Raw genomic sequence first — 72,089 nt, forward strand, 5'->3', positions numbered from 1 at the left:
CACCGTTGTGTGGATTTGAACCTCTACCTTCTGATCGGCAAGTCCAAGAGGCTCAGTGGTTTAGACCACAGAATGGTTGGATTTTAGGGCATTCCCACCACATGTGGAGGTATGTGCCTGTGGAGGTGCAGCCTCTCAAACATCTTGGTGAGGTTCCTGGGTGTATCAGCGCCAGTTTCCATGGTGTTAAGTACCACCTGTAGGTGAGTTTCAGAGTGAGTTCCCTTCTTTTGGCTGATATGGACTTGAAGGGAGGTTTAGACCACATTCTGGTCCATTGGGCGAGGTTAATTTCATAGCCTATGTCCAGCTCCCCTTGTTATTTGATTTTGTCAATGGGGTTTGTGGGATTTTGGAACAGTATTTTGTATATTGTGGATTAAGCAGGCACCAGAAAGAATACAGCAGATATGCCTGCCTGATGTCAATAATCAGCGAGTTCCGAAGTGTAGATGCTGCCACACTAAAAGATGGGTTTCTTACAAATGTGAGATGAGAATTATGTGGCACCCGGTACTGGAGATCAAAGCAATTGAGTGGGTTTACATAGGGTATGGTGATCATCAGATATATGTTCTCGTTCTTGTCCTCAGAAGATGAACAGAGAAAGCTACTTAGGGAGGAGGTGGTGTTGCGGGCTTCCCGCCCCCAACTCTCGCATGGAGGCTGGCTCCCAGCCCCATGTGAACAGGGGAATCCTCTGCCGCGTCATCCCTTGGCCAGCCAATTGGCTGGCTCAGGGAGTGTGGCTTGCCGAACTTAAGGCAAGCACAGCAGAGGAGCTCCCTCTCTTGCCACCGATCAGCTGGGGAATTTCCCACCCACCCTCCCTTTAAGGTTCCTCCTTTGACCTTACTATGGACTTCGGTTGGTCGCCATTAAGGGGCCAGGCAGGAATTTTTCCACCTGGCAAATTGGCACCGGCCATTTGGTTTTGTCGCCTACCTCATAGCAAATTGTCACAACTTCCATGGTTTGGCGGTTAGGCATTGGTCGGGGTATTGTTATGTAGATGAATGGCGGGGAGGAGAGCCATCACCTCCCCGGTTGCGAAGGGTAGTCCGGTAAAGGACTCCGGGGGGCGTGGCCCCATCCGAAGCCTATGGAGGCCAGGGCCCAAGGCACGCCCCCAAGCAGTGACCCTGGGGGAGTGTCTAGTTGATGTGCATCAGCAGGGCTCCCCCTGCTGGTGTTAACCCTTCCTGGCCTCTCAGGCAGACAGCCTGAAGCCGGATAGTTGATTAGGACCAATGCCTAAGCCAATACCGCTCATCACCTGTAACCAATAAAGTTGTGGCCAATTTTAGCCCGTTAACCTTAACTATGGTGTCTCGTGTCTTTATTTATACTGGTGGGAGGCAGGAACTCGCCACGCAACAGACTTGTCCACAGAATACAGATGTTGGCCAGCCCTGATTTACAATACCAGATTGTCTTCTTTTTACATTTTAGCAGATGAGAGCTGTTTTCTCACCAAATCACCTGCTACTTTACAGTGGTACATGGTTATTTTTGTAGTTTAAAACATCTTGTAATTGACAGCACCTGACTAAAGCTTATTTGTAGTCCCTGCGTCCTTTCTGGCCATAATTTCCTTTGGATAGTGATCAAAGCAAATGGGGTTTTTATATACTATTTTTGTATGTAGGACATCTTGCTTCTTGCTCCCATCACAAATATGGTTTCATTAAAGCTGCATTTACCATGAATTCTCCTTAATTGCCCATATCTTCTAATCACAACTGTTCTTGTTGCAGGGTGTTAGGATTTGTTGCTTTCTCCCTGTAGTCAAAAATGCTGGTATTATTCCATCTGTCTTCATTTCTGTCCTATAGCGTTTTGAAGCTTAGCTGAAATAAATCTACAAAAGGAGGGTTGTGGCTTTTGTTTTTCAAAGGCACTGTTACTTAGAAGGTTGATGTTCCTTTTTTCACAATATTCAAGGAGTGGATAATCATCATTGATTTTTTTTTTCCTGGCTGCATACTGGGGTGTTTTGGTATTAAATATGAAAGACTGCTGGCAAATAACAAGAAAGCAATCATGAACTGATAGCACTGGGAAAAGTCAGGAAGAGAGAGGCCAGCAGAATTTATAAGAACTGAATTTCAGTACTAGAGCATTGGGTCAGCATGACAGCTTTAATCCAAGTAAGAAGGACTAATGAGGTAGATATCTTGGGCAAGTTGATCCAGCACCTGAACTGGGCAAAACTGGCAATAGAGGCCTATCAGACGTCAGCCTTGCACAAATTCAAATGTGGAGGCCTCTTCAAAAGAGGAACAGGACCCTCCAGCCAATTTACACAGTGCCCATAATCCTAAGGAGTTATTGCTTTGGACCAGTGGCGTATCATAGGGAGGCCATGGGGTGGTTGCCCCGGGCACAACATTGTTAGGGGTGCAAAATCTCAACACCCGGTGCTGCCTCATGTGAACCAGGAAATGACCTCTCCAGACAATGGAACAACTCTTCTTATCTCTGTGGTTGCAATCTCCTGAGTGACACAGATGCCATTAGACAGCTGAATACATATGCATTCTCCATCCATTTCCTTCCATCTGCACAGCCCCGGGCACTAGCAACCCACACTATGCCACTGCTTTGAATGTTCCTGTTCCAGAGCTGGGCATCTCCACACTGAGTTCCTGCACAGCTCTCAGACTCACCCACTTCATCTCTCCCAGGACACAGGACAAGAGAGAGGATAGTGAGCCAGGTAGGATCTGCCCTCAAAGTACCCAGCTAGATGCCTGTGAGGCTATTCTGCTTGGATCAGAGCCTATCTAAAAGCCAGTGATGTCTGAACTGCTTCATTGCTTGAAGCAACTTCTCTCCTCCCTGGCCTGGGGAAATGGGCAAAGCCTGAGCAACAGCAGAAAGGATAGGAGACGAGGAGGACAGGATCAGTGTGGTAATATGGTAACCCCACTGAGTGGGGATTTTCTCTTTCCAGGATGATGACTGTGGCTTACAGAAGAAGGCAGCTATTGGGGCACAAGCTGGATAAGGACAGCAAATGAAGAGTTAAGGAAGAGATCCACAGTTGCCTCAGATCCTGTCTGTGGTTGGGCTGGAGCATGAAATAAAATACAAGGCAGGGGATTCCTTTGAAGGCATTGGTGAGAAACCATCCCAGATTCCTTCAGGTGAGGAATTATGAGTGGCTTAATTCCTGATATCACTGTAACAGGACTTCAACGTTGCATGTGACTTTTAAGTGTACAGATACCCCTTCCCACTTACTCAGTTTGTAGAGCTTTTCAGTCTTTACTGTTGCAGTATTGTTATTTAAAGAAAGCCAGACTGCACTGATCTTGCAAGCGACAGAAGAGTCCCTCCAATTTGTGAAACCAGGGAAAAGCCTAAAGTGTTGCAGCTGCTGTAACAATTTCACAAGAGCCCTTATTCATTGTCTGTGTTCTACACTCCATGTGCTTTTGTTACACTACCAATACTGGCATTATCATCATAATCATTATTCAGGTGTCCCTTAGCTTGCCCTTCTTTTGAAAACTCTCGTTTCCATATTTTCATATGACACAAATAGGTTCTCCTATATAATGACTTTGTGTATGGTTCACTTATAAACAATAACAGAAGGCTGCCTGAACCCAGAACTAGTTTTTAAATGGCCCATGGTTTTCATGAAGAAGTCAAATGTTGGGATTTTGTTCATTTCCCTGGGTATGATTCTCACCTCAAATCTGGGGGAAATCCTTTGTTGCTTAAAATGAATTACTTGTGTGATAAGTTTTCACAGCTCCCATATCTTTCTGCATGAACCTTCTCAGATCTCATTTTTAAGAAATTTCCCCTGACTCTCTAATATCAATTTAATACTATTACTCCTAGGTATCCCCTAAATTGTTGTTAGATTCCTTGCGGCTACAAAATCCACATCTTGTTTCAGCTTTTAAGGGGTTTCATATGTCATAGTGCAAAATGTGTTGTTGTTTTTTCTGTCTTGATGGACAAAGTTGGAAAGCAACAAAAAAGCAACCCATAGAATATTATTGACCTGACTTATTATTGTTTGTTTTTGTCCAAACTCATGATGAGAGCAGCCAAAATTAAGAAGCATGTTTATTTGTCTTATATGCAACATTTAAAACTGATACACATTTTCAAAGTTTTGTCATCTGAAATTGATACACATTTTCAGTTTTGTACTTTTATGAATGAAATCGTATGCAGAGACCCCACAAAAGAGATCACATGTACCAATTATTGATTCATTTTCATGCACAGTACATATTCATGAGCAGAGGAGCAACCAAGATTATAAATGGTCTGGAATCCAAGCCTTAGGAGGAACAGTTGAAGGAGCTGGGTATATTTAGCCTGGAAAAGAGGAAACGAAAGGAGATATGGTAACCATCTTCAGATCTCTTAAGGGCTGTCACATGGAACATGGAGAAAGCTTGATTTCTCCTGCCTTGGAGGGTAGGACTTGAACCAATGGCTTCAAGTTACAAGAAAGGAGATTCTGACTAAATACCGGGGGGGGGGGAAATATGTCAGTGAGAGTTGCTCAACAGTGGAAAAGTCTCCCTTGGAGGATTGTGGACTCTCCTTCCTTGGAGGTTTTTCAGCAGAAGTTGGATGGTCATCTGTCATGGATGCTTTAGCTGAGATTCCTGCATTACAGGGGGTTAGACTAGATGATCCTTGGGGTATCTTCCAACTCTACAATTCTATAATTCATAAAACCTTATAATTCTCACAATGAATCTAGCAGTAGAGCTGCATCAGATATTCCTCTCTTTTTGGACTAAATAATGGGAGTGAACATGTTACCTGTAAACTCTTTGATTATGAACATACACTTTTTTAAAAAATGGAGTCATATTTTCCCCCTATATGTTGCTGGTTTGGTGCTCTTTTTTCTCTCCTAGCTATTGATTTCTACTTCCTGGATTAGTCACTTAGATGGGTGGTCCTAGCCAATAAGAATCACATCGTGAATAGAATGGCATTGGCACATAGCCAGTCAGATTTGTCTACTATTTAATGATGTCACTGAAGTTAAATAGATAATTGCATCCAATTAGGAACCATGCTGTGCCTGGATAATATTACTGCAACACAAAGTCTACCCGATGATGTCATTGAGAGCAAATCTAGCATACGGTGAGGCTGAGCAAACAGGACAAGGTGAATGAACATGCGCATATTTTTGCAGGCAGTGACAAAAATATAATTGGAAGGAGGGCATTTTTGGCATTCCCAAGCAATGTTCCTGTTAACTAGAAAGTTCTTTTTGGATCAGTCCTACTTAGCACCTTCAGTTCCACATGCTTTTCTGTTTATTTCACACACAAAGAAATTGAATACTCACCTGCCAGTGGTTTCTTTTTGTTTTTAATAGAGCTATTGGTTTTTTTCCCTACAGGGTATTTTTTGTGGAACAAGAACTGTGATGAATCAATGTCTGCAAACGTGATTTTTCTGTATCAAGCTATGCACACAATATCAGCTGTTCCACACGCAAGTGACACTCTTGATATTTATCTATTAGAGTGTTGGACATTCGATCCATTTGTTCTCAAAAGACATCTCCATATCATAATGCCTGTGAACGGCAAGTGCTGCTTAATTTTATGATGAATAACTTTACTGTCATCTTGGCAGTCAAAAGAAGTCATATCTCCATATACATATTTGAAACTGCATATTGAAAGAGTGAAACCACTAAATTGAAGTGGAGGAACTGGATTTTTTTTTAAAAAAATGGGTTGAAATGAAATAGACTCCAGGCATATCATCCTGATTCAGCAATCCAGAAGAGCAAAATCTAATCATATTCTTGTTCCTTTTCCGGTGGGAGGAAAAGTAAAATGGGTTCTGAGCTGGAAGATGGAATCCGCCAAAGAGAAAAGCAAGCTTGCAACTCACTGAATGTACATAAGCTTTACTATCAGAGAGAGAAACCGCCCCACTTCTAGCTGATGGAGGAGCTGGAGCTAATTTAATATGTCTTTTAAAAAATCATTTTCAAGATGAATGGAATGCACTAGTGCTTTGCAAAAGCCTGCAAATGAGGCACAAACCAGAGGCTAACTGACCCACTTTGCCAGTATTCAGACAACTTCTGTATTCAAGTCACCAAGGCAAGTTAAGAAAATCCTTGCTCACCACAGCTCTGTGCCACGTTCTATGACTTCACATTGCCCAATAAAACTATTTGTGAGATCTTTGGGATGTATTGTGATTGCTTGGATATTGCTTGTTGCAGGTTTCTGCAACAGGCAGTGAGGATTTGTGAACGCTATACAACACAGAAAATGGTTAGTGGAGCTCTATATAAGCAGGCTGGCTGAACCCTTCAGTTCAGTTCTGTTCTGGCCTGTGAATAAACAAGAGCTGTTTGAAGAATCGCTGTGTCGTCTGATATGTTCACCCACAACTTAACAATGAGTTTATTCAATCATCACAGCGGGAGACAAAGGAATGCAGTCTGCCTCCCAATTAATGGTGTGGCTCCAACTGAGCTCCTCCCACCTCCCTTCCTAGCAACAGCACTTCCCCTTACGGTGGCCTCCAGGGGCCAATTGTCTCTGGGTCCTTTGCTCTTGCACCCTCAATGAATGCCGAGTTCTGGGAGAAGGAGTGAGGGTCAGAAATGCTCTCCAGTGATGGCATGTCAGCTGGCTGCTCTGTCTCTTCTCTCAGCTCATCCCAGCTCTTCCGTTCGCCTGTCTCTGAGCTGTGACTTTCCTCAACTCCCTGCTGTAATTCAATACTGCCTTCCTCTCCTCTGAAAGTGTCAAGAGAAGGGGGGTGACCTCCGCCATTCCTCCTCCTCCTCAATATCATTCCCTTCCACCCAGGCCCTGACAGTTTCTTTGTTTGTTTGGTCAATAGTTTGTTTTTTATTGAACCCTATTGGAATCTTATACATATGCCAATAAAGGGATGAGAATCTGAGAATGTGAGGCATTGTCTGAAACCCTGAGAGCCACAGCTAATCAGAGTAGACAAACTTGAGCTAAATGGACCAATAGTCTGACAAACCAGCTCTATACATGTCTAACCAGAAGTCAGTCCCACCAAGCTCAGTAGGGATTACTCCCAATTAAGTGCACATAGGTGAAAGTGTCTTAGGCTCCAATCCTCTCTCTTTTTGTCATGACGATCAGCTACACATTTCATACCTCCAAGGTAATTACATGCCAGAAATTATTCTGTTACAGGTTTGTCTGTTTGTTGGCAATTAAAAAGCTTGCATAGGAGAATGTCTATATGACTGAAAGCTCATTTGCATAAACACATTAGCTGTAGCTTGATTCTTGACACATTTACCGGGCAAAAATTCTCACTGAGTAGTAAAGAAACAAGTGCTCTCCTTCCCCTCCATCATACAGAGTATCTAATATGTATAAGCCCTAAGGAGAAAAAGCACTAGGGGACTATTTATTGGGCAGCCCTGAGGTTAACCCTCTGGGGTTTTCTATGAGAACCAGCAAACAACCACAAGAATGCTTCATCTCTAACTAGGTAATAAAGCCTGGTACCAACTGCCTAAATCCTATCTTTCCATGATAATACAATTTTGAGTATTCTTTTACAGTGGTACCTCAGGTTACAAACACCTCGGCTTACAATCACTTCGGGTTACAGACTCCGCTAACCCAGAAGTAGTACCTCAGGTTAAGAACTTTACCTCAGATTGAGAGCAGAAATTGTGCGGTGGCGGTGCAGTGACAGTGGGAGACCCCATTAGCTAAAGTGGTATTTCAGGTTAAGAATGGTTTCAGGTTAAGAACAAACCTCTGGAACGAATTAAGTTTGTAATCAGAGGTACCACTGTATGAGGGTTTGCAAATATTATGCCTCCACCTACTAATCTCTCATAAGCAAATTCAAAAGAAGGCATGTGAAATTATTAGTTCCCTTAAGTAGCGGGAAAACCAGAGCAAAAAGATGTAAAGGACTGAAAGAAGAAAGAAAACAGCAGTTTTGGAAAGTTTGGTCCATTGTTTAAATGCTGTTAGAGGATGTATGCCAAAACGTACAGTTAAGAAAAGCTCTTACGAAACAAAATCCAGTTGCTTTGATTTCCTTACAAGTTAATCAATAACCTGTTTAGGTTTTGTGCCCGCCTTATAATACGTGTCAAAATGGAATAATCTATTCTGCCGTCCTCAAATACTTTGGATATCTTTATAACAATGTTGAAGATGAGAAAGATATGTATTGCAAGAGAAGGTTGTGGCAAGACAAACTGGAATCAGGAGAGAATGGATCATCCCTGGGGAGCGGGTGAGAAGACAGACAGTGTGGTAAATACTTCGTGGCAAACTGACTCCAGATATTGGGACAAATTGCCTTGAAATATCTGTTGTCTTCCACTGTGGCAAATCTCAAATGGGAGAGATTATGGGAATTTAAAATGGAGACTACAGATACCCTGCTGTAAAAGTGCAAGCAATGCTTGGTTTATGGCAGATGATCATGGGATGAGCTGCCTCAGACTTGAACTGAAATGTACTCAGCTAAAGAGAGCTAAGATGGACTTGATATGGAACATTACTGCACCAGTTCATTTTGAAGCCATATTGTTCCAAACCAGGTGTGTTGCACTCTCAATGGTGTCCCTACCTCTAACTGCACACCCACTGGGGCTGCCCAATCCCCTTTCAAGCCCTCCCTGGTGCCTTTCCTCATAGCTTACCTGCAACAGCTGCAAGACAAATGACTGCGGTGGCTTTACTGCAACAACTACTTCCCCAGTGCCAAGCTACCCAGGGGGTTGAATCTCCCAGAACTTCTCTTGTGTGAATCCAGGAGTCCCGAAAAACAGCAGTTCCCAGAGATCCTGGGATACGAGGTGCAGCTGGCTGCTGAATACCAAGATTTCTGGGAAATGTAATATTTTAGTATTCCCGGGTCTTGGCGCAGAATCCAGAATCCCTGGGAAACCACATTTCCTAGAAGTCTTGCTACTCACAATATGACTCTGGTGTCTAATGAAAATTGTACTTTCAACCCTTTTCATTGTTTAGGTGTCCAGCCACCATGGTTGTCTCCACCATGAGTGATCACATCTATATAGATTTCTGCATCTGATCTCCAGGAAGGACTGGGAGATACCCCAGCTGAAACCTTAGAAAACCACTGCCACACATTGTGGCTTAAATGAGATAATGGACCAATAATCTGACTTGGAACATGACTTGGAACTTGCAAGTGCTGTTCCTCCAAAGGAACTCTTTCTTTTTTCCTTTCTCCTCCTGTGACAAGGCAGCATTTTAATGTTTTAATGTTGTATTTTAATCTTGTTTTTTAAGTTGTATTTCAATCAACTTGTTTTTATTATTGGTTGTTAGCCACCCTGAGCCCGGTCTTGGCTGGGGAAGGCGGGGTATAAATAAAAACTCTTCTTCCTCTTCCTCTTCCTCTTCTTATCATCATCATCATCACTGGCATAGCATGCTGAGCTCACCATCTGGGCAGACATTCTTACTCAGATCCAGCCACAACAGCAACTGGGCTGGTCAGAACGCGTGTACAAAGCAGTGGTGATAGGGGTTAGGTTTTCCCCACAAGGGTTCTGGACAAAACATGACATTTAACAAGCGTGTGGTTTCATAAACGGTATCGGTCAATTACAAACATGGGGTGCCTATCCAGACCTATAACTTCCGCTACCTGCTCTCACTCACTAAACCACCTCTCAGATTTTTACTTGTCTTCCTAGCCCCTACTATTCCTGACTCAGCTTATTTCGCTACACTAACTCAACCTACCCACAGACTCTATCCCAATTCACTCCCACTACAACCAACCACCCAACTTCTAATGAACTCCTCCCTTTGCCCCTCCCAGAGCTGGTTTTATAATCCCTCTGACTCCACCCCCTGGGTCCTGATTGGGTAACCTGTTTAACTATTTCACCTCCAGCACTCTCACATGTTAACATCTGTCCCCTGTAGCCACATTGCCAAGGTCACGCATGCATACAGATACACTCCCATGTAAACATTGAGCACAAGACATTTCGTATCAAGGGGAAAGCTTGTTACACTCAGCAGAAAAGAGATGTTCAGGAGACTCTCATTTACACATCCCTACACTGACCAAAAAATATATGTTCCTGATTGTTGTTTGCATCACGGTCTTCCTTGCCGTGCATTTTCAGCTGTTTTTATTTATCTGTAGAAGGCGAGCATTAAAATGGGAATAATTTACATGCATTTCATCTCACATTTGAATCTGAAATATAATGAAAGTTGGGAAGTCATAGAATTCTCAGCAAGACACACAACGAGCTCTTAAGCTTTAGTTATGGAAAGCAATTCATGTAGGACATCGAAATGCTCAGTTTTGTTTTGTTTTTAAAAATAAAAAAAACCAAAAACCCAACCCACATACTTTCAGCGTCAGTGAAGAAGAGCTTTTATACCAGAAAGCAGGCAAGGTCAGGTGTACTATTCCTCTTATTATGCAAGTTTTGAAGGTGAAAGAAGACCTCCCACGTTGATAAATTGGCTGTTTAGAACTTTGTAAGAGAAGTGACAAAACCTTTCAAAAGTTTAGGGAGAATATAATGTGTGACTCAGTGGAGAACAACAGGTCTGGTTCGTCTCTTCACTTCAGGAATGGGGTACCTGTGGCCTCCAACTCCCATAATCTCTGACCATTGGCCATGGTCTGGGAGGGGCTGATGGAAGTTATAATCCAACAATGTCTGGTTTTGGACCACAAGTTCCACGGAAGGAAGATGGTATGGTACTAATAAGCTGCTAGCACGCAAATTACACCTCCAGAAAGTTGTATCCGATTTTTGCCAGTCCTGACTGCAAAACAGCTGTCCAGAAGTTGTAAAAAGGGTGTCTGTAAAATGTTGCAGTCTGCAAATATGAATTACCTTGCTTCTCAGAGTATACAGCTCCACTCCATCAGTGTCTAGAGCAAAGGAAGTAATAGGTAAAGGTAAAGGGACCCCTGACCATTAGGTCCAGTCATGACCGACTCTGGGGTTGCAGCGCTCATCTCGCTTCATTGGCCAAGGGAGCCGGCGTACAGCTTCCGGGTCATGTGGCCAGCATGACTAAGCTGCTTCTGGTGAAACAGAGCAGCGCAATGAAGCGCTGTTTACCTTCCCGCTGGAGCAGTACCTGTTTATCTACTTGCACTTTGACGTGCTTTCGAACTGCAAGGTTGGCAGGAGAAGGGACCGAGCAACGGGAGCTCACCCCATCACGGGGATTCAAACCGCCAACCTTCTGATTGGCAAGTCCTAGGCTCAGCGGTTTAACCCACAGCGCCAATACCACTCTATTCTTCCTTGCTCAGACCACACCTGAAATACTGTGTACAATTCTGGGCACCACAATTTAAAAAGGATGTTGATAAGCTGGAACATGCATGATATGAATGGCATGATATGAAGATACATACAGAGAAAAGATTGATAGAAGAGGTCTGTGTGAGAGGCAGAGTAGAGTGGTTTTTCTCAGAGTGTGGGGCTGAAAAAGATGGGAGTGGTCCCAGGTGGGAACTGGGAAGATGTGGATCTTTGTGAACTAAAGATTAAGATAGAAGATTGACAGAATATAAAATTTTGTGTTTGTTTGGGTGTGTTTCTTTTTTTCTTTGTTTTTCCTCTCCATTTTCTTTTCTTTATTAGTATTTTGTTCTCTTTAGACATTTGCTTTGTTTGGTTTTTATTGTATTTTATGTTGGAAACCTTTAAAAAAATTGGGTAGTGTTGTTGTTGTTTAAAAATGGATGAGCAGAGAGGAAGAGGGGGACTTCATTGTGACTGACAGGACCAGCTATTCTACCTGACCTTTCCCATTCTAGTCCTCTGGGGGAGAAAAGTGAACCCTCTTCTCTTCTCCTTATCAACTTTTAGCGTGCTTCTTTAACAAAAATCTGTTTTAAAGGGTGCCCAGCACACACAAAAACACTTAGACCAATTTGCCCAGAATCTGACAAATTTGATCCACTCTGGAGGGGCTAGCATGCCTGTACATTCATCCACTTCAGTCAAGGTGGGGGAGGCTTAGAGTTTGTTTGTGTTTCCCAATAGTGAAGTAGACTCGGCCTCAGGCTTGAAGCCAAAGTGCTTTGATCCAAGGTGGGTGGTTTTCCGAATCTTTCAAACCAAAGTCCAAACCGAATCTTCTGATCTGGGCAAACCTCTAGTTCTTGGTGTTAAAAAAGGACCTGAGAGGTATAAAGCAAAACTGTGGTTTGTGTTTGGGAATGGATCGAGCTCTGTATTGATAAAATAAGGTGGGGGGGTGGAAATGATGTGGTCTCGAGAAAGAACGAAGACTGCCAGGATGGCCTGTGTGCAGAATATCGATATACGGTAGAAGTCTGAGAAGAATGAGCAATGAAAACAGTTGGTGACTGTCTGCAAAAATGACATCTAAATGTTCACAACTGTTGTATGAGAGAAAGAAGTGTTACAGACCAAATGACAAGCCAATTGCTGAGACAGGGCAAAAATATAGCAATGATAAGTGACAGTGATATAAGACAATTCTCCATAGGGAGGAATAAAAATGGGGACAGAGATGAGCGTTTTAAAAGAAATAAAGACAAAAATATTGTACACTGAAGGAAAGAAATAAAACAAAACAGAAAAATATACATAAAGCATGCAAAATTTTGAGAGGACAAAAATATGCAGTTTTCCTCTCAGAATTCAATTCAAATCGATATATTTCTATTTAGTTTCCTTCAAGTTAATTTATGTTTCTTTTACCTGGAAATGCAAATAAAATAATAGGGAGAGATGAAATATAAATATATGAATTAGAATTTTAAACAAATGCTGACAGCAGTGTTTGCAGCAAAGAAAAAGGAAGTTTGTGCTCAATAAGCACAAAAAGGAACTCACACTCATTCAGAAGGGTAATCTATTAAACAAAAGCAGTGATAAGAAAAAATATTTTGAATCTAAGTTCAAGTTTCCACTGCTAATACTGATAATAGACCAATAAAGTCTGACCTATAGGTGGGGAAGGGGAAAATGGAGGAACTGCGGGGAAAACCTCTTGAATATTTCTAAAATAGAAAAATGGGAGTATGTTGTAAGTCAGGCAAAAACAAAATCCACCATAGACTGTTCATAAAGCAAAGTTAACTGATCCAGAAGGAAGCATTGCATAAATATAGCATGAAAAGAGATGAGGGAAAACTATAAGCAGTTCTGCAAAGCAATGCCAAAGTAGGTCTCACCAAAAAAAAGGAGAGAGCAGAAGGACATTTTTGAGGAGAAAATAACACCAAATGTACTTCAAGTTAAGATACTAGGCATTAATAACACCCCAAACAAAGTGACATAAAGGGGTATGGGAATATATATATATATAAACAAAGGTGAAGGGCTTGAAGGAATGTTTCCAAAATAGAGCAAAGAAAAACTTTTGTCACATAGACGATAAAGATGAATAGCTTTATACAATGGACTGAGGGCAGCTGAGGGAGTTAGGATGGCATATATAAATAGATCAGAGCTATAAGGAAGCACATCTAAGGTATGTATATGTACATATATGAATAAGCAGAATACAATAGAGGAAGCGTATAAAAGAAAGAGAAAATGTTTTCTTTACAAGAACAGCAGATGCGTATTTATTACATATATACCAGAAACAATATCTAGGGCAATATTCAGCATTAGTTATAATCTGAGTAGGAACCTCTCCCCACGAATAAACAGAAACCCATAGAAAACAGCAGTGTCAGAGTTATAATTAAACATGTCTTTGAGGTGTTGAAGACAAGCAAGCAAACAAAACCAGAATTTTTACGAGTGCACAAACACATGGTGAATTTTCAGATAGGCGTTTATTTACAAGTGCGTGTCACTATTGCTCAGGCAAATATTTGCGGGGTGAGAAAAATAGGGACCACTGTAGGAAAAAAAGTAGTTCTTATGATTGCCAACCAACTGGAAAATTACGAGCGAGCTCATTGGGGGTTCTCCCCCTCGACCACTACCCATGCTGGGTAAAAAAGATGTGGAAGTCAATTATCCTACTGTCTTAGGGTTTTTTGTTTTTATCTTAAACATTTCACACATGCATATAGAACATGCACACTACGGCCCCATTTGCACTACACACTTAAAGCTGGATTGATACAGGAACAGGGTGTTGCTATTGGTTAGACTGACAATGCAACCAAAGAGCGAAGCAGACTTAAACATGTATCCCAAAGCTTAACTAGCAGCCTAATGAAGACAGGAGGTATTGCAGCACTCCACAAATGGGAATATTAGCACATGATGTCAGACCCTCCAAAAGTCTCTATTTTCTAGGGGCTCTCCTGGATTTATAGAACCCTCACAGTTTCTGATTTGATCCTGGAATGTCCTGATTTTTCTTAGGACATCCCTAATTTCATTTGTGTTCTTGAAGCTACCAAGATGAGTTTGACCAAACTGCAGGAGGCCGTGGAAGACAGGAGTGCCTGGCGTGCTGGGGTCATGAAGAGTTGGACACGACTAAAGAACTAAACAACAACAACACTTTCATTGGAGAAATGTTGGGATGTTCCAATTTGCATGGTAGAAATGTTGGAGGTTATGATAGGATGTCCCTGTTTTCATCAGAGAAATGTCAAAGAGCCTGGAATAGGAAATCCTTATTTTCATCACTGAAATGTTGGAGGATATGGTGGGTGACAGGGAATGGTCTGAAGCAGAGGAGGGGGGAATGCAGTCTCAGGTAGATCAGCTTCCCTCAGAAGAGGAGCTGGAGGGGAAAGATTCGCCCTCCTCATTTCCAGAGGTCTCAGCAGACACAGACACTTCTTCTTCTTCTTTTCTTATTTTGTGATCACTCATAGCCGAGTAAGATTGTCTTCCATAAACATGGTTTTAACAATGAGTCCGTAAGTGACTGTGGAGGCCAGTTCTGGACCCACATGTCCTTCTACAGTGGAGACATTGGTTCCCGGATGGGAGTTGATCACGGTGTGGATTTGCCAAGCGTGCCTTCCTATTAGCACGTTTCTCCCTTGCATTCTGAGTTTGAGTGTCTTCAAAGCCCACGGCACCTTTGGTAAAGGCTGTTCTCCAATTGGAGCGCTCGCAGGCCAGTGTTTCCCAGTTGTCGGTTGTTTATACTACATTTTTTAAAAAAATTGCGTTGAGACAGTCTTTAAACTTCTTTTGTTGACCACCAGCACTACTCTTTACATTTTTAAGTTCAGAATAGAGAAGTTGCTTTGGAAGACAATCATCAGGCATCTGCACAACATGACCAATCCAACAAAGTTGATGTTAAAGAATCATTGCACAGAGCAGATTAGACAGGAGTTACCTAGCTACGAGATAATGGCAAGAGAAACAGAAGGGAGGGGACAGATAGCAGAGATGCCATTAGAGAGTGGGGGGCCCCTTCCTCCTCATGAACTAGGAGGTCCGACTGTATTAGTGAACACAGGACACAGAGAGGAGGAGGGACTTCCTGTTGGCGCCTAGTGTGCTGTGGAAGACGGAAGGGGGAAGAATTAGAGTAGCCAACTGCTCTCTTTGTGGAGGGGTGTGGATTTTTGCTTGCAACTGATGCCTGAATAAAAAGGACTAGAAAATATAAACTGCTCATTAATTCTTATCTGTGAAGCTACCAAAGGGGGAGGCAGACTCACCACGCATGGCAGTGGGACGTCCCTATTTTCATCAGAGAAGTGTTGGAGGATTTGTGATGTTGTACTGACAACATTTAGAAATGTTGTACATTTCAGGCAGGACAATCCAATGGATCCATTCAGTTTACAGTTCATCACCATTTCTTAATTCTTAACCAGACCTGCTAATGTTCCTTTTTACAAGAAGTAACAACTACCAGGGTGTGGGTGTGCGGTATGCAGGTTTCACTCTTGTACACACTTACTTGAGAATAAGCCCTACCAAATTCAATAGGGCTTACATCTGAGTAGACATGTATAGGATTGCATTGTTAGGTGTTATTAGCCATGGTAAACTGGTGCCTATGGAAAATGTTGGAGGTGAAATTGGAATTGAATTAAAATTTATGAGTATGCACATGATATTGGTAGTGGAGCAAATGAAAGGGTAGAAGAAGAAATTATTATAAATACCAAAGTGTCTTGGATTAAGAGTTAGTAAAGGAAAACAAAAGCATGAGGATGTAAATCAAATTCTGTGAGTGCAAATATCTTGGGTCTCTTCTAACAGAGTGTAATAAAAAGAATACAGAAATAAAAGCTCATTTACAAGGCAGTAATCAATCCTATTATGCCCTGCAGATATTTTTTGCCATTAAAAATTCTTAACAAGGAGAATAAAACTGCAATCTATTTTGCTAGTATTTTGCCAGCACTTGTTTGGCAGAAAAATGTTGGACAACAGCACGGAAACAGAGTGGATTCACTGAGAATTGAAAATTCGTGATATTCACATTTTATTAAAAAGAGAGGGTTTTTATTCAATATTTTCCAACAGCTTCGCATGATTTCCCAGCAAATAGTGACATGAATCATCCAGACCCCTGGACTTCCCCTCCTCAAATTTCATTAGGACCACAAATTACAAGCTCCCTCCAAAAACATTTCTCCAAAATTCACAATGTATCGGCGTGGGCCATAGTCAGGAGCAACACTTTTCGTTTGGGTTGTCTCCCAGGGAATGCCATGGTGGAGCTACTGCTCTACCACAATGAGCCATGTCAAAGCTGCACAAAGCCACCTTCTTTTTGAGACATGAGGGTGTGCCTGGGTACACCCACAATACCCTGTACGCAACCTCTCTGGTATATGCATGTTCTCACAGTACCATTTGGGTAGCATGGCTTAAGCAACTGTGTGGCATGCCTGTGTTCATATATCCTGATGCCTTAACTTTGGATTGGGTGCCAAAATACAGAACAAGAACGAGAGCCAGTAAGTCCAATGGCATTAGTGGCAGCAATCTCTAGATCATGAGTGGAGAATCCTTGGCCCTCATGATGTTGCTGAACTACAACTCCCATCATCCCTAGCAAGCATGGCCAATACCCAAGGATGATGGGGGTTGAGGTTCAACAACTTATCCAAATGTCCATGAACTACTACAATATGTAATAAAGAAGCCATCATTTGAGCAGGTACTTATGTACCTGTTATACACATTGACAGTATGTACAACTTCTGGATTTTTCAATTCTTAATAATATTTGTGTACCATATTTTTCAGTAACGATACAGCAGATATCTTATTCATTATTATTGTGCCTTGGATACCGAATTTTGTATTACCATGCATTCATATTTATATTGTGTAGATCTAATATCAGCTGAGGAAGCCTTTCGGGGTGAAACAGGGGAGATATCCGGAAACCTTGTTCTGCCCGAGTTAGCAGTTTGCACCATCTTTCCTGAGTCAGCAGTCTCTGCCCGGGTTAGCAGTCAGCTTGTGCCAGTCAGCTGTGTTGTTCTCGATCCCTTGGGAACTTTTCTATTCTTACCTAAGGATTGTGTTATACAGGAACATACAAGGAGAAGCAGTAAGAAAAGATAAGAAATGTATCAATATTGTAATTAGCCCCATAGGTTATACACCGTACATATGAACTGTATGTGTTGCACATACTGGACTAGACCTTTACAATAGGAAATAACCAGTAAAATTTTCACAGGTATTATTATTCAATCTGTTGCGCTTTGTGTATTGTGTGAACTACAGCTCCCATCATCCCTAGCAAGCATGGCCAATAGCCAGGGATGGTGGGGGTTGTAGTTCAACAACTTATGTAAATGTCCATGAACTACTATGATATGTAATAAAGAAGCCATCATTTGAGCAGTTGTTCGTGATTGCACACGACTGAGTTTCTCAATACGCCAGTGTCACAGTCATGTTGAAGTCAGTGTGCAAGCAGTTGCTTATGTATAAGCTTTTTCACTGAGGGCCATCACGGGAATGCACAGACCTCTGGAGGCAGATATGCAAAGTCCTCAGTGGTAGGGCCAGTCCGCGAGTGCAGCTCTGCTCCCCAGTGATTGTTGAAATTCCCATTCCACCTTAAGGAGCAGACGTGGAACTGTTGCATGTCACATGTCTGTTTACATTCCAGCACAGCTTGCTTGGAACTTCAGTTGTGTGTATAGGTTTTGCTTTTCCCTGTCTCTCTGAGAAGAAGAGAGAGATGACATGTTTCTTTGTCCTGATTTATGATTAATAAATATGTAGTCGTAGTATGCATTCACAAGCCTCATGCCTATTCTGTGTGCGCAGTTGGATCTGCTGATAGTGTGCCCTGGCTTTGAAGCCTGGGTCACTGATTTACGTCAGAGCAGAGGCCTCCGGTTGCATATCCTTCAGGATGCGAATGCATCAAACCCAGAAGTATTTTTCTGAGTTTCGCCATGCATGCATACGCAGAAGCGCTCTACCTCGCCGCGCACATGCGCAGAACAGGCAACTGTGGTTGCTAATTCCTCAGGATCCAACCGGAGCTCCAGAATGGATCTCGTGTGCAACCAGGGGTACCACTGTATCAGGAAGCAAGGACTGTTGTTCATGAAGACCAAGTATTGGGTTGATGTCATTAAACTCTGAATATGCACTAACGGTGCCAATTGTTTTGGATGTTTACACCCATGGCATGAAAATGAGGGTGATATCTGTTTACAGACCAAAGGCACTCAGTTAGTTGGCCTTGAGACTTATTGGTAAATATCAGAAATGCTTCTGCCATTATACTTTGTTTTAGAGCGGATATTTACGGCTGGCTCACAGTAAATGTTGATGTTGTGTTGATATTTGGCATTGTTAGCTGTTCTGCCCTGTAAGCCATGTTTGAGTAAAGGCAAGGGTTAGAGATTCTTTTATTAAATGAAAATGATTAAAACAATATTTTCAGGAGTTATCCCTTTTTTCATAAATAGCCACAGACCAAAATTTGAGATTCCAGAAGTTTTGTGGCTGTAATTTTCAGACCCATGTGCATAGGATGTCCTTTAAGTTTACTTTTTCAGTTGGGAAAATAGGAAATTCCCTTAATACATGGATTACAAAATTGCACACAAGGGGTGGTTTGAAGGCACGTGAGGCAGCCACCTTGCTGAACCCAAGTATGGATGGTTACAACTGAAATGATCAAGGGGGTGGCACAACCCCCCATGAGAAAAGGTTGCTGCATTTGGGACTCTGTAGTGGTTAAGACTCTGTAGTGGTTAAGAGCAGTAGTCTCATAATCGGGTAAACTGGGTTCGCGTCTCCGCTCCTCCACATGCAGCTGCTGGGTGACCTTGGGCTAGTCACACTTCTCTGAAGTCTCTCAGCCCCACTCACCTCACAGAGTGTTTGTTGTGGGGAAGGAAGGGAAAGGAGAATGTTAGCCACTTTGAGACTCCTTCGGGTAGTGATAAAGCGGGATATCAAATCCAAACGCTGCTTCTTCTTTAGTTTAGAGAAAATGTAACAGGTGACATGAAAGAAGCTTATAAAATATGGCACAGTGTGGAGCATAGGAGCCAATGCCTAAGGGCCGATGCCTCTTCAGCCCCCCCCCCCGCAATAATATGTTTGAGGGGGTCAGCCTCAAATGGCATTACCAATCAAATGGTGCACATGTGCTGCATCTTGTGTTTGATTATGCAGGACAGAACATACCCCCCTCCCATTTTATTCAAGTTGGTAACCCTGGCATGGAGAAAATAGATAGAGAAAAGTATCTCGTTTTTCCAATCTTCAGTTCTTATACATTTCCACATCCGTTTGCCTTTTTTTCAATAAAAAGGGCCCACATGAAAATTCATCAGCATCAGCATTCATCAGAATTTTCCTTCCTATACATGTCTGTGTGCTTAATAATAATAATAATAATAATAATAATAATAATAATAATAATAATTTATTTATATCCCATCCATCTGGCTGGGTTTCCCCAGCCACTCTGGGTGGCTTCCAACAAAATATTAAAATACAATAACCTTTTAAACATTAAAAGCTTCCCTAAACAGGGCTGCCTTCAGATGTCTAATATACTGTCTGCCGAAGAATTTATCCAATGTAATGCATTTTATATATGCATTGTTGTGTGTACTTCACCTCTGTACATTGATTTTTCTGCACACTGCTTGGCTGAAGAACTTCACTGAAAAATTCAGAGAAGTGTGAATTTCAAAGGGCAGCCGTATTTCACTTGTATTCTTTTAAAATTTCTGACTTTGGTAGGTTCACCTTTAGATGCAAATTGAATCAAATTTCCCCCTCAGCCCTGTCGGTGAAGCATGGTGCTTCTCCTTTCAGGATCTCTGGTGCTTTGCAGTATTTTGGTCATTTTAAAAGTAGGTTGTTTAAAAAAGGAGTCTCACTTTGAAGTTCAAGTAACTGAACTTAGAAATGCTTTAGGCTTTATTCTTTTCATGCTTCAAAAAACAGAATTTAGAAGATTTGTGAAAGGCATGTCACTCTCCTAAGATATTTAAGTTAAAAAAATTAGAAAGAAAGTGCCATTTCATTTGTTACACTACCATATCAAGGTAAATCAACATTTCATATTCTAAATACTTTTTTGACTATTCCATTATAACTTTTTAGTCCCTGGGATATAGAAGAGAGCTTAGCAAAATGATTTGGGAAGAGCTCCCTCTTTACATTGCAACAATTCTCAAGAGTACTGAGAGTACACATAATAACCACATATTTCTGGAACAATCTGAGGGGGGAAAAACTTTTGCTTTCTCCTTGCTTGCAAAAGAAAATAAAACAGCAAAAAGAAAAGCAAGGGTTGTGGTATACAGAGCATTTCAATTATTGCAGAAAATACCTTTTTGTGACAGAACCTGCACAAATAAATAGAGAAGCCTTTAGAATAATGGCAGTCACTAAATAAGAAACAGTACAATGGAATGAAGTCGAGAAGGCAATGTCCATCAAAGGCACTCTCTTTTGGGGACTTTTATGGTAGAGCTGGAAGAAAAGCCCCCCCCCCCCAATATGTGTCTAGTATTTGTGCAATTGCTATTGTTGATTAAAAAAAAAACCATTGCAAAATCTTTTGTGTTCATAATTGACTCCCTCAGGTGCTTTTTTATCCATTTTGTCCTTTGTCTGTTTTCATTTGTGTCATGCTGAACAGAGACATAATATGATATGGCTTTCTGACCGTAGAGTAGCATCAGACAGTCACAGCTGACTCATATGCTTGTTCTGAGGCGCTGAAGCTCTCACACCCAGTTTTCCCCTGAGAGAAAAATGCTAGTTTTGCAGAAGTTTTCTCTCCTGTTGAAACTTTAGCCCTTTTCGGACAAATGCTCATGTGACAAACTCCCCCCCTCTCTCTGCGTATGCTTGTTTTGAAGCAAGCCAAAGACGTAAGCACACACAGTCTCTTGTCATGTGCCGCAGCTCAATGGTAGAGCATCTGCAGAAAATGCAATATTCTTTATTGATTTTCATTTACATACTCCACATACACATATTGTATTACATTTTACATTTACCGTATTTTTTGCCCTATAGGGCGCACCTTTCCCCCTCCAAAAATGAAGGGGAAATGTGTGTGCGTCCTATGGGGCGAATGCAGGCTTTCGCTGAAGCCTGGAGAGTGAGAGGGGTCACTGCGCACCGAGCCCTCTCGCTCTCCAGGCTTTGGGCAGATATCTGCAAGCCTGGGGAGCCCAGCGGGAAGTCGCGCGGGCTCCCAAGGCTTGCAGACAGCAGCCTGCAGCCCAAAACCCAGGGAACGCAGCCACTTTGTATATTATTGTTCTTCTTTCATATTTGTCTATAGCCAAATAAATCCTCCTCTATATGCAATTCTTATTGTCTGACTGTAGGCTCCGATACTTTGGACACCTCATGAGAAGAGAAGACTCCCTGGAAAAGACCCTGGTGTTGGGAAAGATGGAGCGCACAAGGAGAAGGGGACGACAGAGGATGAGATGGTTGGACAGTGTTCTCGAAGCTACCAGCATGAGTTTGACCAAACTGCGGAAGGAAGTGGAAGACAGAAGTGCCTGGCGTGCCCTGGTCCATGGGGTCACGTAGAGTCGGACATGACTAAACGACTAAACAACAACAACACCATGCCTTCCAATGGCTATGAGATAAGACCTTCTATTTCGGGGAAGGGTACAAAGGTGCCTACATTAACTGAGCATTGGGGAAAATGTTGGTAGCTATAACTGGCACATCCCCTCCATTTCCCCAAGAATCCTGTACGGGTGTAAAGATTTCACACCGTCGAAAAGGGAAAGGGTGGAAGCTGTGTGGTTAGGAACATGCTTTGCATACAAAAAGTCGTAATCTCAATTGCGAGCGTCTCCAGGTAGAAAGTTCATTTTGCAAGTGACAGAAGAGACTTGAGGCCCTAGAGAGCTACTGTGGCATATGTGCGTGTTTTGAATAGGAAATGCTTTTCATGAGAGTAAAATGCAGGAATGGCTAACCTGCAACCTTCCAGACGCAGCTTGAAGTATGGCCAATGGTCAGGGTTGATGGGAGTCCGAGTCTGGAGGACCATAGGTTAGCCAGCCCTGAAAGGATAGGACTGATGGATTTATGGCACATTTCATTTTATAGGTAAAAAAAACAAAACAAGCGGTCATTACCTGCATCATCTGTTCAGAGGTAATGGTCCATCTTGCAACTACATTTTATTAACCAGAGAAATCAAAGTGTTCACTTTTCTTTCTGTCAGTTTTCACCCTGTTTATATGCAAAGCATGGCTTCCTTTTTCTCCCAGGGCTCATTAACCTCTGCCATTCCCAGAGGTATAAACAATTTCACTTAGGGCAAGTGGATATATTTCTCTTGGAGTCAATGGCAGCTGGCTCGGAGCCTTAGTGCCCCCACCATTAATCTTAGATTTCTTTTTCCCTCCAATAAATCCCCTCTTATCTATTTATGAATTATTAGCAAATTTCCAGTGTAGCACTTTTGGCAAGAAAGAGAGCAGATTGTGAGAGCGGCCTTAGAAACTGACATGCGCTCTGATTTTTTAGACTCCGCTTGAGTTCTAATTAAGGGATGCTTTTGTTTTCCAAGCAGGAAATTTCCTTTCCTCTGCCTTTCATTTCATTTCTCCGTCTGCTGTCCACACGATAAACACAAATTGACATGTTATTAGATATACCAGCAAAGGTTAAGTACGGATTCACTATCTGTACACGCTTTTAAAACAAGCAATTATTGAAAAGAAAATTTTGTATAATGCTGAATTGTTTTGTAATGGGGTGGTGAAGCTTTTGCAGCCCAAAGGCCAAATTACCTCAGCAGTTGGCAGGGAGGGCCAAATTCAAAAATGAGGAGGACCAGACACACAAACACACTGTACTAGTGCTGTACCAAAACCTGTCCTCCAATTTCTCAAAAGTTTACTTCACCTATGGAAGAAGCTTCCATTTTTTTCTGCCTCATTAGCACAGTAGTTTAGAACAGTGTTTTTCAACCTTTTTTGGGCAAAGGCACACTTGTTTCATGAAAAAAAATCACGAGGCACACCACCATTAGAAAATGTTTAAAAAATTAACTCTGTGCCTATATTGACTATATATAAAGTAATTCTCTTGAATAGGAATCAAATAAACACAAAGAAAGTATTTTATAATTACTTTATTATGAAATAGTAAGTAAACAGAAATATGAAAAATTATAAAATACTTTATTTTTAAATCTTTTGATTTTTTCAATTTTTCCCACGGCACACCAGGCAACATCTCACGGCACACTAGTGTGCCGCGGAACAGTGGTTGAAAAACACTGGTTTAGAATACCTTTATCATTTTGGTGAGTGCAGGACTGAACGTACTTTATAGTTGTGGGGGGGGGGGCTACAAAGGAAAGGTGGGTACAAATTGCCTAGGTTTGGTGTATTAGCTGATTTTGTTTTAAAGGAAGTTCTTCCTTTTGCCGAAAATCTTTGGGGCATGGATTTCTTTAAAAGGAAAAATGCTTCACCTTATTTAAAAACAACAACAACAACCAATTAATAGTATCCAGGCACACACTAGGTAGAATCACTACCTTCTGCCCTTACCAGAAAGCCAATCCACAGGGTGGATGTGTGACCTTCTTTCCAATATTGTCAGGAACAAACTTTCTGGTTTTGACATGTTCCATTTGTTGAAGCTTAAATAACCAGAAACTACCTGTGGTTCACACATAGAATCAAAGTTTTACTCACAATCTTCTTTCTCTCATTCTTTGTTCCAGAAATCTTAAACACTTTCCCCAGTAGCTTTTATAAGTCATGACAGTTCCTGAATTCTTAGACCTCCTTTCATGTTGGTTTTATACTCAGGTAACCAGGCCTTTTTTTCCAGCCGGAACTCGCCGGAACTCGATTCTGGCACCTCCCAGGTGGGAATCATTGCCATTCTCCTTTGCATCCTGAGTTCGAGTGTCTTAAAAGCCCATGACACCTTTGGTAAAAGCTGCTCTCCAACTGGAACACTCACAGGCCAGTGTTTCCCAGTTGTCAGTGTTTATACTGCATTTTTTAAAATTTGCCTTGAGACAGTCTTTAAACCTCTTTTGTGGACTACCAGCATTACACTCTCCATGTTTAAGTTTGGAATAGAGTAGTTGCTTTGGAAGACGATCATCAGGCATCCACACAACATGACCAGTCCAACGAAGTTGATGTTGAAGAATCATTGCTTCGACACTGGTGATCTTTGCTTCTTCCAGTACACTGACATTAGTTCCCCTGTCTTCCCAAGTGATGTGTAAAAATTTTCAGAGACACCATTAATGGAATCTTTTGAGGAGTTGGAGATGGGGTTTATAAGTGGTCCGTGTTTCACAAGCATATAGTAAGATTGGTAGTACAATAGCTTTGTAAACAAGTTATGCCACACTCAATACATATACCAGGGGATCTGTACTGTGAATCTCTAGGTCTGTGCTGTATTTACATCCCTTTTCTCCATTCAGTAGTTCAATTCTCTTTTCTGGAACTGATTTTGTCGTTTTAATGGCAGAAGGATGGATAAACGGGTGAGTAAGCTTCTCCGGTTATTATTAGGTCTGTTCCGTCTCTGGCCTGTTCTCATTTGCTTACTTGTCTAAATAGCAAGCTCCGTTTACAGATGGTCAAAGCAAATACCATATGGCCACCAGCTTTCTTCCAGGGCTGTGATCTGTAGCTTCAACTGATGACTTATTTTTGGAAAACAAACAAGGAAAATACATCAGAAATCTCATTTGCAGGCAGGATAAAGTATAGTGCTTGAGAATAGGAGTTGACCAAATGGAGACTGAAGTAGTTTCCCATTGTGGGGCAGATATCCACTCCAGCGGTCATGTCTGGTGAGTGCAAAATTCCCTACAACAACTCAAAAGCAGAGAGAGTTCCAATCATATTCACAGCTGTAAGGGGAATGAATCAGGTGTCATTCTTAAGAACCTTTGCTGCCTGAGGGGAAAGGCAAGACTACCGCCACCCTTTCAATGTACTAAAGATAATGAGATTTGCAGCTGAATTTTACTGCAGTACTGGTAATAGGGCAACACTCTCAATTGGCTCTCTCTCCCAACACTTCACCACCACTCACCATGCCCTGGTGTCCAACGCCTGAGGCAGTCACTTCACTCTCACTAAGGTTAGGGCTGGTTCTGAAATTAGAACACTAGTAACCTAGTGAGACTGGGTGATTTGGGGCATATGATAGGGTTGCCGTATTTTGGAGAGCAAAAAAGCGGATACTATAACAACTCTCATTTTACATCAAAGGGACGCGGGTGGTGCTGTGGGTTAAACCACAGAGCCTAGGACTTGCCGATCAGAAGGTCAGCGGTTCGAATCCCCATGACGGGGTGAGCTCCCGTTGCTCGGTTCCTGCTCCTGCCAACCTAGCAGTTTGAAAGCACGTCATGTGCAAGTAGATAAATAGGGACCGCTCTGGCGGGAAGGTAAACGGTGTTTCCGTGTGCTGCTCTGGTTCGCCAGAAGTGGCTTAGTCATGCTGGCCACATGACCCGAAAGCTGTCTGCGGACAAACGCCGGCTCCCTCGGCCTATAAAGCGAGATGAGTGCGCAACCCCAGAGTCGGTCACGACTGGACCTAATGGTCAGGGTTTTCCTTAACTTTACCTTTACTATATGTAGGCTATAGAAGCTGTGATATATTGCTGATGGGGGCAGATGAAGAGAAGAGGCAAGCAAGTCTTCAGCCACCAGTTATGTCTATGTCTCATCCAGAAAGTATAGCCAGAGACATTTTGGTAAATGTTAAAAATCCACCCAGACAGACATTTTAACCCTGGAAAAGAGGACGTGTCCTGGAAAAAGAGGACACATGGCAACCATATAATGCATTTGTAAGAATGAGTAAACATATATGTTTGAGATTTATGAGTAAGCAATAAACACAGGACAAGATGGCAATCTAATTAGAGCCTCATTTTGTAACACTTTCCACAAGTTTTTTTGCTTGATCCATTGGCCCATATTTACGTCCTTTTAAAAATATTATTATTATTATTATTATTATTATTATTATTATTATTATTATTATTATTATTAAATACCCTGCTCATCTGGCTGGGTTTCTCCAGCCACTCTGGGCAGCTCACAACACTAATAATAATGATGATGATGATGATGATGATGATGATGATGTGATAAAACATCAGACAGTAAAAACTTCCCTAAAGAGGGAAGATGTCTTCTAAAGATAGTGGTTTACTTCTGGTGGGAGGGCATTCCACAGAGCGGGTGCCACTACTGAGAAGGCCTCTGCCTGGTTCCCTGTAACCTCACTTCTTGCAGTAAGGAAACCGCCAGAAGGCCCTCGGAGCTGGACCTCAGTGTCTGGGCTGAATGATAGTAGTGGAGACACTCCTTCAGGTATACTGGACCGAAGCCATTTAGGGCTTTAAAGGTCAGCACCAAAACTTTGAGTTGTGCTCAGAAATGTACTGGGAGCTTGTTCTGGCATCACTTTTATTCATTCTGAATATGGCACACATGTCCAGTAGTACACGTGAAAAGGATATAGGGGTCTTAGGAGACCACAAGCTTAACATGAGCAAACAGTGCGATGTTGATGCTACAGCAACAGCAGCAAAAAAGAAAAAGCTAATGCTATTCTGGGCTGCAGAAGTATTGTGTCCATATCAAGAGAGGTCATAGTACCACTCTATTCTACCATGGTCAGACCACACCAAGAGTACAGTGGTACCTCGGGTTAAGAACTTAATTTGTTCTGGAGGTCCATTCTTAACCTGAAATTGTTCTTAACCTGAGGTACCACTTTAGCTAATGGGGCCTCCCAGTGCTGCCATGTTGCCACTGCGCAATTTCTGTTCTCATCCTGAAGCAAAGTTCTTAACCTGAGGTACTATTTCGGGGTTAGCGGAGTGTATAACCTGAAGCATCTGTAATCTGAAGCGTCTGTAACCCGAAGTACTACTGTGTTGTGTTTGGTTCTTGGCACCACAATTTAGGATATTGACAAGCTGGAACATGTGTAGAGGAGCATGACCAAGAGGATCAAGCGTCTTGAAACCAAGCCTTATGAGGAACAGTTGAGGGAGTTGGGTATGTTTAGTCAAGAAAAGAGGAGTTTGAGAGGAGATATGAGAGCCATATTCAAATATCTCAAGGGCTGTCACAAGGAAGATGGAGCAAGCTTTTTTTCTCCTGCTCCAGAGGCTAGGAGCTGAACCAATAGCTTCAAGTTACAAGAAAGGAGATTCCAACTAAACATTAGGAAGGATTTTCTGACATTAAAAGCTGTGGAATGGACTCCCTCAGAAAGTGGTAGACACTCCTTCCTTGAAGGTTTTTAAGCAGAGGTCATGGTTAGATTCCTGCATAGCAGAAGGTTGGACAAGATGACCCTCAGCGTTCCTTCCAACTCTACAATTCTATGGTTGTATGAGTCTATGCTCTTTAACACCACAATCAGTCAACATTTAGAGTAGGCTGTAAAATATTATCTCATTTTTTTAATATGTTTTTTTTTTTATAATAATGTTTTTATTTGCTTTTTTCCAAGGTCAGATACATCGTCAGTTATTCAACAAAGGCAGTTTTACAGAAAGAAAAGGAAAAAGGTTATAAGCAAAAAAGAGATCTTACTTTACAAAACAATTTTTCATGATCTACTGGACTTCCCCACATCTTCCATCCCCTGCATCTTTTTCAATAAAATAAAGTTACAGCAAATTAATACCTTGTTTCCTGTGTTTTGTACTTTCCTCAATTGTATATTAGGTTTAGGGGAAATATTGTTAGTTCACAATTCCAACAGTCCTCAATATAGAAACTTTACCCTAGACTTTAGTCATTTCATCATCAGAACTTAAATTCAGCAATATCAAAAATTTGAAATCTGAAGCTTGTTGTCTAAAAACTTAACAAATTCTCAACATTCACATAACTTATAATGTTTTTGTAAATAGTCCTTAAATTTTTTCCAGTCCTCTTCCACTGCCTCTTCTCCCAGGTCTCGGATTCTGCCAGTCATTTCGGCCAGTTCCATATAGTCCATCAGCTGCGTATGCCACTCTTCCAGCGTGGGTAGCTCCTGTACCTTCCAATATTTAGCCAATAGAATTCTTGCTGCTGTAGTTGCATATAAAAAGAAAGTTCTATCCTTCTTTGTCACTCTCTGGCCCACAATGCCCAGGAGAAAGGCCTCTGGTTTCTTAGTAAAGGTATACTTAAATACCTTTTTCAACTCATTATAAACCATTTCCCAGAATGCCTTCACCTTCGGGCATGTCCACCAGAGGTGAAAGAACGTTCCTTCAGCTTCCTTACACTTCCAACACCTTTTATCAGACAAATGGTAAATCTTTGCAAGTTTGACTGGGGTCATGTACCACCTATATATCATTTTCATAATGTTTTCTTTCAAGGCACTACATGCCGTGAATTTCATATCGGTGTTCCATAACCTTTCCCAGTCTTCAAACATGATGTTGTAACCAATGTCTTGAGCCCATTTAATCATAGCTGATTTAACTAACTCATCTTGTGTATTCCATTTAAGCAGCAAGTTATACATTCTTGAGAGCACTTTCGTCTTAGGTTCAAGTAGTTCTGTCTCTAATTTTGATTTTTCCACCTGGAAACCAATCTTTTTATCTTTTTTAAACATCTCTTGAATTTGGGCATAGAGAAACCAGTCTCGCACCTTGTCCTTTATCATTTTTTTAATATGAAAAGAAAGCAGTGTTTGCCTTCTGGATTGCAGAGAGATTTTAACTGTTTGACACAAAGGCACTTTCAAACAAAGGCGCATTTTGAAGTGGAACGGTTCCTCAATGAACGTATGACAAAGATGGCGTTTGCTTTTGTAGTCTTCCGGTTGCCTTTGTGCTTCCTTGCTAGAAATATTGCATAAAATTACAGTGCTCAATGGAAGGTTTATAGTATAAGCCAATTCTGTGTTGGTTTGAGAGAGTGTTCATGGAAAAGAAAGCTGTTTGAAACCAAATGCTTATTCTAAGGGACATTTGCAATTAGATACCCCATGACAGGTAGTTTAACAGTGAAATTTAGTGATGAGTAGATCCCATACTTCTGGTTTTAAAAGGATCCTGTGAAATAGTATTAATCCAGAGAGAGAGAGAGAGAGAACACATTCTGAGAGCCTCTCTGAGACCTTCTATATGCTGCTGACAGTACTGAGATTGCCAGATTTAATTTGCGGCTGGTTTGAATGAAAAACGGAAAAATCTACAGTATTACCTTTTTGGACAGAAATCATGTTCAGGTGCTAAGATCCTTATGGGCTGAACCCACAGCTGCACCTGGGCTTGTCTCTCCCCCTCCACCAGAGCTTTCCAAACTTTTCAGGTTGGTGACACACTTTCATTTATCATTTCGTGACACAGTAATTCAGTTTTACTAGCAAACTGGAGCTTAAACTAACCCCTCTCCAGCCCTGGGAAGAGCACAGGGAGTGTTCATGAGAGTCCCATGGACTGCAAGAAGATCAAACCTATCCCTTTTTAGGGAAATAAGCCCTGAGGGCTCACTGGAAGGACAGATTGTGAAGCTGAGGCTCCAATACTTTGGCCACCTCATGAGAAGAGAAGACTCCCTGGAAAAGACCCTGCTGTTGGGAAAGATGGAGGGCACAAGGAGAAGGGGACGACAGAGGACGAGATGGTTGGACAGTGTTACAGAAGCGACCAACATGAGTTTGACCAAACTGTGGGAGGCAGTGGAAAACAGGAGTGCCTGGCGTGCTCTGGTCCATGGGGTCACGTAGAGTCGGACACAACTAAACAACTAAACAACAACAACAACACTCTCTGAAAATCATTTTTGAGGATCAGGGGATGTTTAGGGAGGACATATGATGTGGCATACGGGGTTGTAGTCAGTGAAGCTTCAGTTATTTCCCCACTCCACCCCACCCCACACAAATATGAGCATGGATGTACTGTGTGCTTAAAGTACAGGGTCATTGTATCATGTTCTACAAAAAAACGAAGCAGTTTTAAATGACCCGTCAAAAGAAAATACTGATTTCATTGACTAGGGGGGATTATCTTTAACTAAAGCAAAGCTTTGTTTCCCTGTGTTGCAAACATATTAGAGACATTAAACTTCTTATATTTGGTGATATATGCATAAAGACCTGCTATTGGTCATTTTAAGAATTATGCGTAAAGAGTCTGCTGAATATGTCTGATGACTTTTATTTCAAAATTACTATCTCCCTGCTTTATGGTGGTGAAACTCCCTGTGTACATTTTGCATCTTTATGCTCTATGTTTTATTGCAGCAGGAGATTTACGATTTTGTTTTATATTTTAGTTTCATGTAATTCCTTTGTGATGGTAAAAGCAGAACAATAAAGACTTGCTGAACAAGCCACACATAAGAGACCTGGAAGTGCAGGAAAATACGCAGAACAGAAGAATTTCAAGTAGTAGAACTTGGTTGTTCACTGAAAAGAAGTCCATGCATTTTGGGCTTCAAAATCCATCAGTTTTGCTTCTGAAAAAGAATGAAAAACAGAACTTTGTGTGGACTGAATATGGCATAATAATAATTGTACTTTGCCCATCTAACTGGGTTGCCCCAGTTACTCTGCATGGTTTCCAACATATATAAAAACTGAAATAGATTACTCGCCTCTTCTTCTCTTTGGCAAATGACTGTACTGTTTAAATGGCGATGAGATCGCACTGGCCTATTTTCTGAATGTTTTCTGAATGTGATGCCAATAAAGGTTTGATGATGATGATGATGACGATGATATATATAAAACAGAGATATGAATTGCTCCCAGTAAAGGTTCACCCCCTCCATCCCCATTAATCTATATCACTCCTACATCAGGTAATCTGAGGTTGTTGCCACTGAACTCTCTGTTCTATCACTCTCAAAGCCTGTCTAGTCTTAGGTGAAGGGGGGGTCAGGAATGCTGTCCAAGGACACTGAATCTGCCAGCTGTCTCTCTTCTGGTGTTTTCCTCTTCTAGCTGTTCCCCACCCTGTATTTCCCAGCTTTCCCCCTCTGGACTATGCCCCTCTGCAAACCACTGTTCTAAATCAATACTGTCCTCCTGCCCTTGGGAATGTTCAGGAGAAGGTGGGGGGACAACTCCCACCATTCCTCCTCAGTCCAGCCCCTGACATCTGCCTTCAGATGTTCAGAACATTTAGAACAGATTTATGAGAGCTGGCCTTTAGGCAGAACCCAGATTCATGCAAAAGAAGAAAACCGATACACTCTATGATTTGCAATCCCAATCACTGCTGATGCTTAGTGCAAGGAAAAAGTGAGGAGTTAGGCAGTGAGGAGATCAACACTGTACAGGTTCCTCCATGGAGCCATTCCTGCTGAGGCCCCCATACAGAACCAACTCCTTATTGCCTAAACCCTCAAGTCAAGATCTTCATCCTGCACCACCTGCCTCTCCTGGCTGCATAGCCCATACTGAGGTAGAAGGACCAATAGCCTGCCTGGTAGAAAACACCTTCCTTTGTGTGTGTATTTGTAAGTACAGTGGTACCTCAGGTTAAGTACTTAATTTGTTCCGGAGGTCCGTTCTTAACCTGAAACTGTTCTTAACCTGAAGCACCACTTTAGCTAATGGGGCCTCCTGCTGCCACCATGCTGCTGGAGCACGATTTCTGTTCTCATCCTGAAGCAAAGTTCTTAACCTGAAGCACTATTTCTGGGTTAGCGGAGTCTGTAACCTGAAGCATATGTAACCCGAGGTACCATTGTAAGTGTCACTGTGTTTTAGAAGATAGAAAGCTGTGTTATAAAACATCAGACCACTGGTAGATCTAGCTCAATAATAAGCTTATTTTTCTATTACAGTAGAATCTCAACTTACCAACACCCCTACTCATGAACAATTCGACTCACAACCACGGCAAACCCAGAAGTAAATACCAGGTTTGCAGTGATTCGCGCACGAACAGAAGCCATAGCTGTCAACTTTTCCCTTTTTTTGCGAGGAATCCTACTCGGAAAAAGGGAATTTCCCTTTAAAAAGGGAAAACGTTGACAGCTATGGCAGAAGTGGCTTCTGCCATCTGCACATGCGCAGAACGGTGCTGTCGCTGAATGCGCATGCGCAGAATGACGCTTCTACTAGCGACCCAGATTGATTCACGAATGGGCCTCTGGAACGGATTCCGTACGTGAGTAGAGGTTTCACTGTAATTATTTAGCTAAGTAGACAATGTTTGGATCCCAATGCTCTCCAAGCATGAAAGCTCAGACTTAAGTGTAATATTTCATCTGATTTCTTACTTGATTTTTGATAACTGTTCTCTCTGTCATGCTTTGATTACCTGTTGCCCATGAACTGTATGCTGCTAGGTTTATTCTTAGATATTATATTTATTCCTTTTGGAATCCAGGAGAAAATCTTGGAGGCACATTACTCAAGGTTGTGAAATCGCTTTTGAAAAGCTCATCTCATTAAAACATAATGAAAGAAGGGAGAAGATTGAAGCAATAAAACTGAACTTTGATCAATCCTTTCTCCTTAATACTGTGTTTCAAATTTCCTAGAAATGCAAATAGCAGGTGATCTGCTCCCTATTTGTTTGCTTTTCAGGGTAGACAAATAAGTTGGTGCTGTATTCAGTTATTAAATAAAAGATCTGATCAAACCTGAGTCCTACCATTTCCAATGATACGATTCACAATTCTAAAATGAAGAATGCAGCGCGCAGCGCGACAACTAAAACTTTGCTACCTGACACCAGGACTGTTACTTCAGTGTAGGAATTAACCCAGTTCACCTCCTTAACTACCAAACCAAAACACAGCTCTCATTTGATATCTGCATTTTTACAAATATTTGTAGAATATTTGAGATGCAGCTCTTATATTGAGGAAATTTGAGCATAAAATACGTAAATTGATGAAAATAACATTATGGAAAGGAAAATTTGCTTGCAAAGAAGAGGAATGCCAAAATAAATGCATATAAATTTTCAAGCAGGTTTAAAGAAATGTTTGCAAACTGATTCAGAAATGGGGGAGAGAACTGAATTTAAGACTGGGGAAAATGAGAAATCAGTGTTGGTGGAGTGATTCCTCCCTATGTCAGTGTTCTTCATTTAAATGAGATTTAATAACCAGTTTTGGATCCAGCTAGGTTAACAATTCATCTTTCATCTACCTAATTGGTTTTTCCTGTTAAAGGACAGGAATCTGGTTCCTTAGCAGCTCCTGCTTGAATGGAAAGCTACTGTAATGAGATATTGCTTTCTCATCTTTTGTTGCCTCTAAGAACATGCGTTGGGCATAAAGGTAAGTAGTTGACCTTCTAGACCCTGACTCGAAAATAGACAATTATCTTATAGTATCCTGAAACTGCTGGTATGAACATTGTCCCTTTTATCAAATGAAGCCAACAAAAGTCTCTGTGTTTTTTGTTTACAGGAATACGGTAACTTTCTTTCTTGTATATTTGGTTGCCATGTGATTCCCTTAAGCTAAATCAATACTCTTTTTAACTGCATCACTGCAACTTGGATTTACCCTCAATGCTTAGCGATGCTGAAATGCCATTTGTATTCTCCATTCCTGATAAACCAGATCTTTAAACCAGGGAATTTAAAAGAAATGCAGAGACATTTTACTCCGCTGGGTAGGATGGAAGAAGAGAGACCCCCCAGAACTGTTGCAGTGCAAACCAGGTTGTAAGGATTTCACTGAGAACATACCATGCTTAAGGCAGTCCCATTCTAGAAGTTGTAGGAGGGAGCAGAAACACACATGGTTGTGTCACAGGTTGGACTTGGACCAGGGCAGCCTGGGTTCACAACCTGGGAAAAGAGGAGACTGAGAGGAGATATGATAGCCATCTTCAAATATCTAAAGGGCTGTCACATGGAAGATGGATCAAGCTTGTTTTCTCCTGCTCTGGAAGCTAGGACCCAAACCACTGGATGTGACGTTAACCAGTGGCATAGCAAGGGGGGTGCAGGGGGGCCGGCCGCACCGGGCACAACATCTGGGGGTTAGGGTTAGGGGGCGCAAATCCACGGGTTAGGGGGTGCAAATTACTTGCCTTGCCCCGGGTGCTGACAACCCACGCTACGCCACTGACGTTAACATATGAAAGTGCTGGAGGTGAAATAGTTAAACAGGATACCCAATCAGGACCCTGGGGTGGAGTCAGAGGGACTGTAAAACCAGCTCTGGGAGGGGCAAAGGGATGAGTTCATTGGGAGTTGGGTGGTTGGTTGGAATGGGAGTGAATTGGGGTAGAGTTTGTGGGTAGGTTGAGTTAGTATAGAGAAATAAGCTGAGTCAGGAATAGTTAGGAGCTAGGAAGACAAGTAAATATCTGAGAGGTGGCTTAGTGAGTGAGAGCAGGTAGCGGAATTTATAGGTCTGGATAGGCACCCCATGATTGTAACTGACCGATACCGTTTATGAAACCACACGCTTGTTAAACTGCCATAAATAAACAAAAGTTTATGTTCCGATTTAACCCTGACTGGACTCAGTATTGTACCAGGTAGGGCCTGGGTGGTGGCAGCGAGAAATAAAGTGGTGGCACAGGGATCAATAGATGGTGAAATGTCCGGGGACCCTGTGTGATGGCCACACGGGATTCAAGTTACAAGAAAGGAGATTCTGACTAAACATCAGGAGGGACTTTCTGAGAGTAGGCATGGAGTCCCTCAGGAGGTGGTGGACTCTCCTTCCTGAGAGGTTTATAAGCAGAGGTTGGAAGCTATCTGTCATGGATGCTTTAGTTGAGATTTCTTCATTGGAGGCGATTGCACTAGATGACTGTGGCGTTCCCACAGAGCCCCCAGTTGTCTCACGGACTATTCACCCATACACCACTAATCCACTGCCACCAACCAGGTCCTCCCCGGTAAATCACTTAGTCTCAATCAGGTTCTCTAGTTAACAAAGAAGAGTGTAGTTTATTTCAGACACAAACAAACTTTAACTGCATTCCAAACGTTGTTACTCTTTACCTTCTTAGTCTTATTTTATCCTGCTCTATCTCTTCTACCTCCCCTCACACAAGAACCCACTGCACTAACTGTCTCTCTATTTCCAACTGCCTGCCAACTGCTTTTCCAACTACCTCTCCCAACCAACCAACCCACTAAAACCAACCAACTACCCCCAAACAACTAACTCAAACCTCGGCCTCCGGCTTTCCTATTGGTCTACATTTTTAACCCTTTCTCCCTCTCCCTCTACAAACAGTTTCTAAACGAACAGGCAAATGCCACAATGACCCTTGGGGTCCCTTCCAACTCTATAATCTATTATTCTGAGGTTTCTGTCTAAACTTTTTGGATTGGTCTTCACATAATAAGACAGGCCTGAATGTTTTTGTCAACCTCAGTCTTGATAGGATTGGAACCACTGCATTGTAACAATTGGCACAATCCTCCAAAAAAAGGAAACCTTCCAAAAAAGAATTCTGTAATCTGTACATTGCCTACAGCATATCATTATTGATATCATTACACTGGGCAACAATTTTTTACTTTTTGAATGTTGTCTATATTTCTACAACTGCTTTCGGGTATTTTTGCACTACTGAATCAGGAAATGGCATCCGTTTCGCTCCATCAGGTCAGGTTTTTGTGCTATGTTGATTTGAAAAAAATCAGATCTAGTGACAAAATCGATTACATTTTTGTGGCATTATCAGCTGATTTTTGTCAGCACATATCATCCTAAATATGTTTTTAAGAGAGAAAATGGTTTTTCCAACATATATTGATTTCCTGATAGACACATTGTTTATTGTAAACTGAATGGTGGGCATTGATAAAGGTAAGTACACGTAAATTGCATGTTGCTTCACCATTTTTCAAACTTCAGGGCTTGAACTTCCATTTCTTGGAACTCCTGGAATGCTCAGCGGCAGGGAGGTCTCTCTTTAGAGTCAAACAGTAGTCAGCCATCATGACTGTGTCCCAGTGACCCTGATACCTGGTCTCCATCTCTTTCATGTCCTGCTCGTCACTCATTGAACCCAGGTTCTCAGGAAACCGGTCCATATGTGAAAATAGGTAGTGCATCTTGACGCTTATGTTGAAGCCCAGGTTTCTGAAAGCAGTCAGCATGTTGTTGACAAGTTCTACATAGTTTCTGGCCTTATTGTTGCCAAGAAAGTTCTTCACTACCAGAACAAATGCCTTCCACACTTCCAGTTCCACTTAATCACCCATAATCACCCAGAACTATCAGACCTGAATACTTCTTGTCATTAAAATAATCATTTCCAATCAAAACAATTATTCGACATGGCATTTTACCCCCATCAACTTCTTCTAAAATGCTCCACACAAGCATACATGTGAACAAATACATAGAAAAGGACATGTGGCCATAGCTCAAAAACTTGACCTGACTGAGCAAAACCAATGTGATTTTTGGATTCAGCGCATCAGATTCGTCCTAAATCATCTGAAAAAATGCAGACAACAAATTTGTTGTTGACCAGTGAATGCAGTCCATGGACTCCCGCAAACTACAGGATGAGAGCATTATCCGATGAATACTGTGTTGTTCTGTAGTTAGTAGGATATAAAAACCATACAACAATAATTACGAACTGCTGCCGTACCCCCACCCCCCAAAAGGGGCGAGATTGCTACATTAGAAAGGGGAAATAAAGTCAAATGAGCATATGCAGAAGGAGAAAAATCTCTATCCTTTCTCATTACCACTGTAGTTTGCTAAGGATGAAACTAATGGGCCATGGAAATCATGCTGGAATGAGATTGTTAAAAAAAGAAATTGACTGAATCAGGAAGGACCAGGAGTTCTACTATTACATCCTGCTCTAAAATTTTATGTCTCTTTTCTGTTCCCCAAGTCTCTTTCCATATTTTATGTTCCCAAAGAGTTTTCGGCAGCCGCTGGTCTTAACCAATAACCAGATTTCAACTGCATTATGCCACAACTCTTCCCTGAGCCTCTGCATCACAAAAGGATATAAGCAGATAAGAAGAGTCTTGCTGGATCAGACTAGAGGTTCACCAAAGCTTACAACAGGGGCCAACTTCCAGGAAACACAGGAAGGAGGGAAGGCAGCAGTCCTGTCCCACTGATGCTCCCCAACAACTGATATTCACTGGTATACTAGCTCAGCATTTGAAAGTTCCATAGAGCCAACATGAGTAATAGAAAATAATATCCCTTGAATTTGTCCAGGGCTTTTTTTTCAGCTGGAACAAGCTGGAACTCTGTTCCAGCACCTCTCAGGTGGGTGCCATTCTAAGAGAACAAGTAACACATTCACAGTGAGTTCTGGCACCTCTTTTTCTAGAAAAATAGCACTGAATTTGTCTAATTAAAACAACAACAGCAGCAGCAACAACAACAACAACATACCCCGCCCATCTGGCTGGGTTTTCCCAGCCACTCTGGGTGGCTTCCAACAAAATATTAAAATACAATAGTCTGTTAAACACTAAAAGCTTCCCTAAGCAGGGCTGCCTTCAGATGTCTTCTAAAAGTCTGGTAAATGTTTTTCTCTTGACATTTGGTGGGAGGGCGTTCCACAGGGTGGGCACCACTACCGAGAAGGCTTCTCGCAGTGAGGGAACCACCAGAAGGCCCTTGGCGCTGGATCTCAGTGTCTGGGTAGAATGATGGGGATGGAGACGCTCCTTCAGGTATAATGGGCCAAGGCCATTTAGGGCTTTCAAAGTCAGCACCAACACTTTGAATTGTGCTCGGAAACGTACTGGGAGCTAATGTAGGTCTTTCAATACTGGTGTTATGTGGTCTCGGCGGCCGCTCCCGGTCACCAGTCTAGCTGCTGCATTCAGGATTAGTTGCAGTTTCAGGGTTAGCCACCACCACATACTCTAGGGAGCCTTCCTAACTGTATTCCATGAAGGGTGAACAATAATAATCAAGTTCTGCACACGTTTAAGTTAATAAAAACAACAGCAACTAGTCCAAACTCTTTATCAGGCAAGGAGAAGAAATGCTGGGTATCTCAACAGCTTTTGTACACTAATGGAACTCCCATCACCTCAGAACCTTGAAGTATCCCTATTTTCCAGAGATGGTTCTGGATTTACAGAAGCCATCCCAGCTTCTGGTTTGATCCTGGAATGTCCTGCTTCTCCTTAGGATGTTCCTATTTTCATCAGAAAAAAATTGGAGAGTGTGGAGTTATCAGACAACTGAGCCATCTAAAGGCAGCCCTGTATAGGGAAGTTTCTTAATGTTTAATGTTTTATTATTACTATGTGTTGTAAGCAGCCCAGAGTGGCTAGGGCAACCCAGTCAGATGGGAGGGATATAAATAGTAAAATTATTATTATTATGAAATAGGACATCCCTATTTTCATGGGGACGCAGGTGGCGCTGTGGGTTAAACCACAGAGCCTAGGAATTGCTGATCGGAAGGTCGGCGGTTCAAATCCCTGCAACGGGGTGAGCTCCCGTTGCTCAGTCCCAGCTCCTGCCAACCTAGCAGTTCAAAAGCACATCAAAGTGCAAGTAGATAAATAGGTACTGCTCCAGTGGGAAGGTAAACGGCATTTCCGTGCACTGCTCTGGTTTGCCAGAAGCGGCTTAGTCATGCTGGCCACATGACCCGGAAGCTGTATGCCAGCTCCCTCGGCCAATAAAGCGAGATGAGCGCCACAACCCCAGAGTCGTGTTGGGATACTGCCAGGGAGACATAGGCCATCACTGCCTCCACGCCGACTCCGGACGTCCATCGATCTCCCGTAGACACGCAGTATCAGCAATTAGCGACACGAGCTGGGCTGATGCACGCTCTATCAGCAGAATTCACACAGCGAAAGTTGCACTCAGGAGAGCATTATTTAGAAAGTTTATTCAGCGTTGGTCAGAACAAAGAAAAACATGACTGCCTGCTAGCATGTTCAGGCACCGAGAGAAACGAAAGCAACAGAAAAACATAAACATCCTGTGAACAGGAAATACGCAGGCTGTGACTCACAAAGCCTGCTCCCTTTTAAGGTGGAACGGAAATATCCTAACAAGTCGGTCATGACTGGACCTAATGGTCAGGGGTCCCTTTACCTTTACCTATTTTCATGAGAGAAATGTTGGAGGGTATGTCATCCCTGACAACAGGCCATGTTGCCTGGAGCTGATCAAAGTTGTTATCCAGTAGATATAGAGGGCACCAGGTTGGGGAAGGCTGGTCTGTAGGATTATAGCCTCATTCTGCAGATGGGCAGGATCTTGTTTACAGATTGTGCAAATGATGGCTGCAGACCTCTGTTTCAGGAAACTAAATTAAGTTTCATTGCTAGCAAAGCCCTTTTCTTAAAATGTTACACGTGAGTCTCTTAGTTTAGGGCAACACCGCTGTATGAGAGAAATCTAAAGTAGTGGATTATTGAGACGTGAACGATTTGGAAAGAGTTCTTTTGAAACGTAGAGGTCAAATGAGCATTGTCAATAGCTAACTATAGATCTGTCGCTTAGAAGTAGAGAGGTGCTTTGTTACTCCAAAGATGTCAGGAGCAAAGTTTCTCTCACACTGAGGGACCCAAGTCATTCTTCATTGACTTCAATAGATATTGGATCAGCTATGCAGGAAGGGGAGGAATTGTGGAGTGGGGGAAAAAAAGACTGAACTTCTTTTGGGAGGAAAAAGGAGTGTTCTGCAAAGAAACAGAGTTGTTTTCGTGCTGGCTGCTATGAATACAACTGAGGAATCCTCATCTATGCTCTAGTCCCACTGTAGCTGAACCACCCTTTTCTCTGCTGACTTCCCACAGAAAGTGTTTTTCTCCCACCACTTAAATTCTGTCAGTCACACAACAGGAGACGTTGACCTCCCTATTCCCTTCTTTCAGCCTGAATCTTTACTTCTAATGACAAATGAATGACAAAAATCAATCCTCTTCTGGTTCTGATAATCTGCACATTTATTTTTTGGGGGGAAAGAAAGCTTGGAATTAAAATGTTTAAGAAGCCAAACTAGAGGAAAGGAAATAAGAAGCTCTATTCTTTCTTTCTTTCTTTCTTTCTTTCTTTCTTTCTTTCTTTCTTTCTTTCTTTCTTTCTTTCTTTCTGAATCATCTTTTTCATAAAGGATGATAAGAATTAGATAATGGGGCATGCACAAACACAAAAATAAATTATTATTTTATAATATCGCCACAAGCCATGGAATAAAGATGTGTTGCTTAATGACATGTTCCCTAATCTGCAAATATCAGTTGGGAATATCTTTATAACCAAAATCCATTCATTATAAACACATTTCTTGGGCTGGGGTATTGTTTAGGGGTTTTTGATGGCAGATGGTTGTTGTTGGTGTTATTTTTTCAATTTTTATTTTGGATCTTATGCTTTATGTGGAAATTTTTCAGTTTGGTTGTGTACTTTTTGATGTTTATAACTGCACTTGTTATGTCTGTAGTTATGCTTTTTTATGTTGTTAGCCACCTTGAGCATGGTTTTAACTTTAGAAAGGAATCATTCAAATACAATGGTACCTCGGGTTAAGAACTTAATTTGTTCTGGAGGTCTGTTCTTAACCTGAAACTGTTCTTAAACTGAGATACCACTTTAGCTAATGGGGCCTCCCACTGCCGCCGCGCCACCGGAGCACGATTTCTGTTTTCGTCCTGAAGCAAAGTTCTTAACCCAAGGTACTATTTCTGGGTTAGTGGAGTCTGTAACCTGAAGCGTCTGTAACCTGAAGCGTCTGTAACCCGAGGTACCACTGTACTGTAAAAGGATTGATTGACTGACCTTTGCATACATTCTTAGTCCAAGGAAATGTCTCTCCCGGTAATCAACATTCTTTGCAGGACCTCATTTTATGTTTCAGTGGAGATCAGCAAAGGCCCCGGGTGGTTTGTGGACAGACAATTTCTAAGTTCTGATTTCAGAAAGATTTCAAATTAAACAGCAGCAAAGCCATTTAAGAACATTTATGGATGGATGTTTCCCCCACACACACACACATTTGGGGCAGATGGTATGGGACACCATACATTTAATTTAAGGGTGCAGGGAATTATAGATCTGCATGGGGGAAAACAACAGATGAGAAATGTTGATCTTTCTCCCCATCTCCCTCACTAGTTCCTGATGTGGATCTTCCCTCGCCCCTTCTTCCCTGGCCAGGAGCGCGATACCATTTTGAGGTCCATCTCAGGTGCCAAAATGACTTGGAATGGCTCTGATGCATAGGAATGTGTTACATGCCTGTGGTGTAAACAGTCCTTAGAAACTGCAATCTTCATCAGTCACTAGACATCCAGTAGATGAGAAATGTAACACGTTGCTTATTGGGGGGGGGGGGAGTCTATAACGCTTTCAAAGTGAGTGTCACATTTTCTTTTAACAGCCGCTGTTCACACCAGAAAGTCCTGCCAATTAGTTCTTCTTCAAATTATGTTGCCAGTTGTTCTCACCACTTTCAAATCTAACTTTTGCGTAGTCTTTAGTATATGGTTACCAGATTTTTTCAAGGAATCCGGGGACATTTTTTTTTTTTAGGTGAGTAGCCACAGGGAGTCAGTAGTGGGGATGGTGAGGCAAAATACCCTGGGCCCAAGCACACATGCATATACATGAAGGGTGCAAAGCCCTTCTTTCGCAGCCTGTGAAACATAAATGCACAGAGTTTTTTTGAAACTGGGCAATGGCTGCCTGCAACTCCCAAGCATCCCCCAATCAGTCAAAACAAAGGGGGAAGGAGGCAGGAGATAGCATAAGACACATCATATGGGGACTTGCGGCGAGGAAAAATAGCAGGCGTCACGGCAGCGAGCAGCTCCTGAAGCCAGCCAGAGCCAACTGCACTACCAGGCTGTCTGCTGAGGCTGCCGCTGCCACATTTCCCGGGGACAGATTTGCATATCTGGGGACATTCCTGGGATGGAATTTGTCTGGGGACAGATTTGCAAATCTGGGGACTGTCCCCAGGAACCGGGGACGTCTGGTAACCCTACTTTAGAACTCTTTCCCTTTCTTCTCATCAACAGAACACCTACAGTAATAATAATACATCAACACAGAACTTGATAGGCCACAATAAATTGCATCTGTTGGATAATGTTGGATGTGGTTATATGCCACAAGTTTGGCGGCCTTAAAGGCAACACCTCAGCACAAATATGAGATCCAGAACTCATAACAGCCGGAGGTAATCGTATGTCCAGTCTTCTTGTCATCATGATGATGTAGCTTCGCTCGTTGAGGTAGAGCATTTGGATTCATGCTGCACTGCCAGGCTCTGTCCATCAAATGCACTTACTATTAAGTAAGTACACTCCAGAATGGATTCGCTTCTGTTGCTACACACTAAAAAAACATGAGACCTGCAGTCAAGGGAGTGAAAAGGAAGGGGGAAAGCAAAGCGGAAGGGGGAAGTAAATTGACAGCATTGTACGTCGCATTATTGCACTCCTTGGCATATTCAATTCCATCCGTAAAAGATGTGTGAAATTCAAGTGCTGGCAATGTGCCGTATTGCTCCCACAATATGAGAGATATAGAATTTCTATGAGTGATAGCTGTCATGGGCACAGAGGAGGTTGTTAGAGAACACTTTCTTTGTTACCCTTCCAAAAGGATGCTGGTGTAAAATACATTGTAATGTAAAATACATTGGCTCCTTTGTTCTTTTGTGCACACAAATCCGCCTTCCTCAGGCTCTCCTTTACTTAGATCAATGTGCCTGCAAACCTATTTCTGTGCACACAGTTCTGCACACACAGCTGGGGAACGTGGAGACGCGATGAAAGCCCTCTTGTGTGCATGTAAATGCCATTGTTCACATGCAGGGAACTGGAGAGAAGGATTGGATTGTTATGTTTTTACTTTGTGAACAAATTATATTTCTGGCAGACAGTGTCGTGGGTAGGAATATAGGAAGCTACAATGGTACCTTGGGTTAAGTACTTAATTCGTTCCGGAGGTCCGTTCTTAACCTGAAACTCTTCTTAACCTGAAGCACCACTTTAGCTAATGGGGCCTCCTGCTGCTGCCGCGCCTCTGTTCTCATCCTGAAGCAAAGTTCTTAACCTGAGGTACTATTTCTGGGTTAGCGGAGTCTGTAACCTGAAGTGTATGTTACCTGAAGCGTATGCAACCCGAGGTACCACTGTACTTTATACTGAATCGGATTGGTCCATCTGGGCGGTGACGTGCGGTGAACTTTTTCGTAGGGGCACAGTTAGGGCCAGAGGCACCAGCTTGTGAGGGCGATTGGGCAGAGGGACATCCTGACGTAATGTGTGTGTGCATCGTGCCTCCTTCTCTAAGCCAGGCAGAAGCTTCCCAGGCTTTGGGAAGGTGGCCCCTGGCGAACCTATAGGGAACTAGCTTAGTCCCCCTAGTCCACTAACCTGGTTCATCTAGCTCAGTATTGTCTCAACAAGTCTCCAAGGTTTGGGGCAGGAAGTTCTTCCCTGCCCTACCCAGAAAGCTCAAGGATTCAACCTGGGAGCTTCTGGATGCAAATCAGGTGCTCTGCTAATCAGCTATCTGCCTCTGCTAAACGTCACGGTACTCCGTGTGCCAGAAGCGGTTTAGTCATGCTGGCCGCATGACCTGGAAAACTGTCTGTGGACAAACACCAGCTCCCTTGGCCTGAAAGCAAGATGAGCGCTGGAGCCCCATAGTTGCCTATGACTGGACTTAACCATCCAGGGGTCCTTTACCTTTTTACCTTTATGGCCATGATATTATTCAGGTGGATTTGATCTGCAAAGCAGTCACTCATGGTTCATACATTGTGCTTTTCTGAGGACCAGGGAGACAAGTGAAACTGCGTCACTTCGAAATGAGTCCCAATTCTTAGTCTCAGTTTCAGTTAGAATGCCCAAGCAGCGATGGGCAAGCCTTTCCTCTGTCCTGATTTGGAATGAGCTAAAACAAGATTTTGGGCATCACATAGCAGATATTGGGCATTGCATAGATGATGCTCATAGTCCATTCCAATTCTATGATTCTATTCTAAGACTTCCACATTTTAAAGATATTATAATGAAACATACAGTTTAAATGTAGTCCAAACCACAGGGAAAGACCCATTCTATTGCAGACAATGGAAATTTAGCTTCATAACTGCACATATTCTTGTAATATTTCTCCATATATCAGGAAGAATGGATGGCCAGTGCCTTTCTAAACACAATCATTTTTAATTATAACAAAATCAGGAGACGGCCTTTCTTTGTGAGAATAGGAATTCTTATCCATTAATGCCTCCATTTCCTCAAGGCTGTATAATTCCTGGTCACCATAAAACCCAAATTAATAACAATTAGTCAATTATTAATAATAATTTGCAAATTAATAACAGCTAAGAAAGAAGAAATGATGTTATACGGTATGGGGAAGAATATACATTTGTTTGCAAGTTGTTTGGTGAATATAATAACATAGAGATATAGTTAAAGGCATAAAGTAATGAATATATATAAAGTATATCGCAAGGGAAAGGGGACAATGTCTAAATTATGTACATAATCTACTACAAGGATGGGCAACCTATGGGCTTCCATTCATTACTGCACTGCAATTCCCATAATCCCATACCACTTATCTTGTTTAATGGAGTTTAATGATAGGAGTTGAGTTCAACAACTTCTATAGGGTCACGGGTATCCCCTCCTGATCTACACAGCTAGAGTCTATTTAAATGATGTATTGCTTTAACAATTCTGCAGTGTATTATTTATTCATTCCCAATATCATCAATATGAATGATATATACAACCACATCAGGTTTTAATTATTCAACACTTCAATCTTTGAGAGCGATACAATTGATAATATTTGGCATTAGGACACAGAAAAGGTCATTTAATTGTACAAGGAGAAAATTAAATGTCGCACTGAAACTTTAGTATGCTAGTGATTTTCCCACAATGCCACAGGTGAGCTACATATTTCTGGGACAATGTGATGTGATGGAACCGTTATGCTATCACATAGTCAGTGTGGTATCTTGAGAATATGCCAACGTGGAGATTGCCAAAGAAATAGCAACCCACAATTTAATTTTATGCGGAAGATGCATCAGTGCCCTCACGAGACTGGTCACCATGCCAGAATACGGGATAAAATTAGGGTGATTTCATCACATCACCACAACACTGCGCTTGTCACTGCACCTCAGAAAACTGATACTACTGACAGTCATTAGGGGACTTAGTCAAAATGGCCTGCATGGGGGACATTTTGACTAGTGAGGGCAGGATAATGTCACTGGTTTCTAGCCATTGACTGACATATTTTTCCTAGATTGCACTCAATATGGTGTTTTTCCAGGCCTTTCTGGGAGTAAGGACCCTGTGGTGGGATTCACTGTTGTGGAACAAGGCCATGCCTAGAGCATCCTCGGGAGGTAAAAAGACAAAATGCTGCCATCCCACCAAAATTTTCAAGTCATTTACTGCTCTCTACCCAATTCCTCCTGGGTTTCAGACCACTTTTTCGCCCTGTCAGAATTTAAGCTGGAAGACTGAACTTTTGGCTCAACCCTATAACATAGAATCATAGAACTGTAGAGTTGGAAGAGAGCCCAAGGTTCATCCCATCCAAAACCCTGCAATGCAGAAATCTCAACTGGATCGTACATGGCAAATGGCCATCCAACTTCTGCTTGCATTTGCACGTTAGTATACATGTTATAGGGGACACGGGTGGCACTGTGTTCTAAACCACTGAGCCTCTTGGGCTTCCAGATTGGAAGGTCGCAGTTCAAATCCCCATGACGGGGTGAGCTCCTGTTGCTCTGTCCCAGCTCCTGCCAACCTAGCAGTTCAAAAGTATGCCAGTGCAAGTAGATAAATAGGTACCACTGTGGCGGGAAGGTAAACGGCATTTCCATGCTCTCTGGTTTCCATCACAGTGTTCTGTTGCACCAGAAGCGGTTTAGTCAGGCTGGCCACATGACCCGGAAAAGCTGTCTGTGGATAAACGCCAGCTCCATCGGCCTGAAAGTAAGATGAGCGCTGCAACCCATATTCAACTTGAACTAAGGTTACCACATTTTTTTCAATGAATCCGGGCACACTTTTCAACTTCAATGGATTTAGTATGGGGACTGATTTGTAAATCTGGGGACTGTCCCCAGGAAATGGGGACATCTGGTAACCATACCTTGGACTGGACTTAACTGTCCAGGGGTCCTTTACCTTTTACCGTACATGTTAGTATAGCATGGAGAAAGTAAGATTTCGCTGACTTCTGAACTCAATTTGGACCTCATTGTGCTCCCAGTGACATCATCAGGCTTGCAAAGTCTGCCCACCCTAAGGAATCCCACCCCAAGTTCCCATGAGAGCCAGTGTGGTGTAGTGGTTAAGAGCGGCAGTCACATAATCTGGGGAACCGGGTTCGTGTCTCCGCTCCTCCACATGCAGCTGCTGGGTGACCTTGGGCCAGTCACACTTCTGTGAAGTCTCTCAGCCCCACTCACCTCACAGAGTGTTTGTTGTGGGGGAGGAAGGGAAAGGAGGTTGTTAGCCGCTTTGAGACTCCTGAAGGGGAGTGAAAGGCGGGATATCAAATCCAAACTCTTCTTCTTCTTCTTCTTCATTCCTACAACATGCTGATGAAAAGATCTTCTGCAGGTAGTCCTTCTATTTTTGTTTATGATTTCTACATGAGTTCCTCCTGGATTTGAGAACTAGCATCTGGAAACCTGTATAGGATCTGAGCTGGCTGTAGCAGCATACTGGAGATTCAGCATCCTGTAGATCCTGAGCTCTAAAACTTCCTTTGCCATTCCTTTAAAATTCATAATAGACTTCTCGATCTAACTGTGTCCTACACCTGAAATGTAGGCAAAAATGAGCAGTGCTATAGAATTCCATGGCAGGAAGAAGAAAGAATCAATAGGATAAAATTAAAAATGATATATAGCCTCTCACACTGAGCATGTTCAAACTGTTTTCTTGAATTTAGAGTAAGCCTAAGTAACTGTGACCGGCTTTCAATATTTTCAGCTCCAGGGGAAAACAAAGCAATTCTTTAGCATTTCCAAGTCTTCGGCTGTAATTTGTCTGCATTTTTTTCCTGAATGCCATTCAGCAAAGAAGGCTTATTAATAGAGCTCCATCTTCTGGTACCTAATAAAAAGATGATTGGTTCATAGACTAGGAAGAAGAGTCTTCAAATCATTGGGGAAATATAATGAAAAATTGATCTTTCCCTGACAAGTGTTTTAGAGCTGACCTTTCCAGAGGCCATGCAGAATACTAATAATTCTCATAATTTTGCCTCCCCTTTTGCATCTTTGTCCCGCGGGAGATGCTGAATTCAAATAAGGATGCAAATATTTAGCAAAAAGAAGGGTGAGTTCTGTGGCAATTTGAAGACTAAAAGAAATCTGAGGTAGCATGACTTTGGACAGTTTTCACCAAGATGATACCATGCAGATATTTTGGACTAAAATTCCGATCAGCCCCAGCCATGGTACCTATAGCAAAAAAAGTTAGAAAAATGCAACCTGTGTTGCTGACAGAAGTAGTACAACTCATGCAACACGTTGGCAATTAATATATACACAACTGACACAACCTTGATGGCAGAAAGTGAGGAGGAATTAAAGAACCTTTTATTGAGGGTGAAAGAGGAGAGCGCAAAATATGGTCTGAAGCTCAACATCAAAAAAACCGAAGATCACGGCCACTGGTCGCATCGCCTCCTGGCAAATAGAAGGGAAAGAAATGGAGGCAGTGAGAGATTTTACTTTCTTGGGCTCCATGATCACTGCAGATGGTGACAGCAGCCACGAAATTAAAAGACGCCTGCTTCTTGGGAGAAAACCAATGACAAACCTAGACAGCATCTTAAAAAGCAGAGACATCACCTTGCCAGCAAAGGTCCATATAGTAAAAGCTATGGTTTTCCCAGTAGTGATGTATGGAAGTGAGAGCTGTACCACAAAGAAGGCTGATCGCCAAAGAATTGATGCTTTTTAATTATGGTGCTGGAGGAGACTCTTGAGAGCCCCATGGACTGCAAGAAGATCAAACCTATCCATTCTGAAGGAAATCAGTCCTGAGTGTTCACTGGAAGGACAGATCATGAAGCTGAGGCTCCAATACTTTGGCCACCTCATGAGAAGAGAAGACTCCCTGGAAAAGACCCTGATGTTGGAAAAGATGGAGGGCACAAGGAGAAGGGGACGACAGAGGACAAGATGGTTGGACACTGTTCTCGAAGCTACAAACATGAGTCTGACCAAACTGCGGGAGGCAGTGGAAGACAGGAGTGCCTGGCGTGTTCTGGTCCATGGGGTCACGAAGAGTCGGACATGACTAAACGACTAAACAACAACAAATACACACAATAATTACCAAAATAATTATACATTCTTGTAATGGTTGTTAGGGGTTACTTGTGCGTAACCTTCCTTCAGTTCAGTTAGCTTGCTTGCCCCAACCATGCCCAGGGTCGGAGCTCGCCCTCCGTGACCTGTTAGTCACTTGCAGCATCCGAGAGTGGGCGTCTCTTGAACCTCTTCCAGCATAAAAGCTGTTTGACCCCGAGTCTCCGCCTATGTTCTCTGCGCGGAACGCGTCTGCGCAAGTAAGGGGAAGGCAGGGGCGTCCCAGCGCTCTCTCCACTATCGTCGGGGGAAGGGTCTTGGAGCCCTGTCACCAATTCCTCCATCTCCCTCTCTTCTCTATGGGTGTTACGTTGAAATCCTTCTCCACTGCTCGTCCCCTCTCCGGCATCGCTGGGTGGTCCTGCCTCCGTCTCTCGTTCTGATGGCAGTTCCCTGACAATTCTTTATCAATCTTCTGAGAGAAATATACAAAACCTTGTGCAAAGCCACAGAGACTTACGAACTACCCAACCTAAGATGAACTTATAATGTCTGGTTCCAATGGATTTTTCAAATGCTTAACTCAGTCTTTTGTTTTCTTTATCTTTGTAGGTAAGTTCATGAACATACCAACAAAGGGTAAGTTCGGTGTTGTTCACACTGCTGAGAGATGCTAGTGAAGTTGTAGATGGATGTTAATGAAGTTGTAGACAGTGTGCCGGCGTTTTGCACCTGTTTTGCCCTGGCAGTCCAAGTAAGGCTGCTGTTCACCCCCGATGGGGCCCTTTTACTGGGGCTTGCAGATAGCACACTCCCAAGGTAGTTTTCCGGGCTTCTTCAGTGGTCTAATCTCAAAGCCTTGATACGTATATATTTCTTGGCTTAAGCTTAAGAGACTGATTTCCACAATATAGGAAGTGGTCACCAAGTGGGTAGGCATATATCTTGTAAAGACAGGGAAGTAACTAAAACATTGGGTTTTTTCTTAAGGTGTGAATGATATGGAAAATTAGTAGGTGTAGTTCTTCAGACAACATGGCTTCATTTTCATGTGGAAGGTAAAGGTAAAGGGACCCCTGACCATTAGGTCCAGTCGTGGCCGACTCTGGGGTTGCGGCGCTCATCTCGCTTTATTGGCCAAGGGAGCTGGCGTACAGCTTCCAGGTCATGTGGTCAGCATGACTAAGCCGCTTCTGGCGAAACTAGAGCAGCGCATAGAAACGCCATTTACCTTCCCGCCAGAGTGGTACCTATTTATCTACTTGCACTTTGATGTGCTTTTGAACTGCTAGGTTGGCAGGAGCAGGGACCAAGCAACAGGCGCTCACCCCATTGTGGGAATTCGAACCACCGACCTTCTGATCGGCAAGCCCTAGGCTCCGTGGTTTAACCCACAGCGCCACCCACATCCCTCCTGGCCTATAGTAGCTACCCAAATTGATTTTGAAGCCAAAGTTGAGACACGGTTATACGGTTCTCTCCAGGTGAAACATATACAGTTCAGAGAACCTAAGAAGACCTTGCTGGATCAGGGCAAAAACCCATCAAGTTGTTGGAAGCTAGTGTTGAGCCCTTGTGCTCAAATAACACCGTTCCTTGTTTCCTTCCAGGATTCCCTCTTGGCCTGGCAGGAGAAGTTCTTCCAGGACCTCTTTGAGTGGCCTCCTAGGCCACATTCAAGTCTGAGAAGGCCATGAAGAAGCTGATGGAGGAGGAGCCCCACGTCGTGAGGCAACCCCAGAAGCTCCCTGAAGCAGTGAGCAGACATGGTGATTTATTGACAGATGGAGGTTGAGTTTGCAAACTGAATTTTGGGGCAATCAATCAAATTTGTAGATCAGTTAATTCTTGGCCCAACTCCAAATCCACTTCAGACCCCCCTAGCATAATCTAGGCATAATTCCTGCAACATCACATCTCCAGGGTGTCTGGTATTCATATGACACCTGACATTCCCACAATTCCCCAGGGACTCTGGCACCAGTGATGAGGTTTTATTAATTTATATACCAGTTATAGGCCAAAATGATGCAGAAGCACTAAGGAGAGAGGGGACCGCCCCACCCAAACAATAATTCCCCGCCTCTAGCCCCAGACTTGGTAGCCTTCCAGCCACTGGCCACCCGATAAATAAATGGGCAGATAGGAAGGAGAAGTTTTGACTCAGATTGCAACCCAGTCTGGAGAACTCCAATGACCATCTTGGTTGCCTCAGACAGAAGGCGAGCAATTCAAGCCATCAAAGTATGCATATGCTGGTGACATCGCGACAGCTGGCGAATGTGCCAAATAAGTCTGAAAGCTCTGGAGAGTTTCACGATGTGCCTCAGCACAGGGTTTACCTTGCCTTTAATCCATCGCCGAAAGACATGTGTGAATAGAAATGGCGCACCTGAGGGAAAAAATGAAGATGTTGGAAGGGCATTCACGGAAACTGTCACTGATCTGTCAGAACCCCACACTTTTGCAGAAAGATCTCTGCCAGGAAACTCCCACAGCTCCCATAGAGAGGAATGCTGAAGTGAATTGATGTAGATCCCGCTGCCCTCAGGCAGACACCATGGTGTCTTGACAATTAATTTCAGATTACTAGTTACTATACTGGGAGCAACATTAGCATATTAGCGCCTGCAGGTTTGCAGTCTGGTACCCTACTGCAGGAAATGTGAATTTAGTCTATTGATTTTTCCTAGCACTGCCATGTTGTTATTACTGGATTATTGCCCTTTCATCATTACAGACTAACTGCATGTAGTGACAAATTAAACAAAAAGCATGTTTCAAAATAAGAAGTATTGATTATTCTGTTGATAATGCTATTGCAAACACCTAAGGCAAAATGCTACCTTGTTGATCTGCTTGTATTTGTGGTGTAGATGCTAATAATTTTCTGCTGTCGTGTCTGCAGCATTAATTAGTAGGTTTTCCCCAATAATATTTTTTTCACTGACCTTTCTGTGATCTTTTCTTTTCTTCCACAACTAAGCATCCAGACTTCTCTCCAAAGTAGCACTAAGTCAACCATACTTTCTAACAGAGTTCAAATGATGAACAATTTCCACAAGCACGTTTATTCATTCCTTCACTTACTTTCCTTAAATATGAGCTGAAAAAGACACCAGAAGCTGATACTTTTCCTAAATAGTCAAACGGTAGAAGCATCTTGTAAAAATACCTCCATTTACCACATTCTGAAAAATACTTATCTTCTAAAAGGCTTGTCACATGTTCATTTTCCACCTGAACTCTTTCTGGTGTCCAAGGCAAATTTTGACCCAACTTCCCAAAGTCTATGGCTGAGAGGCAATGACAAGCCCAAAGTCAAGCAGGGAGTTTTGTAGCTGAATGGGAGATTGAACCCTGGTCTCCCAAGTCCTAGTCCGATACTCTAACCCAGGGATCAGCAACCTTTTTCAGCCGTGGGTCAGCAACCATGTGGTGGGCCGGACTATTTTTTTTTGGGCGGGGGGAATGAACGAATTCCTAAAAGGACACATTCTACTCATGTAAAAACATGCTGATTCCTGGACCGTCCATGGGCCAGATTGAGAAGGTGAATGGGCCACATCCGGCCTACGGGCCTTAGGTTGCCTACCCCTGCTCTAACCACTATGCCACATTGGTTCTATATTATCTAGTTAGGCTTGTATACTCTAGACCTTCTAAAACTGCACAATCACACCTACTGTGTGTTCCTGGAGTTAAGTTCTTTGTGTGTAGAAGCTGCCTGAATTACTGAAATGGTGCAATAAAAGCAATGCAATCATGGTACGCAGCTGCAGGGATCTTTTTCTTCCTCTTCATGCTGCTCTCCAACAATTATCTATTGAGGATGTGAGAATAGCTATATCCTTTGATGTGTCTACATGCAGAAAGAACCTCCAAGAGAAATACTGAGATCGCTGAAAGACGTTGATTACAGAAAAGTGGCAAAAATAATAATATCAAATTGCCAGAGCATTTCATCCCTCACACACTTAAGAGTAAGCCATTTGAAGAAAGCTAATAAAGTATCAGCCAGAAGGTTGGAAATTTTTGACTATCCAGGATAGGAAGTGCGGGGGAAACTCCACATGGCATTAACCCTTCTACTTTAGTATTCATGCTTTCTCCTGCCCACCCCTCGCCTCTTTAAATCTGTGCAAAATTCACAATTGGAAGTCAATTGATTAGGAATACGACAGCTCTGTGAATGGGAAACTGACGTGCTGAACAAAATAAACATAAGACTCGAGCCAAGAGGAAATATTAATTTGTCAGTAAATGTGTTATTGCAGAAAGCCACACACTTGGCAAAGGAGCTAGCAAAACAGTCGCATGCTGGGAATGCATGCCAAGGAAAGCAGGCAACTGGCATAAATCAGACAAATTGCATGTGATCAGCAGAGAGGCCGGCTGCAGAAGCATCTCGAGCAGTGGCTACAGCAGGAACCCAGGGCCAGTTACAGTTTATTCTGTTTTTTGTGACGCAGCACTTAGACTAGGGATCCAATTAAATATAAAGAAGGAAGGTTGAAAGTTGAAGGAATAAAGTAGTCTGACCATAAATGTCACATACATATACACATGCATATGCAAGGTGTGACCGGAAAGTTCGGTGAATGGTCACAGAAATCAGACAGCGAGAAACATCCGAATATAAAATCAGCATCAGAAACCCATGAAATGCTCACAATTGTGTACAGAGATGAAGCTGTAAATCGAAAGATGGTGTGTGAGTGGTTTAAGCGTTTCCGTGAAGGGTGGCAAACCATCGAAGATGACCCTCCGTCTGGCAGTCTGCTGACAATCAGAATGGCGGCAAAAGTTGGCTGAGTTTGTGAGTTATTGATGCGGGATTGTTGCTTGTCTGTCTGAATGATGGTGAAAAAAATGCATATTCCACGTGAAATCATTACTGAGGTTACTGGGTTGTCCCACCCTCCATATTCTCCCGATCTGGCCCCACCAGATTTAGGGAAGGGTGGGAGAAGCTCTGGAGCCGACTGCCACTTCGCAGGTAAGATTCACCTTCTGTTATATGGGCAGGACAGTCCCTCCCCTTACCTAGCCAATCCCCTGGCAACGCCTCTCCAGGTGGGATTGGGCGATTGGCTGAGGTAGGCAGAGACCTCCAGGTATCCAGCCTGGGGAGGATGAAGCCAGTCCGAACTACCAGGAATCGCACTGGGATCCGGGGGGCTGCATACGACCACACAAAAGGCATCCCCATTTGATGTGGGGAGCGGTCATTCCAAAACTGAAATCTGCTCTGAGAGGGCACAGATTTTCCAACATTTCACACATCCAAGCTGCTGTGACGAGGGAACTGAAAGCAGTATGAAAAGAGGACTTCTCCAGAAGCTTCCAACAGTTCTACGAACATTGTCAATGGTGCATTGTATCAGAGGGAGGCCTGTAAGGTATACATGCTTGAATATTTCTCGCTGTTTGATTTCTGTGACCATTCACCAAACTTTCTGGTCACACCTTGTATATCTCCTTCCCTGTTTGGAGGAAAGCATCTTGAGGAAGGTGAGTTTTGGATAAACTAGTTAAGCATACACCCTGTTCCTACAACCATATTAAGTGTCTTCTTGGCAATCAGAAGACACTCCATGTTTTCTTCTATGTCACATCTAGTTTGGCCCTTAGAATTACTGATCAGGCTTACGTATGTATATCTCATTTGGGGAAGGGCTGTAGGTCACCAACCATGCCTTACATGCAACAGGTACTATGTTCAGTCCTCAGCATCTCCAGGTAAGATGCAGAAGGACCACTGGCTGAAGCCTGAAGACACAACTGAGTGAGATGGACCAACACTCTGAGTTGGTATAAGGATTTTCCTGAAGCCCCTACATGTAGGACCACCACCACAGCACTCCCCACCACCATGCATATTCATGTTGAGCTCTTATAGTGCCTAGAAAGGCCTAATAGAACAAGGAGTTACATATTTTTATTTATATTATAAGATTTCTAACCCATCCTTCACCATAAGGTCCGAAGGCAATGTGTCTCATGTTGCAGACCAGAGGTGAAAGTGGATCCAAGGACTGGAAAAAAAATTGTAGACAACTTGTGCAGAAGACTACATGTATGCTTTCATCAGTCGAATGCACTTACCTTTTCATCATTTATTTTTTTAAAAAAATCAACTTTCCCTAAACAGGTATTCTGTCTTCTTACTCTGTGATGAGTAAGAGGAAAGAGGGAAGGCGTGGTATTGGTTAGAACCGATCAAATGTTGATCATTTGCTCTCCAAGCCGGATGAAAAAGAGCTCAGAACCACCAGCCTTCCATGCAAATATTAGAGCTCAATAGACTTTGGCCGTCACAAACGTTCTTTGTTGATGGCACTTATTTTAATTTAAAATAAGAAAGTTGCTTCAAGGGGGAGGCTAACCTTGAATGCTGGTCATTCATGTTCTTGAAAGGAAATCTCTGCTTTTTCCTTAGACGACTGCTCATGTTCTGAAATGAAAATGAAAAATTATGTTCAGGCATGAATAGAGATGCACAGTATGTAGAATGAAATGCAGTTTATTAACAGAACACTGGGTGGTGGGTGATGCCTGTTTCAGGATCTGCAAAACTCAAGCCATGCTGCAAGTCAGCCAATAGTGGGTGACACTTGCTCTTCCCATCTTATGCCTTAGGAAGACTATTCGTTACTCAAGCATCCTTAATATGGCTTCTATTTCTGTCATATACAATGGTACCTTGATTCTCAAACGCCTTGGTTCCCAAACGCCAAAAACACGGAAGTAAGTGTTCCGGTTTTCAAACGTTTTTCAGAAGCTGAACATCCGATGCAGCTGTCAGCTAATGTTTCCGGGGCGCCTGCACCAATCAGAAGCTGTGCCTTGGTTTTTGAACATTTCGGAAGTCAAAAGAACTTCCGGAATGGATTAAGTTTGGCACTTTTGTTTTTGCTATTTATTTTATGTTTCTGAGGCTTTTTCTGTTAATTTGTTTTTGTGACTGTGTGGAACCCAGTTCAGCCACGGATTGATTGATTGTGCGACTGCGGAAATGGATAAAAGCCCCCACATCCAAACAATGACTATCATCAGCGCAGGTAGGGGGGAAATTAATTTTAATTTTTATCATCTACAATACTGTCTTATTTATTTTATAGTACAGTACATTGATTATTGCTTTCATTTTATAGATCAATGGTCTTGTTAGATAGTAAAATCCATGGTAAATTTCTGTTTTAGGGGTTGTTTTCTATGGGATAGCATGCCTTGGTTTTGGAACGCTTTGTTTTTGGAACAGACTTCTGGACTGGATTAAGTTTGAGAACCAAGGTATTACTGTACTACCATGACAAATGGCCAAAGTATTTTGCCGTCACAGTACAGTGGAATTCTACAAGCAGCAGCAGACAAAATGTAGGTACTGTATCATATGCATTTGCATGTCAGGTGACTGACCCTTGTGTGATTCTTGTCCTTTATTAAATGGAAGTTGCAGAAGTCATGATCCAGAGCCATGTGAGATTGTATGTGCATATTTGTGCCCAGTTGCTATTTATTAAAGAAAAACTAGGTCAGTGTATTAATGTTAAATCTATTTTGGCCCTGAGTTCCACCATAATAGCTAAATGCAAGCGCATCCCTATTTTGGACCACAATTTGATAGGTACAACTATTAGCACAGATCTGGGTTGAAGGCTCTAAATACAAAATGGCTGGGTGTTACTTGTAGTAATTTCAGGATCGTTTTTCTTACCAGAACAAAAATGGTGCTGTACTCTGCAGGGAGAGCTTTGACTATAATGTGTTTTCCAGCTTATTTTTCAGTATGGCATAGGAAGGGTTTTTATTTTATGTGTTCAGAAGGCACTGAGATGCTTTTTTCATATTCATCCAAAATCATGAATCAATATATGTTCTTTGGTACTCCAAATCCATTTGCTCCGGGTATCATTGTTATATATTTTCTTAAGAGATGAAATTGCTTGATGTCAGTTGTGTTGCTTATTCTAAATTAAGAATCAGGTCAAGTTCTGGGCAAAGTTTGGGTGTGTCGTCTTCTTTTAGTCCAATCGTTTTATTCAAAAGAGAGAAACATGGTTTCTCCCCTAGATGTCAAACCCTTATTATCTCCTGAAATGACTATAAATTGATTTCAAATGCCTGGACGCAGAATGTATGAGGGAATTATTCTTTTCCAAGCCAGCGCTTGTTCTCTCCTTCTGAGTAGATTGGAGCCATAACTTCAGAATCATACAGTCATACCAAAAACCACTTGGATAGCTCGACTGACAGTATACATTTAGCATCACTATTCCTTAGGCGTTAGCCAATAGATGCTTGAATATACCTGTCAGTGATGGAGCCTTAAATGTCTCCCTAGACAGAACCATACACTGTCCCAATTCCTGTAATCATTAAAGACTTTTCTTCTTCTTAATAGCTACCCGAATCCTTTCCTTCTGTAGCTCCAGGCCAGTGCATCTTGTCATACATCCTTCTGAGACTGAATAAATCCCAATCATTCATTCTTTTACTGTTACCTTGACTGTATTTATAGACTATGCTGATGCCTCCCATGAGCCTCCTCTCCTCCTTCTCTTCAGATCAGGGTAAGGTAATACTATTGTTGCTTTTCTTTATAGCTTTCTTCCTTTGTCTTTCCGAGCTGTGGGGCTAGAAATGAATGGCTCGCAGCAAAGTGCCATTGTGAAGTCCATTTACTCTTTATCTATTGGTCTTTCTGAGGTATATATACCAACGCTCACCGTCTATTTTCCCTGCAAAGCCTTTGTCTTGCTGTGATGATTGGTGCTGGTGACAGCATAGGCGTGTGGATGGGTGTATTTTAGGTGTGTTGTTTTGCAGCCTCCTGCAAGATGGTATTGGAATGGGTTAGAGAACTAAGAGAACTCAGCCCCTCCATGGGAAAGGTGTCTTGAGTAACGAAAGATGATGCCAGCGATGAGTTTTTAAAAAGAGTATTCCAGGTATTCTGTTTGCCAAATAGCATTATCTAAGAAATCCTCCAGGGACGAGGGTGGCGCTGTGGGTAAAAGCCTCAGCGCCTAGGGCTTGCCGATCGAAAGGTTGATGGTTCGAATCCCCACAGCGGGGTGCGCTCCCGTTGCTTGGTCCCAGCGCCTGCCCACCTAGCAGTTCGAAAGCACCCCTAAGTGCAAGTAGATAAATAGGTACCGCTTACTGGCGGGAAGGTAAACGGCATTTCCGTGTGCTGCGCTGGCTCGCCAGATGCAGCTTTGTCATGCTGGCCATGTGACCCGGAAGTGTCTCCAGACAGCGCTGGCCCCCGGCCTCTTGAGTGAGATGGGCGCACAACTCTAGAGTCTGTCAAGACTGGCCCATACGGGCAGGGGTACCTTTACCTTTAAGAAATCCTCCAGTTAGAGGAGACCTGGTAGGTCATCAAGTTAATGGCGGATGGTCCATTAGTGTACAGTGGTACATCGGGTTACAGACGCTTCAGGTGGTTAGGATTTTTATCCACCCATGCTGCTCAGTAGTAGAACTATGGTTGTTTATATCTTGTGAGTGTCTGAGAGTGTGAGACCCAGGAAGTTTTAGTACTGTTGGAGAGTTTGGTTTCACTTTTGTGTGTGATGCTTTTCTGTACTGCTTGTGATGGCCTGGGAATCTGATTCAGAGGCTGAACTGGAGGAATCCCAGCCTGCACAGGAGTCCCCACCTCCAGGGCCGGCTGAGCCGGGGCAGGGGCTTGAATCTGAAGGGCCCCCACCTGTGCTGGATCCTCAGGAGCAGACACCAGCTGAATCCACTCTGGCTCTGGAGGTGATCGAGGACCCATTGCCTGCAGGTGCTCCTCTCCCAGCCCTGTCAGGGGAAGGTGAGGTTGCCTCTGGGTCTAGTAACCCTCTAGCCTCTCCTGAGCTGCTGAGGCTCAGGACAGAGAGGCAGAGGGAACTAAGTTCCCGCAGGAGGAGTGCTCGCCTTCAGGCCAGGGGAGGTGATCACCTGTGGGCCGGGACCGCCCTAGGCCTCAGAGGAGATAAAGGCCAGCCCGCCCAGTCCCAGGTTGCGGGAGCAACTTCGTTGGTTACCTGTTCCTGCCAGCACCCTGTCCTGCTTTCTGCCAGAGTTCCTGACCACGCCCGACTCCCTACCTTGGACCCCGCTTCAGCCTCGGACCACGCCGCACGGTAACCCCCCGGGACCAGCACACTGCTGCTGAGAGAGCACAGATATGCTGATGGATTCTTTGTATATAGACTGTAAATAAAGTAGTTTAGAGCTACTGATTGTCTCTTTTTTCTGCTATCAGATGCCAGAAGACAAGCATGCTCCTCTCAGGAGGGAGGGGTTGCTTATCACCGGTCTCTCTGGACTGAGGAAGATTTACAGCCAGAGAGTGACCATCGGAGAGACGCCCCAGTGTCTTGGGAAGATGGTGGCCTTCCCGGGTGTTTTTCCAACACAGGTTACAGACGCTTCAGGTTACAAACTCTGCTAACCCAGAAGTAGTACCTCAGGTTAAGAACTTTGCTTCAGGATGAGAACAGAAATCGTGCTTCAGCGGCACAGCAGCAGCAGGAGACCCCATTAGCTAAAGTGGTGCCTCAGGTTAAGAACAGTTTTGGGTTAAGAACGGACCTCTGGAACGAATTCGTTCTTAACCTGAGGTACCACTGTAATGGACTGGCTGGATGCAGAGGGATGGCGAGAGGTAGCAGCAGGGGAACTCCAAACGAAGACAGCTTAGAGCCAGGGGATTGGTGGTGGGACAATGATGAGTGGTCAGAGGGAAAAGAGGGAGCAGACTGACAGGAGGAGGTGTTGGAAGCTGAAGAGGTAGCATGGTTTCGTGAGCAGGAAGGGTCTGTGGCAGAGAACAGCCCAGAACCAGAGGCAGTTGGAGAGTTGATTCTTCATTCACAGAGACAAAACACAAGCAGAGAACTACACGGACAGGTCTAGCCCGTGAGGCAGTGGCCAGAACTGAGGATCTGAGACTCCCACTTCTTCCGAAAGCTCCTCAGAAGCCAGCTACAATCCCCACAGTCACAAAGTCCTTTGGTTCTTGTCAGGAGTGCGTGCAGGAGCCAGGCCCTGTGACCGGTAGGGCTTCACAGGACTGGGGCTTTCCTAAGTTTGTTCTGAAGAGGCAAGGTGTGGCCACACAGGTGAGGCTGATTGGTAACTCACAGCACCTGGTGGCAAGAGCCAGAAAGGGATATAAGGTCAGCATTTCCCTTTGGCTCTTTGCCATGGCAACATGCTTCCTGCCTTGGGCTTCTTGACTCCTTGTTTTCTGATCCTTGGACCCTTGACTCCTGGTTTCCTGACCCTCAGACCCTTGGCTTCTTGACTCCCGGCTCTCTGATCTTCGGACCCTTGGCTTCTTGACTCCTGGCTTTTGGACTCCCGTTCCTGCTCCTACTCCACTGTCTTGCCCCTGGTCACAACGTCCTCAGCCAGGACTTCGACCGCCCATAAACCAGACCATGACAGTTCTGCTAAATGTATCACCCTCCTTGTTCTTGGAGACAAGGGCGGAGGGAAGAGGACAACAGTGAAACTGGCAGGTTGCTGTGGATCCGTCGCAGCCTCAGCCGCCTCCTCTGCTTCCTCAAACCTGTTGCATGCTCAGTCTCCAACCCGTCTGCACCTCCTTCTTCCTCTGATCTGTCTCCTGCATCCCACCACCATTCTCCTGGCTTGGGGCCTTCCCACTCTGATGCTTCCCTGGGGGTGATCCCCAGCTTAGCCTTGCACCATTCCTTCTTCGTCTAGCCAGTCCCTTTCATTTATCCTATTTCAATGCACCATTTCTACATTTCCTTTGGCCACTAGAGAAAATGCCATTCCCAGGATTGATCCCTGGGTAGGTTTGGAGGTCTTTTCCCATTAACACTCTCCCTCCATAGTGCACAAGATCAATTTCTAATCTATGCTAAAGTATTTTTATTCGGCTGGTATTTATAAATTTACTATATGGCACACTATCAAATGACGTGCTGGAAGGCCGTTATTGAGCCACTCGGCTCCTGTTATCAAATAAATCAGTAATTTGTTGAGGATATTACTAGACGATAGATCTGCTTGCCAGGACTTGTTTGTAATAAATGTGTACTGTTGGTTAGCCATTTGTCCTCCTCCCCCTCAAATGTATACATAGTTGAATCACTTTGCATCAAATTTGCTGCTCCGTTCTGGAATGAAAATTCATTTGATGTTTTCGTCCCAGTCATTACGGAATGCTTGCTCTGCATTACTTCCATGGAGGTCCAAGGCAATACAGCACTATGGAACTTGTGGTGAACCTATGGTCCTCTAGAAGTCATTGGACTCCATTTCCCATCCTTAACCACTGGCCCTGCTGGTTAAGGGGTTAAGGTAGGAGCTGGGCTGCAACAGCATCTGCACCCAGGTTTGCAGATCCAAGAAGCTGGTAGAAGGGGGCATCAGGGTCCACAGGAACTATGAACACCTAGCCAAATATGTAAGGAATAAAACAGAAGAAAGGCATTGCCAGACCAGAAAGGTCATCGGAACATGAGAAGTTGCCTTATACATAATGACAGTAGCTCTCCAGGATTTGGGGCAAAGCACATTCTCAGTCTTTCTTGGAAATGCCAGGAATTGAACTAGCGACCTTCTGCATGTAAAACTGTTGTTCTGCTACTGAGCTACAGCATACACCTCAACTGTCCCGGTAAAACTGGGACATCCCATTTTTTTCTCACCAGAGGACAGTGGCCATTTTAGGGACCATGATCTTGTGTTGCAATCTCGCCAAGAAAAAAAATGAGTCTTTCAGGGCCAAGATCTTGTGAGGTTCCACATGGCTCATGTCAGCGAAGCTCAGATCCTGACAGGAGGAGAAGAAGCAGACACAGAGAGAGAACAGTTAAAAGCAGAAGAGGAGGGGGAGAGCAGCTGTAATCTGAGCTCTGAACAAAGGGGAGACAAAACACAAGGCCAGAGTGACAGGCTGCTGTGTGAGAGCTCTAATAGTGAGTCAGATGTTTGAATGCAGGAAGCATTGTCTCCCGAATCTCATAGGATCTCAAAAGTGGCAGAGACGCGCAAAAGACATGGGAAAAAGAAGGCGGGGGCTTCCGTGTTGGGGAAGGGGGAGGAGCTCAGTCCGGGCAACTCCATCTTCTGGGTAGGACAATGAGTAGAGGAGCTCCGTCCTAGTTTGTTGTTTTAGCAATAAATCTGAAATAATTAACAGCCAGAGTCGTCTCATGTTTGTGGAAGAGACCAAACCATAACAGCTCGTGTGGGAAGATGCCTGTCCAGAGTGAAGTAGAAAAGAGGAACGCTGGAAAGAAGGCAAAAATTTTCAGTGTGCAACTTCCTGGAGTCAAAGGCATCTCTCCCAGCCTACCTTCAGCCAACCTGCCGAAGATGGAGCTCTCCCTTTGTTCTCTCCTTCTTTAGCACACCTTGTTAAAGACTGTTCTCCTGTCACCTCACACCCAGTTACCCTGGCAATCTTCCAAATCCCCAGTCTCTGTTCACACCTAAGGGTGGAAGGTAAGGACAGTTCTCCTATGTTGCTAATGGCCCTAAAATAGCCCTGTATTATTTTTTTAATGGTCCTAGCTTAGCCAGGTCATTTTGCATAAGCTGGCTCAGGAATTCCTCTGCAGCTTGTATTCCTCCCTTCACATCCCAAATAATCAAAATCCTACCATTTATCTATTCCTAGGGTTTAGGAGGGTCCCCGCTCAGACTTATTTGTAGCTCAAGCTCACTTGGAGGGCACCATGTTGGCTATCTTTGCTATTTAGTTAAAGAAGAAGAAGCATGGGAAATGTATAGTGTGGTAGAATCAAGGCCTTATGAAACAGTGGACAGATTGGCACCATTGTTTAGGACAGGGGTCAGCAACCTAAGGCCCATGGGCCGCAAGCGGCCCACAGAGGTCATTTGACTGGCCCACAAGCCACCCCCGAACTGAGTTGCCAGCTCGTGCACTGCGCTAAACCGGCGCGGCACAGGGACTCGCTTCCGCGGCACCAACAATCGTGTCTGCATGCATGCAGATGCCGAAAATCGTGGGCATGATCCGGCCCACGGAGGGATCTCCGTGGGACCAATCCAGCCCAGGCAAGATAAACCTTGCTGACCCCTGGTTTAGGACATATGGGCAACTTGATTTAAATTGGCCCTTTTACTTGCTGATTTAAATCATGCCCATTTCCAAACCTTGAGTTGCGCCTCAGCATTCATAGCCAGAACAAGCGGCGAGGAAGTGCTGGAAGTAAGGTAGTGGAGATTCTGTTTTGTGTAGGCCTGTTCTCTGCAGGCGCCCTGAAAGAAACAGCTTACGGTAGCATTGGTTAAACTATGGGCTGGATTTATTATCCTGGCCAGTAAACATTGGCTGCACTAAACCACATCCGAAGGGAAAGATTTCCAAAATGCCCAAGTTATTTAAGGGTGCAAGTATTCCTATTCAATCAGGTAGCTATCTGAATGCAAGCCATCCCACTGAGACCACTGTAATAGGCTGCCCAATTTCATGTCTCAGCCGTGAAAGCCATGTTGCCTTGCCACAAAAAGTTACACTGGAATATGAATAAAGACAGAGGGAAAAGGACCTGCAAACTGCCATCGACTAATTAACTCACCAGGGAAATACTAAGCCAGATTCCATTTCCACTGGTTGCTGCTGGGAACTCTGACAACCGGCTGAAGAGGCAAGGTCAACGACTGATTTCCATTTCCCCCTGAAATCGAGGAGGCAAAAATGGCTCAGAGCTATTTGACACAGCATGTTTCTTGCAGCAAATTCTGAATCGGCAGCATCTCTTTTATTCCGCCTCTTTGACTAGAATGTCGGGCTTGGATATTAGAGATCCCATGTCTAATTCCTGTTCTGTCACCATGTTCATTAGGTGGTCTCAGACAAGTTGTTGTCTTTTTGCTGAGCGTAACTTCTAGAATTGTTTCGAGGCAAAAGCTTTGTTTTACGCTTCATGTAAAAGCTGCAAGTTACAGTATATGTCGTTCAAGCAATCCGACATCATTTGCAACAGAGCTGTGTGAGAAGGAGTAAAAAGGTGTGCCTCAAACTCAATTGTAAATTCCTGCGTTGGGCTGTTGTAAATTCCAGCGTGGGTTCGGCTGCAGGGGAGCCAGGTCAACAAGATAAGGAAGTAGAAAGAGTCTCTAAATAAGGTTAGGTTTAGAGAGTGTAGAATGGATGATGTATTAGTACCATGTCTTTGATGATTAGACAGATTGTAAGCCAAGCTTCGAATGAAGGGCGGCAGCAATAGGGATAAATACACTTGCCCGTCCATTGTTCGGGGCTCTTCGTACCACCCTGGGACGGGGAGCCCGCCTTTGCAAACGCGTTATAATAAAAGGGAAGTAATAGACCTTATCTCGGTGTCTCCTTGTCTCATTGTAAGTCCACGTAAGTAACTTCTCACAATTTTTGGCGCCCAACGACGTGGGGCTCTCGACGACCTGCTCGGCGGGGGCTGGGGAACGGATCAGCCGGCACTCCGACTTTCGGAGAGATCTGTTGCTCAGGGCCCGCGGTGATAGGTTCCGGGAGCTGGAAGGACGGAGAACCGACTTAAGATATTCTGAAAGACTGGTGGTCTGGGACCGCCGCAGTCGGGGACTGCCTCGCCCTGCAGGGACGCCTGCCAGTTTACCAGCCACCGAGAAGGAGGCACTAGACTGAAGGGGGTGAGTATCTTGGTAATATATCCCTGGGAAGGGGAATATTGGGTGTTGTTGGTGTGTGGTCTCTGTATGAAAGAGAGGTTCCAAACGGACGCGTGAGTGTGGACCGGGGGGCCTGGGACCCCGGCGGGAGGATTAGCTTGCGGTTCCGTTCTCCCGCGAGGGAAACGGCCAGGCGATTCCGCGTGATTGTGTGAGTGAATGAGAAAGAGACATAATAGAGTATGGGAAAGAGTCAGAGTACATGTAGAAGGGGCCCCAGTAATGGGACCAAGGACCCCATAGATCCAAATAGTCCTTTGGGACAGGTTTTGTTGGCTTGGGATGATAAGGCAATTAGACCCAGATAGAGTAAAAGGGATCATGGAACTACGACCACCTAAAGATAAAACTGATGTAAGAAGAATGTTAGGATTATTGGGATATTGCAGATTGTGGATAGATCAGTATTCAAAGTTGACTCAGTTTTTGAATAGGAAACTGACAGGAAAACAAGAGGAGGTGCAATGGGACGAGGAAGATAAGGCCAGGTGGGAAGGAATTAAGAAAACTTTAATAACTAGTCTGGCTCTGGCCCTGCCAAATCTACAGCAGCCGTTCCACTTGTATGTGACAGTGGCTGCTCAGACGGCAGTAGGAGTCCTGGCTCAGAAAAGAGGGGGGCGATATCAGCCAGTAGCTTATCTAAGCGCAACCTTAGAACCAGTGGTTAGAGGATGGCCGGCGTGCATTCAAGCGGTGGCTGCAGCGGCCGAATTAGTATTGGAAAGCAGGAAATTGACCTTTGGGGGAGCACTGATAGTGCACAGCCCTCATCAGATAGGCGCAGTACTGACAGGTGCTGCACCCACCTGGATGACGGACAGGCGCCTAGTGCAATATGAAAGGATACTCAGAACTGGAAATGATATAACCATAGGGACAGATAGAAATTTGAATCCAGCGGAATTCCTAAGAGGGGAGCGGCAAGAATGGGAACTCGAGGAGCATGATTGCCTTAAGGATATAGAATTAATGGCCAAAGTTAGGGAAGATCTAAGCGAGGTACCTCTAACGGAAGGGGAAAGATGGTTCGTAGATGGATCTAGTTATGTGAGGGAAGGAAAAAGAAGGTCGGGATACGCAGTGGTCAAGGAAGACGGGGAGACAATAGAAAGCGGGGCCCTCCCTAGCACTTGGTCAGCCCAGAAATGTGAAGTAATGGCGCTAACCCGAGCCCTGGAATTGGCAACCGGGTTAGATGTGACAATCTGGACTGACTCAAGATATGCATGGGGAGTGGTGCATACTTTCGGTCGGACCTGGAGAGAAAGGGGCTTCATAAAGGCGGATGGGAAACAAATTGAACACGTTGCTTTACTCGAGCGGCTACTAGAATCCCTGATGGGACCTCGGAAGATAGGCATTGTGCACATCCTCGCCCACACCAAAGGATACAGTTCGGAGGAACAGGGAAATGCATGGGCTGATCTCCGAGCGCGAGAAGCGGCGGAGGGGGAACCAAGGAAGGAAATATTTAAACAATGTGTCCTGCAAGTACCTGTGATTGACCCGCAGGATGTAAAAGATTTAGTGTTCACTCAAAAGGAGAAAGAATAGATGGAAAAGGAGGGATGGGAAAGAAAAGGAGAAAGTTGGGAGACTCCGGAAAAGCAAATGGTCCTTCCAAAATCAACTATGTTAAATATATTGGAGAAAATACATGAAGGAAGTCATTTAGGCACGGAGGGAATGGTGAATTTGGTGAAGTCAGTGTATTGGAGTAGAGACATGTGGCCGATGGCGCATGCCATCGCATGGAAGTGTCTGATATGTCAAAAGGTTAACAAAGCCCGGGCAAGGAAAACTGAAAGGGGTGGGCGGCCTCTAGCGGTATGGCCCTTCCAGAGAGTACAGGTAGATTTTACCGAACTGCCAGAAAGAGGGGGGCAGAAGTCGGTATGGAATAATAGAAGTCATAGACTCTGATAGGGGAACTCATTTCACCCAAACAGCAATGCAGGAGGTAATGAGAGCTGTGGGGATCATGTGGAGTTTCCACACGTCCTGGCACCCTGAGAGCAGCGGAAAGGTGGAACGGGCGAATGGGGAAATAAAAAACATTTGACTAAGTTATATCTTGAAAATGGGCTGCCTTGGACGAAAAATCTCCCTTTGGCACTATTAAGGATGAGGGTGGCTCCCCGGAAAGACACCGGTCTGTCCCCTTTTGAGATGATGATGGGTCACCCATATTTGGTAGTATTAGGAAACCCTCAAATCGAGTTCAGGGATCAGTTTATCAGGAAATATTTGCAGTCACTGTCCCAGTCTCTGTTATCTTTCCACAGACAAGGCATACTAGCACAGCAGCCCCCGCTCCTGGAGCAACAGCACACCTTTCAGCCCGGAGACCTGGTCCTGATAAAGGCTTGGCGGACGGAGAAACTCAGCCCGAGTTGGGAAGGCCCATACCAGGTCCTGCTCACAACCGAATCAGCAGTACGGACCAGAGAGCATGGATGGACCCATTACCACCGGGTGAAAAGAGCTCCACCTGAAAATTGGACAGCAGTGACTAGTCCAAATAATCCGCTGAAAGTTACGCTTACCAAATCAGGAACCGGGATCCAGAAGGGCGCACCTAGACTGTGATGTGTTTGTTTTGTACCTGTGTGTGTTTTTTCGAGTGCTGTTGCTGTCAACATTGTGAAGGGTGTGTGCAGTGTGTGCATTGTACTGAAAGGTGCAGCATCATCTTTATAGAGGACGTTATACTCCAATATTGTGAAGTGAAATTAGGAGGGGAGGTAACGTGCCAATTAGCAGAAACCCCAACGGTGAGGCAAGTTTTAATCTATTTGAACCCCACACATGAAAGGTAACTGGCAAGTATTAGGAATAGTATTAATAGGATGGGCCACTTCATGGGCAACCCAATCGGAACCCCAGTGCACCGAATGCATCCAGACAACCCGAACAGGCAATAAAATCACACAGACCCTAATGTATTATAATATAGCGCCAGAATGTGTTCAACAGTTAGATCCTTGTGTTCACAACCAAACTCAATATTATAGATGTAGGGTAAAAGGAAACAAGACGGAATGCTATGAACCCCTGGCGGTGGGACCCATAACTTCCAGTATATATGTTTACGGATATAAGGGCGGAACCGCTAATCAAGCTGGTGAGGGGAGAAGTATGTGTTCCTTGGCCCAAAACCGACAGGGTTATATAGCACATAATACAACAAGGGGAGAGGGCAGGATTATGGTCTGTTTTGATGCTTGTATCGCAATAGATAAAGGACAAGGCCCAAATGGAGGGGCAGGGGTCTGGTGTGGAAATCGTGGTTGGGAACAATCATATTTACAGGAAAGAAAGTACCTTTTCCAGAGAATAAAAGGAAGTAACGTGGGGGCTGGGGCCGGGGTATATAATTATTGGTACACAGAGGGAGTTAATAAACAGCCCACCTATAGAGGCCCTGAGGGAATAAATCTCACTAGGGGAGCTGCCTCCACCGACTGCTCCACAGGAAAATGCAACCCAGTATGTCTATGGGCGAGCGAGAGACCTTCTACTTCGCCTAAATTTGTGCACATAGGTATAGGCATTGATGGGACTGGAAAAGATCCTTATGGATATCTCATCATACAAATACACACAACTAAGGTAACGAGACAACCCATATCAGTATTCGAAGATTTTGAGGAAGAAGTACAGCATTTAAATACCCTTCCCCTACCCCCTAAAGCCCATAATATGTTCCTAAGTTTAGCTGAGACTATAGCCAAGGAATTAACGGTGAAAAATTGTTTTGTATGTGGAGGAACAAATATGGGGGATCAGTGGCCATGGGTGGCTCATGAAGTAAACTATACGGAGGTATATAAAACACAAAACAATTACACTTATAAGCATTTGGGTAACGAGGTATGGCAAATCTCTAATCACCTAGTTGGGACAGAATGCTTCACCAGGAACACCAGCCGAATAAATGGAACGCATGTGGGGACACTCCCTTGTATAGGACAATGGGAGGACAAACAGTGGTGGAGTCAAGGGAATAATAATAAAACTTGGCCCTCTCCCCTCGGAAATATTACCAATATGAGCTTTCTCCTAGATCCGGAGAACAGAATGCTAGAATGGACAACCCCCGATGGGTTTTACTGGGCTTGTGAGAGCTATGCTTACAATAGGTTACCTTTAAATTGGGTCGGCCCATGTGTATTGGCAACCTTAAGGATATGTTTGGTTCATGGTTCCCTAAATTACCTGGTCTGCAGGCCATAGTGGCCCTAATTGGGTTAATTGCGGCAGGATGCGTACTACTTCCATGCGTTCTGCCAATCTTTGTTAGAACTATCAATAATTCTTTGTCCCTCCTAGCAGAACGGAAGGTATCCACATATTTTATGAAGATGCAATATGCCTCAGTACCCACATCCGATGAGGAAGCAGAAATAACAGCCCAAGAATTATTATGTGAGTTCGAGACAAGATACAAAAAGAGGGGGGATTGTGAGAAGGAGTAAAAAGGTGTGCCTCAAACTCAATTGTAAATTCCTGCGTTGGGCTGTTGTAAATTCCAGCGTGGGTTCGGCTGCAGGGGAGCCAGGTCAACAAGATAAGGAAGTAGAAAGAGTCTCTAAATAAGGTTAGGTTTAGAGAGTGTAGAATGGATGATGTATTAGTACCATGTCTTTGATGATTAGACAGATTGTAAGCCAAGCTTCGAATGAAGGGCGGCAGCAATAGGGATAAATACACTTGCCCGTCCATTGTTCGGGGCTCTTCGTACCACCCTGGGACGGGGAGCCCGCCTTTGCAAACGCGTTATAATAAAAGGGAAGTAATAGACCTTATCTCGGTGTCTCCTTGTCTCATTGTAAGTCCACGTAAGTAACTTCTCACAGCTGCAATAGGTAGACTTCAAGCTTGTTGTCTCTCCTTTATTTCATTTTTTTTTACTAGGACCCCCAAGATTTTTTAAAAACATGCACACACACACACCAGAGCCAGGTGAAAAAGACATTCAGTTGGAATTAATGAGAGCAGTGTGTCTGGACACCTTTCTGTGCTTAAGAATTTGTTTTTGGGCCCAGAACTGAACTGGGCCACAATACTTTCCCACAAAGCCCATTCCTAGTCAGCTCTGGTCATTTCAGTAGCTTAACATTGACATTAGGACACTCACTTTTCTTTCTGTTGTTAAACACTTGTGAGCCAGAAACCTTTGCTGACCCATACCCTCCAACATTTCTCTAATAACAATAATAATAATAACAATAATTCATTATTTATGCCCCACACATCTCGCAGGGAGGGAGCTGCCAGAAGGCCCTTGGAGCTGGACCTCAGTGTCCGGGCTGAACGATGGGGGTGGAGACGCTCCTTCAGGTATACATTTTCAATGAAAATAGGGGTGCCCTGTTCCATGATAATAATAATTTTATTATTTATACCCCACTCATCTGTTTGCATTGCCCCAGCCACTCTGGGTGGCTTCCATCATATATAAAAACATAATACTATACTGGGCTGCCTTCAGATGTCTCCTGTATAGTTATTTATCTTCTTGGCATGAGGGGTCACATAACTCCATACCCTCCAACATTTCTCCAATGGAAATAAGGACATCCTAAGGAAAAGCAGAACATGCTGAGATCAAATCAGAAACTGGGACAGCTTCTGTAAATCTGTAAACCCAAGACTGTCCCTGGAAAATAGGGACACTTGGAGGATCTGCAAATTGACTACTGGTAGAGCCCAATTGTCTACCTGCCCCTCAGAGAGCTCAGAGCTGTTATTCCAAGGGGCTTATTACAACCACGTTTAGAGGGACGCAGTGGGGATAAGGGAAGGTGACAGTGACTTACGGCAAGGCTAGGGTGCAGGAGAACCACAGGAGCATAAGATAACCCTGCTGAATCAGGCTAAAGGCCCAACTAGACCACCATCATGTTTTCCACAATGGCCAACTACATAGATGCATGTGGGAAGCCTGCAAACTCGACCCAAGCGCAACATGCACCGCTGTCCTATTGTCATTGGTGGTGCTTGAAATAAAATTGGCCAAGGCAGGGCTGAGTTATGCCCAATCTGAGTTCAAAGTACCCACTTATAGCCATTGGTATAGGCAAGTTTTCCCTGTGATGTTGTCAGCTTCTGTACCATATAGACTCTCATTAGCCGGTATTAATGAAAGTGTTGGCATGAAATCCTGTCTCTGGTCCTCTGTCATGTGTTCTTCATTTTAAATGAGACATTGTGGCACTTTTAAAAACTTATCTACCCCCACCCTTACCAGTCCAGTCCATGCAAATAGTTTCTGGGATTATTCTTGCCGTACGAACCAAACTTGCTAGTTTCAGGTGAAATTTATTGCTGAGAGAGAAAGCTGCCCTTCAGAACACCAGATCAATTCCTACAATGTGAGGAATTGCATTTAATTCAAGCTACTTGAATTATTTCATTAACTTTTGGCTTTGCTTTGAACAAATCAAGGTTGATTTGGGGCTTATCTGAGAGGTTTAATCTCTCTCTCTCTTGTCTCTGTCTGTCTGTCTGTCTGTCTCTTTCTATCTCATATAATCATAGCCCAACGTGGGGCTTGAACCCATGGAGTGTATGAAGAACTCTCTCGCAAACATTACTCTTTGTCTCCCTTCCTCACCTCTTTCCTTAGGGGAAGGCGATATTTGGAAACCTTTTGACTGAAAGCAAACACACATTCCCAAGTTTGGCTCATATTTTATCTGTTTTTTCTCCCTTCAGTTCCTGTCTGACTTTTCCATTTTATTTTCTAGACTGAAGATGAGTGACTCCACTGCTCACAAGTCATTATAATGTGCAAATGCCGGCGTCTCCAAGGAAGACTGTTGTTAGAAATAACAAGGATCAAGTGCTTTTATTTGAAACACAGGATATTAAGAAAAGGAGTTGTGGGGATTAGCGAATTCACTTTCCCCTTTTAAAGTTGTCAGCCAAGAGGAAAATCAAAAAGCACTCCCTTCTGTCACACACACACATAAAAAATGAATAATAAATATTCGCTTTAACCCAAACATATTTTTTGTGTAAAAAAGGGGAGGGGGAGAGCTCAGTAGGGACACTGTTGGGCTTAATTATAAAGAGAAGCTTTGACACTTATGAGGGAGTGTAGGACATTTCACTCCAATATTTTACGTATCCCACTCTGCATGAAGCCACATGAGGGACCCAGCAAATCTGACCCCAGGACCTTACAGCTGTTGAGGAGTCAGCAGTTAGATACCTGCGGTCCTAAAGATAGTAATTAGCAGTCTCTGTCTCTCGAAGCATCAGGTGAAGGTGTTTGACTTTGCGGTTTATGTTGGATGAAGAAAGGGGGGTAGGAAACAAAAGCAATCCTGTGTGTTGTCAGCCCTGCCGATGTAGCTGCGCTCACAAAAATGCACCAGTGTCTGCAGAAAGATCATGGTCAAAATGAACAGATTTGCACCTTCATGCTTTAAACCCTCAGTGTCCATGCCAAGGATCTGTACAGCAAATCTTCTCCACTTCCCAGTGGGGAGGAGTTGCTGTGGACCGTGTGGCCACCTACTCCCCACCGGGGGCAGGGGACTTCATCCCCCATTGCCCGGAGGATCCTGACCACATCAGAGCCCAGTCAGCCAATCCGCTGGCCAGGGGCGTGGCCGGGGCAGTTTAAACTGAGGAGCGAGCCAGAGGACTTCCTCTTGGCTTGGTTCCTCAATCACCTACCCTCCCTCCCTATTTGCAGCTTAGGCACTAGCCTTGCTATGGACTTTGGTTG

The sequence above is a fragment of the Podarcis melisellensis genome (genome assembly GCF_964234715.1).
Source record: "Podarcis melisellensis genome assembly, chromosome: 10".
Lineage (NCBI taxonomy): Eukaryota > Metazoa > Chordata > Lepidosauria > Squamata > Lacertidae > Podarcis > Podarcis melisellensis.